The sequence below is a fragment of the Rhinoderma darwinii genome, chromosome 1 (assembly GCF_050947455.1).
Source record: "Rhinoderma darwinii isolate aRhiDar2 chromosome 1, aRhiDar2.hap1, whole genome shotgun sequence".
Lineage (NCBI taxonomy): Eukaryota > Metazoa > Chordata > Amphibia > Anura > Rhinodermatidae > Rhinoderma > Rhinoderma darwinii.
Genome location: NC_134687.1, coordinates 589108302 through 589180390, shown reverse-complemented (window position 1 = coordinate 589180390; position 72089 = coordinate 589108302). Strand labels below are relative to the sequence as shown.

General features: G+C 43.2%; 1 protein-coding gene and 1 non-coding gene across 2 annotated transcripts; one reads left to right on the top strand and one right to left on the bottom strand.

Annotated features, from left to right (window-relative positions):
• Positions 1-19870: 19870 nt before the first annotated feature.
• Positions 19871-27179, top strand: LOC142746648 (C-C motif chemokine 5-like). Its single transcript, XM_075854930.1, has 4 exons — positions 19871-20007; positions 23554-23680; positions 25189-25288; positions 26719-27179. Exons 1-4 carry the CDS (start codon positions 19947-19949, stop codon positions 26734-26736), a joined length of 306 nt encoding a protein of 101 aa, XP_075711045.1. The 5' UTR covers positions 19871-19946; the 3' UTR covers positions 26737-27179.
• Positions 27180-70507: 43328 nt separating this feature from the next.
• LOC142722300 (U1 spliceosomal RNA) lies at positions 70508-70670 on the bottom strand. Its single transcript, XR_012874619.1, has one exon. It is a non-coding gene; the product is annotated as a U1 spliceosomal RNA (small nuclear RNA).
• Positions 70671-72089: the final 1419 nt, after the last annotated feature.

Here is a 72089-nt window from a genome sequence, read left to right as displayed (position 1 = left end):
AGAAATAATGTTAGGGCATATAAGACAAGGGGTGTTGCTAGGGTCTTAAAAGATCAGGGGCACAAGCCCCCGAGGTATATATTTACCCCCCCCCCCCCGAGAAATAAATACATTTTTACATATATATCGGAGATAGCATATCTATAAGGGGGGATTCACACGAACGTGTATTCGGTCCGTGCGGGCCGCGTGGTTTTCACGCGCCACACACAGACCAATACAAGTCTATGGGGCAGTACAGACAGTCCGTGCTTTTTGCGCAGCGTTTGTCAGCTGCGCAAAAAGCGCGACATGTTCAATATCTCCGCGTATTTCGCGCATCACGCACCCATTGAAGTCAATGGGTGCGTGAAAACCACGCAGGTCGCACGGAAGCACTTCCGTGCGAACCGACTGAAACAGCGCACCAGCTGTCAAAAGGATGAATGTAACCAGAAAAGCACCACGTGCTTTTCTGTTTCCAAACATCCAAATGGGGTGTCTTTGAGATGAGCGAACCCGGACAATCGAACCGAACTTCACCGGGTTCGGCCGAACTCGTTTTGGCCGAACCCGGCAAAAAAATTTCCGGTACGCGACGTCAGGAGATAGTCACTGTCCAGGGTGCTGAAAGAGTTAAACTGTTTCAGCACCATGGACAGTGACTACCGATCCCAATAAACATGAACCTTTAAAAAAAAACGAAGTTCTGACTTACCGATAACTCCCGGCTTCTTCCTCCAGTCTGACCTTCCGGGATGACAATTCAGTCCAAGTGACAGCTCCAGCCAATCACAGGCCAAGCACAGGCTGCAGCGGTCACATGGACTGCCGCGTCATCCAGGGAGGTGGGGCCCGATGTCAAGAGAGGCGCGTCACCAAGGACACGTCACCAAGGCAACGGCCGGGAAGTTCTCGGTAAGTACGAACTTTTTCTTTTTTTTTAACAGGTTTCTCGATATTGTGTTCGGCATTCACTGTCGAGGGTGCTGAAAGAGTTACTGCCGATCAGTTAGCTCTTTCAGCACCTTGGACAGTGATGGGCGTCGACTAGCCTCATCTCTATGATGGCGGCTGCGCGAAAATCACGCAGCCGCGCATCATACACGGATGACACACGCAGCTGTCAAATGTTTTTTGCGCGCGCAAAACGCTGCGTTGTTTGCGCGCGCAAAAACGCAACGTTCGTCTGAATCTGCCCTAAGACTAAAGCTCCTATAGCTACACCGCTGGATAGAATTGGATGGATTATCTCGGCAGACAGCATCATACATGATAGGCTTAGATACATGGCCCCAGCAGACAGTATCACACATGATAGGCTTAGGGTATGTGCACACGCTAGCTTCCTTTTACGTCTGAAAAGACAGACTGTTTTCAGGAGAAAACAGTTGCGTCGTTTCAGACGTAAAAGCTCCTCGTATTATGCGAGACTTCAATGAAAAACGGCTCAAATTACGTTTCAAAGAAGTGCCAGCTGTCAAACGACGGCGTGTAAATACCTGGTCGTCGGCACAGTACGTCGGCAAACCCATTCAAATGAATGGGCAGATGTTTGCCGACGTATTATAGCCGTATTTTCAGGCGTAAATCGAGGCATAATATGCCTAGTTTACGCCTGAAAATAGGTCGTGTGAACCCAGCCTTAGATACAAGGCCCCAGCAGACAGTATCACACATGATAGGCTTAGATATGTGGCCCCAGCAGACAGTGTCACACATGATAGGCTTAGATTCGTGGCCCCAGCAGGCAGTATCACACATGATCGACTTAGGGCTCATTCAAACGAGCGTGAATCTTGTCCGTGTGCTGTGCATGGAAAGAATGCACAGCAAACGGACACATTGATTTCAATGCGGCTATTCACAAATGCGTGAGTTTTCACACAGCGACTGTCCATTGCGTGGGACTGTCTGCATATATAACCACCTAACCAAGTGTAAAGTAGAAGTACAAATAATATTACCGACACCAAATTTCTTTAGAACGAGGGGTTGACCCGGGCGTCGGCCACAGCTTTATTTTGAAAATAATTGGATTCATTTTAATATAAAATGACTTTATCAATAAATAACATTATCCAAAATCTCAATGACCTAAACCATAGGTCAACAAAACCTGAATGCCAGCCTATCCCTAAGGGCATGTAGGTAATAAACTAAAACCCCTGCCAGCTGTGACATAAACAAAACATGACAAATCAAGCATTGAACATGGAACAAAACCAAAATGGAAAATAAAAGCAGTATTTACATATCGTTGTTTTTTTTTATAATGCGCTTATGATTTTTTAGTTGTTATGCCGTAACTTATGTATTTATTATGTGTTTTTTTTTCCATTTTTTTTAATAATGCACTTATTATTTTTTAGGTGTTATGTCTTTATTCATTTATTGTCATAAAATAAGAGACACAAAATGTAACAATCGCCAAAGTGTAAAAGAAAAAACACCAAAACACACCACCGCCATCAACCACAGTAAACCTGGGAGGGATGATTGGAAATTTTCACAGCCAAAGAGGAAGTGCAGGGAGAGTAATGGGCTTATAAGCTCCCCCCTATTAGCACAACCACCCTCCCCTTCCCACTCATAGGCTTACACTCAAGCCCGGAACCGAGAGAGAAAGGAGGGGTAAGAGGGGGATCAGCCCTGCTCTTCTCCTTCCTACAGAAACTAAGTTAACCCCTACCTGGCAACAGTCCCAGGCTCAGTGGCTAAATCGCATGTGAGCCTATGAAACTCACTGCATGTCCTATATTAGTGCGTTTTCACGCACCTAGTCGCCCATTGAAGTCAATGGGTTAGTGAAAACCACAAACAGCACACAGATGCACATCCGTGTGCTGTCTGTGTTTCACGCATAAATTATGCTGAAAAAAAAGTGTTTGCGAGTGCGTGAAAAACACATTCCAACCGCAAAGCGCACTGATGCCAAACGCAATGCATGCGACCAGATTTACGCAGGTTTTTTTCGGACATAAAACTGATACGCTCGTGTGAATATAGCCTTAGATACAGGGCCCCAGCGATAAGTATCCTTGTACTAACCCTCAGGGGCAAATTTGGCATTTTTGGGGCCCCAATCAAAGTTATATCTCGGGGCTGTAATCAAAGACACCTGTAGAGAGTTCCCCACACAATGCTCCCTGTATGGTTCCACACACAGTCCCCCTGCCATACACCCCCTTGTAGACAGTGCCATGGAGTACCCTGTAGATAGTCCCACATACCCACCTTGTCTCAGCAGACAGTATCATAAATGATAGGCTTAGATACAGGGCCCCAGCAGCAAGTATCCTTGTACTAACATATGTTAACCCCCCCCAAAAAATGTGTGTGCGTATATGCATATATGTGTGTATGTATGTATATATATATATATATATATATATATATATATATGAGACAGTGTATCTATAATGTTATGACCCCATAGCTATAGATAGGATTACATAAACAACACAAAAGTTTGAGCAGCACATTCCAACAAAATGATATAAAATGTTTGTGCAGATGCAAGAACATCTGTGACTGCAATACAGCAGACAAAGAATGGCGACAGCACACTGCGAACACCAATGCAACCTAAACCACTAAATATAAATAAATATGCATTACTGCTAAATCTACTTATAATAGGGAGGTTCTTAGTGCACATTTTGATCAAAAAGTGTTTGCCCACCTGCCACGACAAGGCGACCTTTGGATAGATAGGATTAGATACTGTGGCTCAGCAGACAGTATCACACATTATAGGATTAGATATAGGGCCCAGCTCGATGAAATTGTGGCTCCAGCGCTGGACCCAGGAAAGGTAAGATAAGAATTGCTTTGCTTTTTTAAGTGCTACTAATATTTTATGATGTGTTTATGTTTTTTTACAGTTTCGGATGTTGGACTACTTCAGATTCGAGGACTACTTCGATTATGGCTTTTTTATTTTCAATAAAATCGTTAATGAGGATTGTGTGGGTTTTTTATTTAAATAAAATATTTTTTCTATATCCTTGTAGTTTTTCAAACTTTATTACCACCACCTTAGTAATGGCTGATTGACAGCATCCATTACTAAGGCGGGGCTTAATGTTAGCCGGTGAAAAGGCTAACACTAACCCCCATTATTACGCCTCTAACCACCAGGGGTACTGGGAAGAGCTGAGTACATTCCAGCTTTTGGGAAAAGCCAAAAACAGTGACCCTTCCCACCCTGGGAATGCTAGCCGGCTGCTATGTTGCATGTGGCTGGTTATGAAAAATTTGGGGGCGGGGGGGCGCATGTTTTTTCCATTTAAAAAAAATATATGACGTGGGGTCCTCCCCGATCTTGATAAACAGCCAGATACAACGTAGCAGCCGCAGCCTAGCATTACTAGGTTGGAAGGGCCACTGTTTTTGGGCTTTCCCAGCCTGATAATACCAGCCTGCGGCCGCCCCAGTGGCAGGCCATCACTACAGATGGTCGGGTTTTTGATCGTTCCTGGCACCCGCGGTGGTTACCGAGGTAATATTGGGGGGTTAATGTTAGCCTCTGCACCGGCTAACACTAAGCCCCACCTTAGTAATGGACGTTGTCAATCAGCCAGTGGCCTTTACTAAGGTGGTAGTAATGAAGTTTAAAAGAAAATACACCAACATAGAAGTAATATTTTATTGAAATAAAAAAAAACACACAGCCCTCGTTAACCATTTTATTAAAAATGAAAAAGCCATCATCTAAGTAGTCCTCGAATCTGATGTAGTCCAAAAATTGAACCTGTAAAAAAAACACAAACACCCAAAAAAAACATTAGTGGTGGTAGGCTTAGATACATGGCCCATGTGTAATACTGTCTGTTAGACGATGTATCTTGTGGTAGACAAGGCAGGCTAAGATACAGAACCCCAGCAGACAGTAACCTTATACTGTATAAGATTACCTTTTGCTGGGGCCCTGTATCTAACCCTACTATGTGGTAGGGTTAGATACAGGGCCCATCAGACAGGATTACACATGGGTCATGTATCTATTTCTACCATGTGGTAGGCTTAGATACAGGTCCCAGCAGACAGGATCACACCATGTGTGATCCTGTCATATGGGCCCTGTATCTAAGTCTGCCACATGTTATGCTTAGATACAGGGCCCCAGCAGACAGTAATCTCATACAGTATAAGATTACTGTCTGCTGTGGCCCTGTATCTAAGTCTACAATGTGGTAGGCTTATATACAGGTCCCATCAGACAGTATCACACATGGTCTTGTGTCTAAGCCCACCATGTGGTAGGCTTAGATACAGGGTCCATGTGTGATACTGTCTGTTAAACTCTGTATCTAAGCCTACCACAAGGCAGGCTTAGATACAGGACCCCAGCAGGCAGTACTTTTACACTTATCCTCCTCTTCGGCTTCAGATGCAGTGGATGTCCCGACACCATCCAGCGTCGTGACGTCATGACGCGAGAGGACGTCAGGACTGCTGCTGCGCTCGGGAAGTAGGGTAAGTATATTGTTCTTACTATAGTAATAGGGGCCTGTGTATTTTATGATATAGGCCCCAGTTACTATAGTAAATATTTATGGACGCGGTGCAATTGCGACCCCTGTAGCAGCAGTCGCCGGGGATCTGGAGGCCCGGTGCTAGCGACGCCCCTGGGTCAGACATAAGTGCTGGAGTCCGAAGTTTAGTAGATGAAAATAGTAAGTGGCTGGAGAAGAGGAGAAGGAAGGGGAGGAAGATGAAGAGGAAGGTTGATGGTAACATCATTACTAAGAACAGGTTTGAGGTGTTGGATAGATGGAATAGTCTCTCAGACTCTTAGCATAGTCTCAGTCACTTGGGATAACAGTACCTACTCCATTGATGCTGGCGACTAGAGATGAGCGAACTTATGAAAAGTTCGGTTCGGCTGGTTCGCCGAATTTCATGAAAAAGTTTGGTTCTGACCGAACCTGTAATACAAGAAAGCCCCTAAAAATCGTGTATAACACTGTTTAAAAGCCCTAGAAGCCCTGTATAACACTCTTAGGTCACCCATGAGTGTATCCAAGTACTTTTGAGCTGTCTTTAAGGCAAAGTTAGTGTCAAAGTTACGCCAACATGTATGGCTATAGGAAAACGGATGGGACACGGTGATAACTAACAGAAACCACTGCACTTGTGCATGTTGTATGCTTAATGCATTGTTAAAAAAGGTACAAAAATTAACCATTTTTGGCGGCAGATGCCTGCCAGGGTTCATACATATAAGGTGGTAAAAGAAGAAGCAATGGCTTTTGACAAGCCCTCAAAAAATGTACGCTTTATGGTGGCAGATGCCTGCCGGGGTTCATCCATACATGGATGTAAAAGCAACAAGCAATGGCTTTTGAGTGCAAGCCCTCCAAAAATTTACCCTTTTTATTGGCAGATGCCTGCCGGGGTTCATCCAGACATGGATGTAAAAGCAACAAGCAATGGCTTTTCACAAGCCCTCCAAAAATGTCCCTTTTTATTGGCAGATGCCTGCCAGGGTTCATCCATACATGGATGTAAAAGCAACAAGCAATGGCTTTTCACAAGCCCTCCAGGCCTGCTTGTAGCAGACGGCAGTGGAGGTGTATTGGTGGTAGTAGAGGTAGCCAACGGACAGCAAGGGTGGTGGTAGTAGTAGTAATAGTAGCAGCACATAAAAAGAGACTGGACAGTCACAGGACAAAGCCCTGTGGTGGGGCAGGCCTCAGGCCGGCTTGTAGCAGACGGCAGTGAAGGTGTATTTGTGGTAGTAGATGTAGCCAATGGACAGCAAGGGTGGTGGTAGTAGTAGTAGTAGCAGCACATTAAAAGAGACTGGACAGTCACAGGACAAAGCCCTGTGGTGGGGCAGGCCTCAGGCCTGCTTGTAGCAGACAGCAGTGGAGGTGTATTGGTGGTAGTAGAGGTAGCCAATGGACAGCAAGGGTGATGGTAGTAGTAGTAGTAGTAGTAGTAGTAGTAGTAGCAGCAGCACATTAAAAGAGACTGGACAGTCACAGGACAAAGCCCTGTGGTGGGGCAGGCCTGCTTGTAGCAGACGGCACTGGGGGTGGATTGGTGGTAGAAGTAGTAGCAGCACCAACAGCGGCACATTAAAAAAAGAGTGGACAGGACAGAATGCCATAGTAGCAGGCGGCAGCGGCAGCAGCAATGTCAGATCTAATCAGTGGCATCAGGCACAGGGGTTTTAAAATCCTCACCGATCCACGCTTGATTCATTTTCAGAAACGTGAGATTTTCCAAGCTTTTGGCGGACAATCTTGTTCGCTTAGGGGTGACGAAGCCCCCTGCCGCGCTGAATACCCTCTCTGACACTACACCCATGGCAAACTAGGCCAGTTCTTGCCAATGATCCAATCTGCTGACCCAGAAGTCCATGGGGTCTGGGATCAGGATTTCTGATGGAGAAAGGGCACAGTCCAGGTACGAGTGAACCTGGTTGTTTAGGTGCTGGACCTGGTGATGGTGAACATCCCTTTGGTGACTACGATGTGTGTCAGGTCGGGGTATTGGATGTAAAAATGTTGTCATCATATTTTCCAGACTGAATTGGCTGCGGCTGCTGCCGCCTATTGCAGAGGTAGTTCTGCCAGAGGCGGTGGAACGATGAGACAGTGGGGAGCGGAAAATGGCCCCCCCGGTCAGACATGCTTGCAGCAGGTGTTTGCCGTTTGAAAGCCGTGACAAGCTGGTTGCATAGCTTCTCTCGATAATAAGCCAATTTTGCCTCCCTCTCGGAAGGCGCAAAAAACTCCCCCATTCTGGCTTTATACCGAGGGTCTAAAAGTGTGGCTATCCAGTACTCATCTCTTTGCTTCATGCTAACAATACGACAGTCAGCGCGCAAGTAACGAAGCATACAGCTCGCCATCCTGGCCAGCGTTTCAGAGGGCCAGGTTGGTTCCATCTCCGCCCCATACTGCCATACTGCCATGGTTGTCCATCATCAAGGTCATCGTCAGACTCGTCATCACCATCACTGTCATGTTGTGCGGCTGCCTCGTCCCCTATCCCTTCCTGTGATTCCATCTCCAAATCCAGCTCCTCTTCAGGTCCTGTTTCCTCATCCTCATCCTCCTCCTCCTCCTCCTCCTCCTCAACATCCATAGCCAGATGTGATCCTTCCTCCATCCTTTGCTGAATCATCGCTGTGAGCGTTTGCTCCATAATGAATATCAGCGGCATAACATCGTTCATTCCGCTAGCGTCACGGCTCACAAATCGTGTGGCCTCTTCAAAGGGCTTCAAAACGCGACATGCGTCTCTAACCAGCTGCCAGTGCCTGAGCTCGAAATTACACTGGCTCCAAACGCTGCCCGTCTGCTGCATCAGGAAATCATTCACGGCTTTCCGCTGTTCGTACAGACGGTCCAACATGTGCAGGGTGGAATTCCAGCGTGTTGGAACGTCGCAAATCAGGCTGTGTTCTGGGAGATTGTTTTGACACTGCAAGTCCAGGAGGGCGTGCTTAAATGCATACGAACGTCTAAAGCGAACGCAAACCCTCCTGGACATGGCCAGCACACCCTTCAAACCAACATATGACTTTAAGAAGCGTGTTATGACCAGATTGATCACATGTGCCATGCAAGGAGCGTGTGTCAGGTGACCTAGACGCAGTGCAGCCACAAGTAATTTCGGCTAGGTATTTGCCACCTAGGCTGAGCAAACGCCATCAATTGCTTGAAGCCGGCGGAGTCGACCAGGTGGTACGGCAGCGACTGCACCACCAACAACTTAGCCAGGTGTGAATTAAGCCGCACGACAAGTGGATGACTGGGTATATATTGTTGCTTATTGGACAACGATTCCGTAATGGATAACTGACGGGACGTAGGAGGAGCACTAGATGACAGTGATGATGATGATGACAACGACATGGTGGATAAGGCCTGGCTACTACTTAGATGACAGGGACTCGGAGCAGCAGCAGCAGCGGCAGAGGGGTCTTCATTAGATGTACATGATGGTGGGGCATGTCGATTGTCCAACATGGCCTTTTGATGCCGCTCCATGTGTTTACGTAGAGCGGTAGTTCCTACATTGCTGCCCTGCCCACGCCTTACTTTCTGCTTGCAGATACGGCACTGTGCCATGTTTTCGTCCTCCGGGAAGGTACAGAAAAATTGCCACACGGCAGAGTACCGTAAAGAGGTAGTACCACGTCCACCACCACCACCCGAGCTTGCCCCTTGTCTGGCAGGCTTTTTTCGGGAGCCTACACCAGTAGCATCAGGGTCGCCGTCACCGGCTCCTGAGCTGACCCTACCGCTGCAACGTTTTGCAGATTGACTTCTGCCCCTACCTCGGCTTGGCTGTTTATCACTGCCAGTGCCGCCACTACTACCCTCCTCCTCTGATGCCATCATCACCTCGTCACCTGGTTCCCACGTCCTGTCTAAAACAACATCATCATAGCCCTCCTCATCATCCCCGCCACTTCTGTCACTGTGTTGTGAATGTGATGTGACATCATGGCGGGCTCCATGCCCCCCCTCATTACTGCGTCTGCCACCACGGCTACCACCAACACCCCCACTACAACAGCTATGCGTCTCGGACACCGCTTCCACCACCGCCACAACACACTCCGTTGGCTGACTCGCGGAAAACAAATCATCATCACTATGTTGTTAAGTATCTTCCTTCGCACCCGAGGAGATGTCTCTTAGGACTCTCAGGAAAGATGGATTCCCGCTAGGAAGGGGGAGTGAAGACATAGATGATGGAATGGAAACGCTAGAAATACCCATATTACTACTGTCACTGTGCCAAGGAACTGTAGAGGATCTGGAATCCAACGAAACCTGGCTTGAAGCCAGATCGTCAGAGTCTTCCTGCTGAGATGACCGCAAGCCAGCCAGCCAGTCCACAATGGCCATATTGTCCAAAGTAACCCGCCCACTGGAGGCGATGGACAAGTCTGGCTTGCTGATACTGCTACTACTACCAGCAGGCACATGGCTGCTGCTACTAGTGGAACTGGGCACATGTCTTGTGCCACAAATGCTGGTACTGGGTCTGGCACCAACAGATCCAACATTTGGACAGGAAGAGGACACGGCATGGGTGTTTTTTCCTCTACCCCGTCCTTTCACAACCTGTTTTTTACCAGACATTTCACTGCTGGAGTGCAGCAAGTTGAATCAAAACCCCTTCTAAAAGCTTATTCACACACTGGCTTGGCAAATGGCAATGAATGAGAATTTCTATCAGCCACTGTGCACTGACTCAGGGAATGCTGGCCCTGGGCGTTGTAGTACTACAAAGGATGCCTCAGCTGCCTGTATTGCAAGTTGGATGCAACGGCCCGGGATGAGCCCCTTCTAAAAGTGTATTCACACACTGGCTTGGCAAATGGCAATGAATGAGAATTTCTATCAGCCACGCCGCGGTGCACTCAGGGAATGCTGGGCATTGTAGTACTACAAAGGCTGCCTGTATTGCAAGTTGAATTGTTATGTTAACGGGGATGAGCCCCTTCTAAAAGCGTATTCACACACTGGCTTGGCAAATGGCAATGAATGAGAATCTCTATCAGCCACGCCGCGGTGCACTCAGGGAATGCTGGGCGTTGTAGTACTACAAAGGCTGCCTGTATTGCAAGTTGGATTGTTATGTTTATGTTAACGAGGATGAGCCCCTTCTAAAAGCTTATTCACACACTGGCTTGGCAAATGGCAATGAATGAGAATTTCTATCAGCCACTGTGCACTGACTCAGGGAATGCTGGCCCTGGGCGTTGTAGTACTACAAAGGCTGCCTCAGCTGCCTGTATTGCAAGTTGGATGCAACGGGGATGAGCCCCTTCTAAAAGCGTATTCACACACTGGCTTGGCAAATGGCAATGAATGAGAATTTCTATCAGCCATGCCGCGGTGCACTCAGGGAATGCTGGGCGTTGTAGTACTACAAAGGCTGCCTGTATTGCAAGTTGGATTGTTATGTTAACGGGGATGAGCCCCTTCTAAAAGCGTATTCACACACTGGCTTGGCAAATGGCAATGAATGAGAATTTCTATCAGCCACGCCGCGGTGCACTCAGGGAATGCTGGGTGTTATAGTACTACAAAGGATGCCTGTATTGCAAGTTGGATTGTTATGTTAACGGCCGGGGATGAGCCCCTTCTAAAAGCTTATTCACACACTGGCTTGGCAAATGGCAATGAATGAGAATTTATATCAGCCGCTGTGCACTCAGGGAATGCTGGGCGTTGTAGTACTACAAAAGCTGCCTGTATTGCAAGTTGGATTGTTAGGTTAACCCATGCAACGGGGATGAGCCCCTTCTAAAAGCTTATTCACACGCTAGCTTGGCAAATGGAAAATTTGTATTGCAATTTGGATGTTGAGAGTAGACTCCCGCTGTAGTGGATGAGCCCCTTCGATTGCTGGATTCCTGGCTTTTAGATTCCTAAAGCTTTCCCTAACTGCACAGAGATGCTATCCCTACAGCTCCTGTCTGTAAAATGGCTGCTGAGCTCCATGCATAGACTTTTATTGCAGGCTTGAGCCCGGCCCTATGCTGCCTCCCGATTGGCTGGGAGAGCCGTTTGCAAGGCATTATGGGTTAGCCTGATGTCAGGTGATATTGTGAAATCCTCCATTTTACATCTAACATGTGGCAGGTGCCAAAATGTAGCCAGGTTCGGTCAAAACGGGTTCGGCCGAACCCGGTGAAGTTCGGATTCGCTGCGAACCGAACTTTTCCGGATGTTCGGACCGAAACCGGGTTCGGTTGTCCCGGTTCACTCATCTCTACTGGCGACCATTAATGTTGGCAGAATTATATTGCATAGAACTCTTTATATCTTATTAACGGTCTTTGATTTTTTTTTACAGCCGTGTTAAAGCCAATATTTTCTTTTTGGAAGAGTTCCTGCTGTCAACCTTGGTGGCCATGCACAAAGTCCTTCTTGTCTCTTGCAGAAGAGTCATATAGCGGAGTGACAGCCATTTTTAAAACAGTGCAGGTGACTTGCTGACGAGTTATTGAGGTAGAAATGGGGAGGTGTCTGGTCTTAGATGTCATTGTGAAGGGGCAGGACCTTGAGCTTATTAACATCTATGGACTATAGGGTGGAATAGGAAATGCCTCAGTGATATATGAAATACGGCTTTATAAAGATTAAGCCGTATCTTTTTATCACCCTGAAATGTAAAGCAAGGGATGCACGTCTGGTGGATGTTCACTTAAGTCAGAGGTAGATAAAGGTCTAGAATAGATGGGTTTGCCTTGGTAGCTTTTAAGCTGCAGGAGGTGGAGTTTTTTGACCGCTGCTTCTTGTCTTTTGAATGTTGTAGATACCCCCAGAAAGGTAGAAGACTTTACCTGGCTGCTTAATTTGGAACTCCTGATTGAGGATGAGGTTTCACAATCCTTCAAGGATTTATTTCAGGCTCAGGTTACTTTGTTGGATCTGCATAACAGTAAGCTGGATGGTCAGAAATGGTGAAGGACAAAACTGCAAGATTCTTCTGCCAGTTCTCAAACCACAGACAACTCGACAGATACCAACCGTACCAGTGTCTGAGGAAGAAACTCGACCATTTGGTTTTGGATGGAGGTAGTAGAGAAGAGGTCTCTAGAGTGAAGTCCTTGTTAAGGGGATGCCAGTATATATCTCTCACTCGAAAATGTTGGAAAATAGAAAATAAACATTACTCACCTGTTAAGACCTCTGTAGCTCCAGTGCCAATACTCAAGTGGTCCCCGACAGTCTGTTTTCTTTTCTGGAGCAATGACATTCTGTACATTCTTGTGACCTGTGCAGCCAATCACTGGCCTTAGCGGGCATGATCCTCGCATGTTAGCATCACCGCAGAGGCCAGTGTATGGCTGCAGCTGACACGTGGATGGACGGCATGTCATCGCTCCAGTAAAATAAACAAAGACCAGTGTGGACACCGGCAGGGGATTTTACAGGTGAGTAATGTTAGTTTTTTTAATTATTTTATAACATTTCCGGTGGCTACTTTCATTTCTTCAACTCTCAAACAACCTTTAATCTCGGAATGCATATATGGCTTTCGGGAATGTATAAATCTAGCAATAAATAAAACTTGTCATGTTTTGCCTCTAGATGAACACGTTGAAGAAGTTGCTAGACCTACCCTACCTTTCCTATGGGTTGTGTGAACCTGCGCATTGATTCTCCAATTCACAATCACAGCAACATTATCCAGATATAGGGTGAAAAACAGGCAGAGCAGAAGCATACCTTAAAGCTTCTGGGACCCAGAGCAAAATCTGTAACAGAGCTCCCCAATCATCGTATGTCATTTGTGGTATTGGTCTCCTCATATGGGACAGAGGGACCTATTGTACCCTCTTAGGCTCCAGGGCCAACGTGCAACTTCAACCTCTGCACCCCTAAAGCTATGCCTCTGAGAAAGAGGGTAATATCACCCTTCACGCCTACAAGGGATGGAGGGGAGTGGAGTGGAGAGGGCAATAAGCATACTTGACAAATCTCCCAGGATGTTAGTGATACTTTCGGAAAAATGGGGGATCGCCCAGACTCCCAGAAGAGCTTAGCAAATGTTCCTGGTTCCCAGCCTACACACTTCTCCCCATTTCTGCACTTCCCACCTCTCACAGACCATGTCCTGATGCTGAGGGGTGTCAGTAGGTCCAATGTATGATACATGTATCCCCCAGGTTTGGGGTAGAACCCTGCTGCTCTTAGCTCTTCATGCATGCCTACTCCTTACGGCACTGGATTTTTTGGGGGGGGATGAAGCGACTTTGCCAATTGCCCCCTCTAAATCCGCCCCTGCTAGGAAATGTAAGGAAGGGAGGTGCAGAAGTCAGGGAAGCAACATTGGGGGGATCCTTTTCTTTTTATGGAAATCTCCCTCTATAATGTATACCACTAGTGTCCTGTGACGACATCATTAATTATAATAGTAGTAATAAATATGATGATGTTAATGATAATAATAATAATAGTAAAATAATAAGAAAATGATATATAATTGTTCATGTTATTATTTTTATTATATTTTGTCTTTTTTTTTCCCCCTCTCTAATCCTAGAAAATGTATATTCTTTTATAATAACCTAAATACTGTAAACTAAACATTCTAGTTTTTTTTCGCACTACATCTCTAGATGTATTTATAAGTGATAATTTTACTTTGCTCAGAATTCTGTATAGTTCAAATTCATCCTTATCACGGAAAATCCCTGTCTCCGATAATGTTCCCTGCAGACAAAGCAACTTCCTATTATACGGAAGCATCAATGTTGATTATCACCCTTCCCCCTCCACCAGCTGTTGAGTAAAACCATACAAAATGTAAAAGAAATGAAACTTAATTGACTGTTTCTTGCTAAGAATTATCAACCTAAAGTAAAAACATAGAACTATAAAGCTGAAAAGTAGTGGAGTAATATATGTCAAGAAGCTGAAGCTGCGCAAAGACACTAGCGTGCCGAGGACGCCTCACATTGACCTCCAGCTGATAAGGTCACAAGTGCTCGTTGATGCTCCTGTGGAGAAATAGGTTAGCCCTTCTGGTTCTATCCCACAGAAAAATGACTGTAGCACAAATTGCTGGAAAAGTTTCTGCTAGATATGATAGAAAGGTGTCAAAAAAACACAGAGCATCGCAGGTTCCCGTTTAGGGATGTGCAGCCGCACACCATTCAGAGTGCCCATGCTTACCCTTGTCCACCACCGAAAGCAACTACAATGGGCACATTCAACATTATAACTGGAGCATGGAGCAAAGGAACAAGGTGACCTGGTCTGATGAATCACAATTTATTTTACATCATGTGGACGGTCAGGTTCATGTGTGTTGCTTACCTGGGGATGAGACGGCACGAGGATGCACTATGGGAAGAAGGCAAGACTGCGGATGCAATGTGATGATCTGGGCAATTTTCTGCTGTAAAACTTTAAGTCCTGGCATCCATGTGGATGTGTACCTCCTACCTAAACATAGTTGCAGACTAAGTACACCCCTTCATGACAACGGTACATTCTAATGAGAGTGGCCTCTTTCAGCTGTTCAGGAATTCTTTGAGGAAGATGACAATGAGTTGAAGGTGTTGTCTTGGCCTGTAAAGTGCCCAGATCTCAATCCAATCGAGCATCTGTGGGATGTGGGGAAAAGAAGTCCGATCCATGGAGGCCCCACTTAATATCTTACAGGACTTTTAGGATCTGCTGCTAACATTTTTATGCTAGATACCACAGGACATCTTCAGAGAAGTCATGTAAAGTCCAAGCCTCGACAGAGCAATGCAGTTTTCATTCCCTTTAGATATAATGTAAAGGCTAAATAGTTGTATTAAGCCCCGACAACTCTTCTTCACCTGGATAGCACAAGCGATTGTGAACCGCTATGGCAATCCTGGCGATAATCATGAAAACAGAAGTCACTGTGACTTTCAGAATTTGCTTTCCTCCAGTGACGTAACTATAGGGGTCCGAAGCCAGGGGGCCCGCGGCCCCCCACACCACATCAATGAAAAGCTACTATAGTAACGGGGGCCTATGTAATAAACTACACGGGCCCCAGTTACTATAGTAACTGACAGTACTTACCCCCCTCTTTCCATAGCGCAAGGGACGTTCTGACTTCACAGCGCTGTGCACAGTGCATGACGTCACAACGCTATGCGCTGCGCACAACATGCCGACAACATGGATGGAGTCAGGAACTCCGCTGCGGCCGAAGAGTAGGGTAAGATTAATATTACTGCTGAAGCTGATAGGTCGGAGTTTGACTCCCGGGACCCCCGCCAATCAGCTGTTTTGAAGGGGGTGCAGCGTTCGTACGAGCGCTACTTCCCCTTCATTTCGGTCACTTTGTCACACTGTGAATCACCAACATGGACGTGTCAGCGATTCACAGTGTGAGCAAGTAAGGGAAATGAAGGGGAAGCAGTGCTCGTACGAGCGCTGCACCCCTTTCAAAGCAGCTGATTGGCGGGGGTCCCGGGAGTCAAAACCCAACCCATCAGCTATTTATGGCCTATCCTGAGGATAGGCCATCAATGTTTGGGACTGGACAACCCCTTAGATACAGGGCCCCAGCTTATACTGCATAAGATTATTGTCTGCTGGACGCTGTATCTAAGCCTACGTTAGGCTTAGATACAGGGTCCAACAAACTGTATCACACATGTATATGGCCCATATCACCGCTGCCCTTCTGTCAGAGGTTTCCGTCGGGTTAACCCCTCCATGGAAAGGCAAACGGAAACCTTACCTTCCGTTTGCATCACCATTGATCTCAATGGTGACGGAAACTTTGCTAATGGTTTCCGTTTGTCACTGTTGTGAACGAATTCCGTTGTTTTGGCGGAATCAATAGCGCGTCGACAACGGAATCCTGCCACAACGGTGACAAACGGAAACCTTTAGCAACGTTTCCGTCACCATTGAGATCGATGGTGAGGGAAACGGAAGCTGAGGTTTTAGTTTGCCTTTCTGTTGAGGGGTTACCCGACGGAAACCTCAGACAGAACCCCTCAATGGAAGGGCTGCGGTGATGTGAACAGGCCTTTACTAATTTTTTCTTTTTTGTGTTTGTGTTTTTTTACAGGTTCGGTCGTTGGACTACGTCAGATTCGAGGACTATTCGATGACGGCTTTTTTTTATTCTCAATAAAATGGTTAACAAGGGTTGTGTGTGTTTTTTTTTATTTCAATAAACCTATTTTTTCTATGTCTTTGTATTTTTTTTAAAACTTTATCGCTACCGCCTTAGTAATAGCCGCTGACTGATTGACAGCGTCCATTACTAAGGTGGCACTGAGTGTTAGCCGGTGAAAAGGCTAACACTAACCCCCATTATTACCCCAGTACCCACCGCCACAAGGGGTGCCGGGAAGAGCGGGGTACGATCCAGTACCCGACCATCTGTAGTGACAGTCGAGCACTGGGGCGGCCGCGGTCTGGTATCATTCAGCTGGGAAAGGCCAAAAACAGTGGCCCTTCCCACCCTGGTAATGCTAGGCTGCTGCTGCTGTGTTGTATCTGGCTGGTTATGAAAAATGAGGGGACCCCACGTCATTTAAAAAAAAAAAAATATTGGAAAGAACTATGTGGCGTTCCCCCATTTTTATAACCAGCCGGATACAACACAGAAGCAGCAGCCTAGCATTACCAGGGTGGGAAAGGCCACTGTTTTTGTGCTTTCCCTGCCTGATAATAACAGCCTATGGCCGCACCAGTGCCCCCGTCACTACAGATGGTCGGGTACTAGATCGTAACTAATGGGGGTTAGTGTTAGTGTTAGCCTCTTCACGTCTAACACTAAGCCCACATTAGTAATGGACGTTGTCAATCAGTCAGCAGCTCTTAATAAGGTGGTAGTAATAAAACTTAAAAAAATACAAAGAAAAAATATTTTATTGAAATAAAAATCCCACTCACAACCCTCTTTATCCATTTTATTGGGACTTTAAAAAAACGCTGTTATCGAAGTAGTCCTCAAATCCGATGTAGTCCAACAACCGAACTTGTAAAAATCACAAATACACACAAACCTAATTAGTAACACATAAAAAAGCAAAACAATTCTTATACTTATCTTTCCAGGGTCCAGCACTGGAGCCGCAATGTCAGCGAGCTGGGCCCTATATCTAAATCTATCATGTGTGATACTTACTGCTGAGCCTCTGTATCTAATCCTATCCATAGCGTCGTAGTGCTATAGATATGCTGTCACATATATATACACACATATATATACACACATATACATACACACACGTATATACATACACGCACACATTGTTTTTGGGGGGAACACATGTATTGGGGCTATTCCCCCTGATATTTTAAGTCCTTAGTGACGCCCCTCGCTGCTAGTGCTGCATTGTTGGGTCACTTAGGAGACCCAGCAATGCAGCTGAAAGCTGCGGGCCATTGGCCATGAGAAGATTGGGGGGGCCCAAGAAGAAGAACCTTTGCATTACGGGCCCATGAGCCTTTAGCTAGGCCCCTGCTTCCCTCCAATAGCAATGGGGAAACAATTATCTGAGACTGTACAGAAGCTGGAATAGATATCAGCACAGTCTAAGTGAATGGGGTGGCCGGGCCCTTCTGCTACCGTTTTGTGTATGCAGCTTCTATGTAGAATTATACATCTCCATGCGTTGTCTAATCCTGCAGAAAATAATAAACAATTTTAAACCAGCCACTGGACACTCAATGGGCAAGTCTGTCTTCAACATCGCCATTAAATGTTTTCCTTCGTCACTGACTGTCAGCTGTGGCTTTAAAATTGTCAAAAGCACAAAGGAAAGAAACATAAGAACAAAAACACAAAAATCCAAACCAGCTGGCAAACAACGCACAGACAATACCATCTGACAAAAGGGGGTAAGTGGAACGGCGTAGGCTCAGTCCCCACCATTACTTGAAACTCTTGAAGCAGCGTTGTTTCCTGCAGTAAGGGACACGATAGGGTGCAGGGTCCATCAGATCCTGCCGTAATGTGTTACTCTTTCTGAATCCTCTCTTACTATCTGTTATCAAGAAGAAGGGGCAGTTACAGTAGGCGAGAGTAACAAATGATGGTAGGATCTGACTGCAACAGGGAAGGTTTATAGTATGTGACCACAAAGACACATAAGTCTGTGTTTGAGCTGCATTGACAAAATGCTAAAGGATTTTGAATTAAGAACGTTTGCAAAGCTTCTTCACTTTTTGATATTAGGCCCCCTTCACAACTCAATATTGCACTAGGTTTGACGTATATGCCAGGAAAAGCTTCAGATGTATACGTTAAACGTAGGCTGTGACAGATTCCCAAAAGTGGCATCCATCACCATAGACTATAAGGGTATCTGATAAAAGGATATGTCATGAACTGGGGTCATAAGATTTATCTTAAACTGATACCATTATAGTCTACGGGTGATGGATGCCACTGTTGGATACATTAAACTAATGCCTAAAAGAGGCATACGTCACCCATAGTCTATAGTGGTATTCGTTTTAACATATACGTCATGAAAAGCTATTAAAAACACATGACATATACGTTAAACGTATGCCTGTGATCTATGCCATACAGTGGCATAAATCACCCATGTGAAAAAAAATGTATACCACACAGTATACATTTTTGCATGCTCACACAGGATGGCATAACATAGTCTACTATGCTATTCCATACCTAAAAAAAAAAAGTACACAGTAGTATACCAGCTCAACGGAGGCTGAAATTATTCTTTGTTTGGTTTCCGTTAGGCTAATGGAGCCCATGTACAAGTTTAGTGTGTATGCCGGAAGCTATCCTTAAGTACACACTGAACGTAGGGAAAGAACGTGATTTAAAGAGGACCTTAGACTGTGACACTTTTCAGCTTCTCCGTTTCTTCACGTGTAGTAGCCCAATTCCATAAATATCCTCAGTCCTTATGGAGTTTAAAATGTATGTAAAATGGGGCTTATATGTGGAGGATGGGCACAGTGTCCCCGTCCCCCCAATCTGACACTACATGCTGCTGACAGGATTCTTACCGTTTCTCAGCAGCTCCCTTTAGGTAATTATCTTTCCTTAAAGAGACATATGTCTTTTTTTTTTTTTTTATTAAGAACATATGACAGTGAGCTTCTAATATTCCTGCAGTTTGCAAATTAACTTTTAAAGACTGATAATAAGCTGGATATAAATAATTACACAAGGGGCAGAGATGAACAATAAGAAATGACTGCAAATGAGTGAAAAGCTCCAAATGTCAAGGGGAAATACAATAAAAAAGGGGAATTTTAGAGTTTACACTTTCCTCCAAGAATAAGAGGAGGTGGATACCAGGAATCCAGCCCTTTGCACTACCTCTCTGTATATTGGGGGCTGGTCCATAATATGCAGTAATGAAAGTTAGAGTGAAGCTCCAGGATAAATACAAGGTCCTGGTCAGCAGAGATCAGAGCAGAACCTGACGGCCTCAGAGTGGATATATCCTTATCACAGCTGTGATCGTCTGTCCTACTCCAGAGATGGCACCAACCACCCTCATCATATTCCTCATGGTCGCTTCCATGTGCGCAATTTGCCAAGGTAAAAACTCGATCTCTAGATGATGATGATTATGAAAATTCTGATATTTTCTGTCCTTGTGTTTTACTGTTAGCAGATGCTTTTATTTATTACTTTGCAGTGTTACAGTTTGTCATTTTTGTATGTTTATTATTTCCTCATTGTAAAGTGGTGCAGATAAGTAGTGCTGCTGTATATATATATATATATAAAGATAACAAAATAACAATTCCTCAGGGTAACATTATTATTAGAATCTTTCTAGTCAGTTGTTGGAATGGACTGATAATAACATGCAGGGCTGAGGAGGGCAATGCTGGAGATTTCTCTAAGAAAAATGCGTCTGAATTCTGGAACACATTGCACCAAAAAAGTAGTACATGCTGTGCAGCAAATTTATTATGTGCTTAAGACATTTTTTGCACCTTCCTAGACAGTTTTGAAAGTGTCTACAAATATCACCTATATATATGGAGTCTGTGTCCCAAAATCGGTCCTTATCGGGAGGGGGTCCTGGAGATTACCATAAAAGTCTGCCAACAACCCATAGTCCACCACCTCAACTAACCTCCCTAACCAGCTCCCACCTAAACACGTGGATTCCACATAGTTCACCTCTTTCTTTATACGACAACACGGTGGCTCAGTGGTTAGCACTGTTATCCTGCAGCACTGGGGTCAAATCTAACCAAGAACAACATCTGCATGGGGTTTGTAAGTTCTCCTCATGTTTGTGTGGGTTTCCTCCGGGTAGTCCTAGCTACATAAAGTTGCAGACATTTCAAGGCTAGAAGAACCTTCACAATTTGAAAGTTCTGTCTTACGTGGCAACACTTCCCGCAAACAGCAAATTTGTGATAAACTGATGATTCTTTGGATAATGTGACACCCTCTTAAAAAGTGTCCAACGCGTCTAGTGAGATTTGCCAAATTTATCATGCAGCCTGTACCATGGTGATAAATTTGGTGTAGTTTCTGCCTCTCTAGTATTATACTGTCCAGTATAATCAAATCTCCCCCAATGTCTATTGTCTATGGCAAAACTGTGCCTCTCTAGTTGTTGAAAACGACAACTCCTAGCATGCTCTGTTTGAAGTTGTAGTTATGCACCAGCTAAAGAGTGACCGATTGGAGATTACTGCCCCAATGCTTCTCTCGCTATTCATCATTAGACCGAAGGCTGTGATCTGGAGCTCGTAGATAGACTGGTCATACATTACCCCTTTCTTTAGGAAATTGTTGACAGGGTTATAAGAACTGAGAATGCCTGTGTCAAATGAATTCCTGAACTCTGATCTTAGGAACCAGCCAGTTTTGTTTGCATGAATCCCCAACGGGACTGATGTATCAGGTTGCTCTGTATGGACAGGACAGGTACAAACATGAGCAATCGATCCTGCTGGAAGAACATGTTAGCAAGAAATGACTGCTGCAGCTATGTTCCCTAAAATAAGCATATTGCACTGAATTCTACCTTAGTGTCCTCTTAGTGTACAGTGGTTTGGTGTCTCCAAATTTCCTATGTCTATTGGTTTATTTGGCAAAATATTTAATTGTTTAGCGTCTTGAGATATTGGTAGAGATTGGTTCGGAATGCACTAGATCAGGGTAGGTGCACGAATAGGGTCCCAACCCAATCGTATAGTGAAAAAGTATTCGGCACACTGAGACGTAAGTATCAATTTCTTGAAATTTTATTATGATTGATGCCAAGGGTTTGGTGCAACGTTTCGGTCAAAGGACCTTCGTCGGGCACTATAGGTATACAGAATATTCATATTATACATTGGTATTTTAGCATCATATCCATATATGGACCAAAAAAGATATTAAAGTAGAATGTAATGAAAAACAAGATATAAATAAGGATAAATTAAATCTTACAAAAATCAAAATAGAATTGTGGTATAAAGAACCACAAAAATAATAATCATCAACCAAGAACAGTGAGTGGACGACATTCTCATCCCAGGTACAATGGTGTAGTCAGGTATGCAATCATTTAATAGGTTCCTCATACTAACAGGTTGATTGGTTCCCATGCTAAGCTCAAATGGACATCCGTCATTAAGGAGAAAAGACCAAGCTGACCAGACCACATTTCATCTCACTTATTAGATATAATCATTTGTTTACAAAAACCAAATCAACAGTATCAAAATACAGCTCAAATATTCAAAAATATCAACTGACTAAAACCCACACTGTGAGATGACAGTTCAGTGCTGATTGGCATATTATCAAAGTGTAGTCCTAGTGTAGTGCAGGCATATTGGTGAACGTACCTTGTTACCCTGGGTACTGGAGTGTCCAGATGAATGGCGGATTTCTGCTCCTTTTGGCGCTAAATTCCAGGAGATATACTCCTGGTTTAAATATCCCTGCTTTGGGGCGGGCTCTGGGCGTGTGCTGCACGCGTCAGACAGTGTTGTCATGCTCTGGGCGTGGTTCGCGTCCATGTCTACCACTGCCCTGTGTAGGGGCGGGCAGGGGGCGTGGTCAGCTCTTGAGATATTGTTTAGAAACACATCACAGGAATAAATAGTTAACTTTTACCGCAACAAAGAAACAAGAAGCTGTGGTGTCAATAACGGTTACATGATTAGGCCAAATGATGTTTCAGCATGAGCCCAATTTCAACGCAGTGTCACAAACACACAGTGATAACTCTAAGTACAAATAATGTACTAGATGTTAGGCTATGTACACATCTGCGTCAGGGCTCCGTTCTGACGTTCCATCTGAGCTTTCCATCGGAACGGAGCCCTGACTGAAACAAACTGAAACCAAACGTTTCCGTTTCCATCACCATTGATTTCAATGGTGACAGATCCGGTGCCATTGGTTTCTGTTTGTCTCAGTTGTGCAAGGGTTCCGTCGTTTTGGCGGAATCAATAACGTAGTCGACTACGGTATTCATCCTGTCAAAACGACAGAACCCTTGCACAACGGAGACAAACTGAAACCATTGGCACCGGATCCATCACCATTGAAATCAAATGTGATGGAAACGGAAACCTTTGGTTTCAGTCTGTGTCAGTCAGGGCTCCGTTACAACGGAAAGCTCAGACGCAGATGTCAACGAGGCCTTAACTGGTGTACTATTTAACACTACAGATAACACACAGTGATAACCCTAAGTACAAATAATGTAGTAGATGTTACCTGCAGTCCTATGTAAGACCACAGATAACACAGTGATCACTCTAGAGTACAGATAATGTAGTGGATGTTACCTGCAGTCCTATGTAACACCACAGATAACACACAGTGATAACTCTCTGAGTACAGATAACGAAGTAGATGTTACCTGCAGTACTAAGTAAAACCACAGGTAGCACACAGTGATAATTTTTTTTACAATATGACCTTTATTGTAATTAAATATAATTAGAAAAGTTTTCTCTGCAGATGGCTGTGGATGTAACATAACAATGCAAAGGGTCAACAGGCCAAAAATGATAATTTTAGCAACTACTCTAAATGTTAAAGAATATTGTACAATTCCTCCAGCTGTAGAAAGTAATATCTATCTATACATTGCCTTAAACATCCTCCTTTTTACAGTGTCTTCCGCTAATCTGGTGACTTCTGACTGCTGCCTGAAGACCAAAAACAAGGAGCTTCCCTATAACAATATGAAGTGCTACTACCGGCAGAATACAGCGAAGGGCTGCAATATTGATGCGGTTGTGTAAGTGTCCATCTCCAGCCAGTTGCCACTAGATACTTATTTTTGTGCATCCTGTGCCTGTAAAGTAAAATATTAATCTTATATTGTAACAGCGTTCTTCTATTCCCGCCTCCCTCCTGTCACTTTTAACTTGTTTTTTTTAGAATAAAATAATCCAACTATTGCCAGTCATCTTGATTGTAGAAATCACTGCCTGCAGACAGTAGCTCTAATATCTACACATTGCAAGTTGCCTTGTCTAGGAGGTGTATACAGATCACATCAATGAGTAGCTATAGAGATAATTTCAAGTTGTAAACAAAATGCTTGGGAGCCACCAATGCAGGTCCAGGAAATGGCACAAGAGAGGATGCAGGCTGTGCCCTGTGCAGCAGCATTCTTGTCACAGGCAGTTTGCAAACTCCAGGCCACTGCATGCAGATGATTCGGTGGAAATAGCTTTACATCATCTAGAGGAACCAGAAAGCCACTTGGATGTGAATCTAAAAAGATTTGTCATTGTCACCCAGAGCATTCCAAGATTGTCTTTATACAATAGCCCAGGTACATTCTGACGGATATTATATTGCTGAGCATCCTACGCGAGACAGCAATAACATCAGAAATTATCATTACTGGTAAGAGTTTTTATTGGGGAAAATATGTATCTGCAATGAAGCCTGGTCGGCATAGATGGCTGCCATTTACATGCTGCCAGAATCAAACGGTACTCAAGAGAGTGGTATAATCTTATAGCTTAGAGGCTATTAAAAAGGCTCCCAATAGGGGGGATATATATTAAATGTTCTACGCCAAATTTCCTGTGTTGAAAAGTCGCAAATGTGGCAAGTCGCAATTTGTGCAAAAATTTTTACTTTTGCTGCTTACGCCACTTTACCTAAGCGAGGATGAGTGAGGCCTGACAAATTTGCTATAATTTATGCCAGAAATTGGCATAAATGATAGCGCAAATCTACCCCAACTCGTAGCTGGCATAGATTTAATGTTCTATTGCACGGATGGCCAGGGATGCACCTAATTTATTAAGAGGCATCCAAAATGCCAGTCTTAATAAATTCGCCCCCAATGAGTTTAGCATCTTATGCCAATTTAAATGAATACTCCAGGCAAAATTAATACAATTCAAGCGACTTCAACAAAGAAAATGCAAACCAGGAAAACATCAAGTAAGAACTGTGATTGTTGTTTTTACCTGTTTTCCTGCATGAGCTTTTCTGCAGAAGTCGTTCTAGGTAAAGGTCTTATAACTACTTCCTTGGAGCAAAACTGAGAAAAATGTATATAAAAAACACACAATCTATCGTTGTGGCTTGCCATCTAGTAGTATATACGTAGCCTTAGCGCTATGTCTGTGTGTCAGTCTTCATCGTAGTTCTGGTATTTTGTTCAAAATAACCACAGTTATAGGTCTCTGCCAGATAGGAGAGTGCTGCAGTGCAAGGAATTCTGGGAAACCACAACAATGAGGATTGTGTAACGAAATTAAATAATGTTCTCTTCCTACATAGATTCATCACCCGTAGGAACAAATACCTATGTGCTCCACCCAGCTCCCCATGGGTGAAAACTTTAATGGAGAAACTAGACAAGAACAAGCCACAATTCAAGGTAGATTATTATAATATTATTGTGTATTTACCGAATCATTCCCTGTCTGTAACCTTAGCGAAGATAAATTCCTTCTCTGAATAGCTTCCAATCTGTTGCAGTACTTAAAAATTATCAATGAAAAAAATTAGGCTGGAGTTACAAATGCTATTTTTTTAGACAAAGCCATGAGTAGATCCAAAACGAACTTGCAAAAACACATATTCTTGCTGCAGAAACAACCCCGTTCAGATGAATTTAACTATTTTTCAGTCGTAGAAAATAACCGCAACAAAATCTAATGTGTGTAACTCCACACTTAGTCCTCGTTCACACAGAATTTGGATGGTTGAAATGCAATTAAGAACTGTTTTCTATTGCTCAAAAATAAGTAATACAAATACAAAGTCTAAGGGTATGTGCACACGGTGAGAGGCTTTTACGGCTGAAATGACAGACTGTTTTCAGGAGAAAACAGCTGCCTCGTTTCAGCCGTAAAAGCTCCTCCTCGTATTATGCGAGGCGTCTGAGACGCTTGTAAATCTTGAGCTGCTCTTCATTGAGTTCAGTGAAGAACGGCTCAAATTACGTTGCAAAGAAGTGCCCTGCACTTCTTTGCCGAGGCAGTCAATTTACGCGTCATCGTTTGACAGCTGTCAAACGACGACGCGTAAATTACAGGTCGTCGGCACAGTACGTCGGCAAACCCATTCAAATGAATGGGCAGATGTTTGCCGACGTATTGTAGCCCTATTTTCAGGCGTGAAACGAGGCATAATACGCCTCGTTTACGCCTGAAAATAGGTCGTGTGAACCCAGCCTAACAAGCACTGCTGCTACTGTAATACGCTGCGTATTTTCCGCCATGATTCTGTTGCGTAAAATCTGCAGTGTTTACGCTGTGACTATTCATACCCTTATCCTCAGTATAGCACTGCCCTCCCGCAACCAAATGCAACTTATCGTCATGTAACATGGGGTTAAGAAGCGTCTCTCTGCTGGGTCCTCATAGTCTAGATCTGCTTTAGCTGCTTCTGACATGGTGTCAACCGCCATCCTGGCGTATGTTTGCCAATGCTGCATCTGGAGACATGAAAGGTGGTGCTCTATGTACATAAGTCTTTTTTTCTTACCCAAAATTAATGAGATTTTTTAAATTCCATATTTATTTTAAATATAGACGAACAATGTGAATGCAGTCAGAGGGGCTTTTCATGGGCCATTAGAGCCAATAATACCACTTAGAAAGGGCTGACATCTTGATCAAACATTAGCACAAAGATAAAAGTCATTGGTCTGAGGTATATTTTGGGGTTTTCCCCTGTTTTTTTACACACCTGGTGGAGTTGCACTTTAAGAAGTCTCTGAATAGTCTGATATGTGAGATAAATTTTATCATGCATAAACATAAATCTTCCTGACCCTTCCACATTGTGTTTGAATTTCCTTAGAAATATTGTGGTCGCTAAATATTACTGGAGATTGGCTGTTGGAGGTGGCAGAGGACGGTGAGGAAGATGGCATGAGAGGTGAAATCTGACCATGGCATTCTGTGTCCACTTCCTGAAATGATGTAAATCTGCTGTAATTCCCTCCTTTACTTCCTGTAGTAAACAGTGCATTATATTCGGTCAACCTTTAAATTATTCTTAACGTACCTGGGGTACTGAAAACAAAATGAGAACTTTAATATAAGCTTATATATTATGTCATTCAATAAACTAGCCATAATTTTTTTTTTAAATCTTATATAATACTACATAGCAATTCCAAATTACTGTAACGTGTTTCATTTACGTGTGGAGTTGCAATAATTCCATGAAATCTGTAAAACCAACTTCTTGCTCATTCTTGCTGTAGCTTCGAAGTACTAGGGTTGAACCACTTTTTTTTAGGATTTACAAGGGCTCACTTTCACAGGGTTGTAATGTGCAAAAAAATTACATTATTCAATGTTTCCTTTACCTTTGCTAGACATGGTGTATTCCAATAGAGAGGATTCCACATTCAAGCTCTATTCTAAGAGACATCACTGAGAATGTTGCCTATCCATTCACTTGAGACCAGCATTGATATCACTGAGAATGAAGCCTATAGATGTAGCCATCTTCATCTTCACTCTTAAAGGGGTTGTCCACTACCGGACAACTGATGACTATCCACCGGATAGCTCATCAATATATGATTGGTGGGGGTCCGACACCTGGACGCTGCAACAATCAGCTTCTCTGGCTACCTCTGGGCACCAGACGTCCATGCCGGAAGCAAATTGTTTTGGCCACAGAATAGCGGCCGAGCTGCAGCACTGCGCCAATTCTAGTGAATAGGAGAAGAGCTGCAGCATGGCCACTATGCAATGTACGGAGCCAACTGCTTCCGACTCTATACATTGCATACTGAGCAATGACATCTGGTGCCGGCAGGCAGCCAAAACAGCTGATCGGTACGGGGTCCAGGTGTTGGACGCGCACCGATGATATACTGATGACCAATCCGGTAGATAGGTCATCAGTTGTCCAGTGGGGGACAACCCCTTTAACGCATTAAATACACAGCGGCAAGAAATTTTAACTTGACTTTTCCAATGGCTTTTGTTGTGTGATATCACGCTGCTTCAATGTATCAGAGTTTAGATGAACTTGGCTACATCTATATATCTACAGGCTATATGGTATATTCCCTAGAGATTGATGATGTCATTGCAGTCTCAAAGGCCTAGTGAGTAGATAGGCTTCACTTTCTTATGTGTTTGAGGTGGATAAGTTAAATCCTATCCATTAACTTCAATGAAATCATCACCTAAATTGGGCCTTTTTTAAATACTGAGTCACTTTAATTTTGTAAGAAATAAAATAAACAAATGTGAATATTTTATCGTATGTGAAAGATATGAGTCTCTGCATAGTGACAATCATTGACTGTCAACAGTGAAGATCATCCAGTTTAATGATTGTAGCTCATTGTAAATGTATATTTTTATTGTTTATTAATATATTTTTTTTATATAGGATCTATTATATTTTATTCAGATAAATGTTTCATTGTCATCTGGATTACTTGGTAGCTTTGGTTTACAGAAGTGGTTTGGAATGTAATCTCTGAGGTCTTGCTATTCAGTCCAGAGGAGACAAAGCAAAGCTCTCCGGGCTTTATCATGAGAATTTTGCCAGACCCCACAAGGCCAGTCGGATAAATACCCTGTACCATACAGTCTTCATATTTTTTACATTTAACCAGTAGTCATAAGTGTCTTGTCTGTTTTTACTATTACTGATTTGCTAATAATGTTAGTACTCTGTAGCATTCCGCTGTAACTGTAAAGAACCCTAAACTACATTGGTGATTAAGTACAGCTTTCCTCTGCACATTAAAAGTGCTCTCTTGTTTTCTTAAAAAGATAGTTTTTAGTTATTTTTCTTCCCAAGACAAGAGTCCAAAACAGTAGAAATGTAAAGCTCCGTGAATTGATATAATCACTCCTTCGGGTATACATAACATGGTACTGGCTTAGTTCCACTCACTCATAGTTTGTCACTAACTACCACTCATAAATACATTCCTTCTTTCTTGTATACCAAAGTCAATTTAACTCTTGTTAGATGAGATGCAGAGACAATAAATGGTGCAAATTGGGGATAAATTATTATTTGGTGCCATCCAGTCACTTCTGACTTTGTGTGACCTTATTAGTTAGTTTTGCTCAAGAATGTCCTGACTTCTTTTTAGGTCTTCAAGTTTTCATAGTTACATAGTTGAAAAAATAGGTCCATCAAGTCCAACCTATAAAATTATAGTGTTAATCCAGAGAAAAGCATAAACTCCTATGAGGCAGTGACCTGATGTCATGATTTTGTTTCAAGGTCTCCATCTTGTTGGTGGTTGTCCTTCCCATTAGTAACAAAGCTAATAAGGGGCATGGAGAATCTAAGTTATGAGGAAAGATTAATAGAATTAAACCTTTAGCCTAGAAAAAAGACGACTAAGGGGGGACATGATTAATTTATATAAATATATTAATGGCACATACAAAAAATATGGTGAAATCCTGTTCCATGTAAAACCCCCTAAAAAACAAGGGGGGCACTCCCTCCGTCTGGAAAAAAAAGGTTCAACCTGCAGAGGCGACAAGCCTTCTTTACTGTGAGAACTGTGAATCTATGGAATAGCCTACCGCAGGAGCTGGTCACAGCAGGGACAGTAGATGGCTTTAAAAAAGGCAAAGATAATTTCCTAGAACAAAAAAATATAAGCTCCTACGTGTAGAAATTTTTCCCTTCCCTTTTCCCGTCCCTTGGTTGAACTTGATGGACATGTGTCTTTTTTCAGCCGTACTAACTATGTAACCTTTCCAAACACTGTCTTTTCCAACAAGCTAGGTCTTCCCAATTATTATCAACAACTTAACATTGAGTTTTCCTACTGACTGTTTGTCTAACACACACATATACAGTATATATCCTCTTGGAAGGATTGATCAACCATAGGAAGAATGTTCTTTCAACTATTATAACTTTAAATCTGTACTTGAGTTTGATATAATAAAGTTACATAAAATTCTGGCATGATTTTTTTCACGCAAATTTTCACCAAATTATCCTCAAATTGCTCATAGTCAACTCTGTTCTTGAGTACTGGCACCAACCTGACAGCACTGATTGTTGGTTCATTGCAAACTCAGACATCACACTTACCAGTAACTGCCCAAAGCGTCCAATCACAACTTGGCTACCATTATTTTTTATTATTATTCAGAACTAAAAGCTACTATAGATTTTGATTGCATGGACCAGGCATCCTTTTTCTGTACAATGGTGCACACAAGGCAGGAATGCATTTGAACCTTACAAGCTTAAGGCAGCTAATCCAAGTGTATCCAGATAATTATATATCTATATAAATATATAGATATATATATATATATAGTGTATTTTATCCCTGTTCATCTCGCATTTATGCTCTTCGCCGAGCGGATATGGTTAAATGTCTGAAAAAGATATTCAAAGGTTTTCCTATGACTTTTTCATTACTCCATTTGAGACATATGCTTTTTAAGGAGGATAGAATAGTGCAGTCTATCACACTATTCTGTCCTCCAAAGAAAAAGTATACTTAACGTAGACATACTGCTTTACTTTTGCATACTTTGAGCATATACATTTTTTAACTCCCTTTTGATAAAAAAAACAAAGATGGTATATGTAAAACAAATTAAAACAAAAGCATTAGAATGGCATACTTTTGTGTAAATTTATAGCATATGTTTTAAACATATACACTAAAGGTGGATTTAAAACTTGATGTGAACAGGGCCTTACATTGATGTCTAATGGTTTTTGTTTTTTTTTTAATATATATATTAAATGTGATTTTAATGAAATAAAATAATAAAAATTTACATCTTGATTGTTTTCGATCTTGATCTTTTTGATGCCCGGAAAAAAAATGGATTTTTGTTTCAATTATTTAAATTGTATTAGGTTATTAGTCTCTGCAAGGCAACCCCTTATCTATAAACAGCTGCCCTTATGATCTGCTGGGGCTGTGAGAAGTTTAGTCTAGCAATCGCTCCAACTCCTGTAGAGGAAATATGACCGAAAAACACAGCATGGATCTAAAGTGGTTCAAAGCAAAGTAAAGATGCGGCTGTCAGCAAGCATATATTCAAATATGAACCAGATCCGGGGGTGTATACCCCTAAGGCATCCAAAGCACAATATATGACCGAAAAGAGAAGAAATGCCAACAACAAGAACATATAGAAAAATAGAAAAAATCCTTTAATGAAAATGACACATGAATACATGATAATAAAAAGAATCCATAAACCAACAGGTTAAAAAGACTAACACGCCATGCAATATACAAGGGAGGTAACGTCTAAGGTAGACGAGCAATGGTGACAACCAAATGGTATAATCTAATGATCAGGGTACGTAAATACATAGAATAAGTAAATGTAACTGACTACAAATGTGTGTCAGATGAGGTAATTAGAGAGAAAGTATATACTCTAAGGTACAAAAGATAGTACCATGAACTAATGGTATTCATTGTGTTGGATTGTCAATGCAAACCTCTTCTCCCACTCTTCACACACTGATAGCAATACCGCAGAAGAAATGCCTCCCGATCTGACCCTCTTAGACTTTTATCTTTGGGGTCATCTGAAGGCAATTGTCTATGCTGTGAACATACGAGATACTGGAAGCCTGTGCTAGCATTTCTTCTGCGGTGTTGCTATCAGTGTGTGAAGAGTGGGAGAAGAGGTTTGCATTGACAATCCAACACAATGGGCAGCACTTTGAACAGATTTTATAAGTGGTCAGAAACTTGTAAATAACTCATGAAAGAATAAAGTAACGTTAAAACCAAGCACATCATTGTTTTTCTTGTGAAATTCTCGATACGTTTGATGTGTCACATGACCCTCTTCCCATTGAAAAAACTAAAGTTGGATACAAAATGGCCGACTTCAAAATGGCCACCATGGTCAACACCCAGCTTGAAAAGGTTCCCCCCTCCCATATACTAATGTGCCACAAACAGGAAGTTAATATCACCAACCATTCCCATTTTATTTAGGTGTATCCATAGAAATGGCCCACCCTGTATGTATATATATATATATATATATATATATATAGTGCCACACAACCCCCCCCCCCCATTGTATATAGTGCGACACAGCAATCCCCCAGTATATTGCTACACAGCCCCCCTCCCTTGTATATATTGCACACAGAACCACCCTTGTATATTGTGCTACATAGCCCCCCTCCCTTGTATATAGTGCCACACAGAACCCCCCCTTTATATAGTGCAACACAGCCCCCTCCCTTGTATATAGTGCCACAAAGCCCCCCTTCCTTGTATATAGTGCTACAAGGCCCCACTCACTTGTATATAGTGCCACACAGATCCCACCTTGCATATAGTGCTACACAGCCCCCTCCCTTGTATATAGTGCTACACAGCCCCCCTCCCTTGTACATAGTGCTACACAGCAACCCCCCACTCTATTTTGGCCCCCTCCATTGTGTATAGGGCCACATAGCGATCCTCTCCCCTTTGTATATATTGTCACAGAGTGCTCCTCCCCCTTCTATAGTGTCACACAGCGCTCCCCCTTGTATACAGTGTCACACAGTGCCTCCCCTTGTATTTAGTGTCACACAGAACCCCCCTTGTATATAGTGCGACACAGCGCTCCTCCCCATTGTATATGGGGGTCACACAGCTCTGCTCCCCCCTTGTATATAGTGTCACAAAGCGCACTTCCCCCCTTGTATATAGTGCCACACAGCCCTCCTCCCCTTGTATATAGTGCCACACAGCGCTCCTCCCCCTTGTATATAGTGTCACACAGCACTCCTCCCACTTGTATATAGTGCGACACAGCAATCCTCCCCCTTGTATGTAGTGCCACACAGCGCTCCTTCCCCCTTGTATATAGTGTCACATAGAGCTCCTCCTTCCCCTTGTATATAGTATCACACAGCGCTCCCCCTTGTATATAGTGTCACACAGTGCTCCCCCCTTGTATATAGTGCCACATAGCGCTCTTCCCCCTTGTATATAGTGCCACACAGAGCTCCCCCCCTTGTATAGTGTCACACAGAGCGTTCCGCCCCCTTGTATATAGTGTCACACAGCGCTCCTTCCCCCCTGGTATATAGTGCCAGACAGCGTTCCCATTGTATGTAGAGCCCCACAGCGCTCCCCCCTTGTATATAGTGTCACAGAGTCCTCCTCCCCCTCCCTTGTATATAGTGTCACACAGCACTCCTCCCCCCACCCTTGTATATAGTGCCACTCATCCCCCCCCCCAAAAAATTGTACTTACCTTGCCCTGCTTCCCCGACGGACGGATCGATGCAAAACCTTCTGGTGGGATGCATGCGAAGACCGGCGTGATGCAGTGACGTCATCACGCTGGCCTGTGCAGGGATTCTTCCCAGTGCCTTATAGTCTGCAGGCCTAACATTACCTGCAGCCTATAATATTCAATTGTCCCTGCGTCCTGAGTACACACGTACAAGTGAATGTGGCTTTCGCTAGCACCAGGGCCCTCCCCGGTGCTAGTGACGTCACCGGGCATGAGGCTGCCGTGCTGCCCGGCCCATAAATGTTATGGGCCGGGCGGCACGAGCCCCGAAGCAGCCAAGGGCAGGAGGCCCTAAGAGGATGGGGCCCTGGGTACGAGGGGAGTGGAACTTTTCATATTACCGCTCATACTAAAAATATAGAGTTATCCTGATATGTTTTGACTGTGTATCAAAATATTTTTTTTAAGCTCTGTTGACCTCGGCATCATGGCTTCTGTTTATGACGCGTCCGTATCAGTGGCACCCGACGGACCCTATCGACTTATAATGGGGTTTATCGGATTCCGCCGAGGTGTCCGTAATTTTGATGGGAAAAATGCATATTTTGATGGGAAAAATGCATATTTTGATGGGAAAAATGCATATTTTTCTTGTTCAAATTTGGCAAAATCTGCTATGGAGGCCCTGACGCAGATGTGTACTTAGCCTTTTAAGCCAGCAGACACATGCACAATATTTGAGGTAAGTCTCTACCAAAGATCTGTACCGTGATAATATGACTTTTCTCTTCCTACTAGAATTCTTTACCTATAGACAGGGCCGGCGTCAGCACCTGGCAAGGTCGGCATTGTTCTCGGGCCCACTGAAGGAGGGAAAGCCAACTGCTACTCTCTGGTCTGCATTACATCCTCTTTTGTCTGCATTACATATATGGACAGTGAAGTCATGGACTTCTTCTGGAGCGGAATACCAGACGACACTGTCCATATATGGACAGTGAAGTCAGGGACTACTCCTGGAGTGGAATTCCGGGCACAGCGTCGGGAATTCCGCTGCTCCGGGAGAAGTCCATGAAGTCACTGTCCATATTTTTGGACAGTGTAGTCAGTGACTTCTCCTGGAGCGGAATCCCTGGCCACAGCCTCGGACGAAGTAGTGACCAGGGATTAGGGATTCTATGGGAGCGGTGTGGCTGGGAGGATGGCCGAAAAGCACCCCGTAGATGGCACCACCCCCCCTTTCAGTAGATATCTCCACTGTGGGGGCCTGCTCCAGGAGGTCTCTGACTTCACTGTCCATATATGCATCCATATATGGACAGTGAAGTCAGGGACTTCTCCCGGAGCAGTCTCCCACAGTGGATATATCTACAGAAAGGGGGGGAGGGTGCCATCTACGGGGTGCTATGTACATGGGAGCTGCGGGGTACTACCTACAGGGGGCTGGATGGCACTACCAACAGAGGGCAGTGTGTGGCATTTGCAACAGAGGGCAGTGTGTGGCCTTTGCAACAGAGGGTAGTGTGTGGCATTTGCTACAGGGAGCAGTTTGTGGCATTATCTACAGAGGAAAGTGTCTGGCAAAAAATTGACAAATGAAAATCATCCGTTTTTAAAACGGACAGGGAAAAAAACGGATGCAAAACAGGTCAAAATCGGCTATTAAAAATGGAAAAACAGCCCAGAACGGATGCAAAACGACCGAGAAAAACTGACCAAAACGGACGTCTTTATCGGCCGACACTCGGACCCTGTGAATAGAGCCTTAAATATAACAAAGTAATTGCTGTTATGACTATGACTATGAATCTAAAGCCAGTTCACAGAGTTTTTTTACATGTTTTTTGACGTGGAAACCGCGTCGGAAAACGCTCCAAAAAACGTCCGAAAATGCCTCCCATTGATTGAATGGTAAAAAACGCTTGTGGGAAAAAGAAGCGACATGCCCTATCTTCGGCCGTTTATGCCTCTGACCTCACATTGACATCAATGGGAGGCAGGGAAAGCATATTTTGCGGCGTTATTCCCCATGGCGCTCAATGGGCGCAAGCGAAAAATGCCGCAAAAATCGTGGCAAACGGCGGGCAGGCTGATCAAAATCGGCCTCAAAATTCCAAACAGAATGTTGAGGCAGAATTTTCTGCCTACAAAAAACTCTGTGTGAACTCAGAAACAAATAAAACAAACCTTCTGAGATCTTAACAAGTAAAATACCCTCCATTTCTCAACACTACAAAGCTTAAATTCCAATTTTTTTTGTCATACAGCTGCTCACATGTTCACATGTGTCATTTTTTTTTTTGCTTGTTTTTGCATTTTTTGGTAAAAGTGACAGGAAAATATATTTCTGTCATGTTTACCAAAAAAAAAACAACTAATGACGACATTATTGGTGTATAATATAGTTGGTATATGAAAGAATTTTAGTAATAATGTGGCCCACTGTGATTCTATCGTCCAAGGGACCGTGTAGACCTGGAGATAGCCCTGCCTATACAGCGATGAGACTCACGCGATGACGCTGGCCTAGAAATGTCTGAAAAACAGCCTCACGCTGATAGGTCAGCATCAGAGGCTGTCTACTAGCTCCGCCCATTGAGAATCGCTGATGGCTAAACCCACTTGGCTAGCCAGCGGTTTATTTACATATTGATTAATAAAAAAAGAGGGGGCAATATCTCATCAACGGGGGGACACAGAAGTAAGCAACGACCACCGCTGGACTCACAGACACAGCGGCAATCACGTGAGTCTAATAACTCACTTTACAGGATCTAGTGACAGGTCCTCTTTAAATCAGATATATTAGTAATGAGAGACATGAATGGGGCAATCGGGTGGGCGAATGCTATATTTCTCAAGTTCATATATTAGCATAGCTAATTCAATATTTCCATCCATTTCAGTAGACCTGTGCTCTTAAAGCGACCCTCCGGTTTTAGGTAAAAATTGAAAGTTTGCTGGGGAACGCAGAGTTTACTTACCTGGTGCTCTCCGTTTAGCTGCAGGTGCCGCTGATCGACCGATTCCTGGGCCCACCTATGATGTCATCCAAGACGGCCAGCGATTCTCAGACTACCCGATGCACACTGTGCTTTGGTAGTCCGGGACACATCTCACTTAGAAGTAGTAGAATTCTATTAATGAATTAAAGAGAACCTTTCACCTCCCCAAACATGTTGTCACAGGGCGGGGTGTGGACCCAATGGGCCGTTCCGCAAAGCGGGATGGCAGCTGGCCAAACAGGTATGGTACAGAGTCTTATAGTCCAGAAAGTGTACCTGAGGCAGTGTAGACAGTAGCAAGGCAGGCTCGGCTGGGACCAGGCAGCAGGTAGACGTCAGGCGTGGAGTAGTATAACAGGCGTGGAGATGCAGCACAACACGACAACAGCTCAGCACGAAAGTAGACCAGGATGGTACAGATAGCACGGGAAACATGATACAGGTTACAGGAACGGAAAACACTGGGAAGATGGAAGACACTTAGGAGTCCATTTGCAAGACAGACTAAGTGAAACAACAACAATGCTCAGGCAGGGATAAGACGGGCGGTGACCCTCTTATAGTCCAGGAGTTCATGAGTTGTTGTTGATGATTTTCAGGTGCGCGCGTTGGCCCTTTAAGATCAGGCACGATCGCACCCTCCAGGAGACAGGCTCGATACCCGGGAGTGAGTGCCGGCGCCTCACAGGGGGACGACGCAGCACAGCAGCAGGACGTCCATGGCCGCGGTCATCAAGGGGTAAGTTAGAACGACAGACGTTACAGTATCCCCCCTCTTATGCCCCCTCTTCTTGGGACCAGAACGGGAGAGAAACTTCCTTATGAGAACAGGGGCATCGATGTTCTCCTCTGGCTCCCAAGACCTCTCTTCTGGGCCGAATCCCCTCAAATCCACCAAATAAAACTTCCTTTCTCCCACCTTCTTGGTGGCTAGAATCTCCTTTACCTCGAAAGTCCCTGACGAACCGCCAGGAGCCACTGCGGAATTAGGAGTCCTAGAGTAGCTGTTCAGGACCACGGGCTTCAGCAAGGAGACATGGAAGGAATTAGGGATCTTGAGTGTAGGAGGCAGCCGCAGCTTGTACGACACTGGGTTAATTTGTAGCAGGATCTCGAAGGGTCCGAGGAACCTGGGAGCAAATTTGCAGGACGGCACCCTCAGCCGAATATTCTTTGAGGACAACCAGACTCTCGTACCTGGAAGAAACTGAGGAGGATCCCGTCTTCTAGTATCTGCTTTTCCTTCATGCGATCCACCGCCAGCAGAATAGAAGATCGAGTCTGTTGCCATATTTGCAGAAAGTCCCTGAAGGTCGAGTCAGCTGCAGGCACCTGGGACATAGTAGAGACAGGAAGAGGTATTTGAGGATGTTGGCCGTAGACTATGAAGAACGGGCTGGAGGTGGTGGACTCACTAGTATGGTTATTATAGGAGAATTCTGCCCATGGGAGCAGCTGCATCCAGTCATCATGTCGTCTGGAAACAAAGTGCCGCAGATAGTTCTCCATGATTTGGTTAATCCTCTCGACTTGCCCATTGGACTGGGGATGATAGGCTGAAGAGAAGTCCAAATTTACACCAAGGAGACCGCAGAGTGCTCTCCAAAACTTCGAAGTGAACTGGACCCCTCGATCCGAAACAATATGCAGGGACAAGCCGTGCAGACGGAAGATGTGTTGTATGAAGCGGTCAGCTAGTCAAACAGCAGAAGGCAGGCCAGTCAGGGGAACAAAATGAGCCATTTTAGAGAATCGATCCACCACCACCCAGATCACACTGCAACCCGCAGAGAGCGGTAGATCCGTTACAAAGTCCATTGCAACATGCTGCCAGGGGGCATCGGGCACAGGCAGTGGTTGGAGAAGGCCAGCTGGTCTGGAGTCTGCAACTTTATTAGCTGCGCATACCGTGCATTAGCCTAAGTATTTTTTTAGAGAAACATACAAATGGACACAAAATAAAGTAGATTCATTAGACTTTTCTTTATACCTTTCCCACATTTTGGATCCACTTCTGGCCTTGGCTCAAAACACTCTGCCAAAAACTGCCACAAAAACTGCATCAAAGGTGTGTGTGTGTGCGTGTGCGCATGTGTGATTCTGGTCTAAATATCTTGTGAAAGAAACATCTTTTAACGAGTGTAAATACAAATCAGGTTTAAAATTGGGTGCTTCATTAAAAACAAAAAATAAATCAACATATTGTTCATGGGATAACCCTCTTAGGATTTGTTCACATCTGCGTCTGGACTCCGTTCATGGGTTCCATCGGAGCTTTCCGTCAGGGGAACCCATGAACGGAATCCAAACTGAAACAAACAGAAACCATAGGTTTCCATTTGCATCCCCATTGATTTCAATGATGACGGATCCAGTGCAAATGGTTTCTGTTTGTCACCGTTGTTTAAGGGTTCCGTCATTTTGACAAAATGAATAGTACAGTCTACTATGGTTTCTGTTTGTTCCAGTTTGGATTCCATTCATGGGTTCCCCTGACTGAAAGCTCAGACGGATCCCATGAACGAAGCCTTAATGACCACCTAGACGACCAGCATATCTCTGAGGCAGTACAGCACACACAAAACAGGACATGCATCTCATGCCCTATTGCGGCATATGAATGTCATATGCCCCCTCCTCTATGAGCCAGAACGGAGAGCCACTGTGTAAGAGCAGCCCCATCTCTGGTGGACCCAACATCTATGCATTCCATGGTTGGCCAATCACTTGTAATACATCATTTAATTACATTTTGCTGCTGGAAAATGTATGTACTCACATGGCTCCCCTTGGAGATAACCTCTGGCTTCTATTTAAAAAGGGATTGTTTTCACGAGACATCCTCTATAGTTTACTCAGCAGTCTCATTTCAGGAGTTGCGCTGCCTTGTAGTTTATTGGGACCACTGATATTGATAGTATGGACTATGTTTGTGCTTTGCTTTTTTTTTTTTTTTTATTATAGCTTGTATCCTTTTCTTTATTTACTTATGGTTGGGTCTGTCTGTATTTTTATATACAGTTTTATTAGGCTTGGTAACAGATGCCACATCCTAATAAAAATGTCTGACTTCTCCTTTCTTTTACAAATTTATCTAGCACAGAGCTCTGCGGTTGGTAGTAGTTTGTGTAGTTAAAATTTTCATTAGACCTAATTCAGACAAGCGTGTTAGTTTTGCGTCCGCAAAAAACTGACCATATTTAACGCATTTCAGTTCCGCGTTCCACTGTTTGTACCGTGTGGCATATGTTTTTAATGTCAGTATTGGTATACATTTTTTTATTTATTTATTTTCTCAATATTTCTTTAGCAACTGGTGCGTGAAACATTAACAGTACACAGATGACGTCCATGTGCTGTCCTTGGTTTTCACATACCCATAGACTTCAATGTTTGCGTGATCCGCAAAAACGGACCAGAATAGGAGTTTCATGCAACGGAAACATGCTGTGTGAAATATCACGGATGTCTGAATAGCCCCATTGAATTGCATAGGTCTGTATGCTGTCCGTCTTTTTAACGGACAGCACACAGACGTATACAACGCTCGTCTGAGTAAGGGTATGTTCACACGACAGCGTCAAAAACGTCCGTAAATTACGGAGCGTAATTGACAGAATCCGCCTTGGAATTTCAGTCGTCTTAGAGGCGTAATTCCGGGCTACTGACATCAAATTTAAGGAGACACATACTGACAGATCAGGTAACTCTACCTCCTCCCCAACCTCTTCCTGGTACCACGCACCCAGTCCCCTTCGTTCTGGTATCGGACGACGCTTTTCCACTGATGCAGAACCTGCTGCGCCCATACCCACGGAGGAGACTAGATGCCCGGAAGAGAGTCTTCAATGAGAGGCTGAGCCGGGCACGACGCTTCGTGGAGTGCACCTTTGGGATCATGGTTAGTAAGTGGAGGGTCTTTAACTGTGCACTTCAGTTGGATGCGTCCACAGTTGATGGTGTCATTAAAGCTGCCTGTGTTCTTCACAACTATGTTCGGGATCAGGAGCGTGGTGACGTGGAGGTGGAGACACAGACAGCTTTCCGTGACCCCACATCCACTGGAATTTAGGCAGACCATCCAACCGTGGAGTACAGGTGAGAGATGCCTTCACTGACTACTTCATGAGTCCCGAAGGTGCAGTGTCCTGTCAGGATTCCAGCCGCAGTGAGCAGCAGCCCATCCAGGAGTAGTCGAAAGACCATGTTTCGGATTTGGCGAAGAAAATTGTGGATACGGATCAGACATCCACCCCCCTTATGAGACACTATGTGTTGGAGCAATGTGGAATGGGGGAAGGCACGTTCAAACGGCTGGAACCTGCCAACTGTTGGTAGTGACAATCTGCAGTAATGGTGGTAATATCCGAGCACCTACAAATATGTGTGTTGTCAACTCTGAAGATAATGTTAGTTGTCTTGCTTTGTCCATGTGTCCGTTTGTGTTTATACCAATGTTGTGGGTTGTGATCTTAAAAAGTTCCAGCCAATAAAACTACTGAAATCTTTTACTTTCCGGCTAGGTTACATATTGAGCAATTACATCATTGCCTGAAATGCTCCATCAATCATCCCCCAAAAAATTTTGTACATTACAAACCTTCAAACCATGAACACATAACATGAGTGGTAAACAACAGAAGGGAAGGGGCTACATTTGGGTGAAACGGGGAGGAGAGTCATAATTTGAAGGGGCAGGATAATGGGGTGGGAAATGTTGGGTATAAATCTGGCTAAAGCCACTGGTGGCGTATTGGGAGGGTGGGTAAGGGAACCTAGGTTCCATGACCTGGGATGCAGCAGAGGGAATGGCTGAGGAGGGTGGGGGCTGTGGTGTCTCCGTCTGGGTGGAGACACTGACGGGTCGTGGGCTCAGGGGCATTGTGGACGATGGCTCCCTCACGCCAGTGGCCCTATGGAGGTTGAAGACAAGCTCCTCCAGGGGTGGGAGTGGGGTTGCGATCTCAAAGGCTGCTCCCGCGGCTAGAGTGTAAGCCATGTAAGAGTGGCAAACATGGCGTTGCAACTGGCGGCAGCGAGATGCAATGGCGTAGCCAAAGAAATCGTACTCGTCATCGCCGTCGACCCTCCGGATAAAGAACATGGCGTTCGACTCAACTTCCAGTTGCCGTTCCATTGTCCGGAGGGTCCTCCGAGATCAGTGTCGTGTGGGAGGAGAGTGGGTGGGGGGTGGCAACTGGCATCTGGGTGGCAGCAGGTGGGGCAGTATTTTGATCGCCCACTTCGGAGGACGGAGAGAAGGCACAAGGTTCCGCCTCTGATGCCGATTCCTGCTCCGCTTCCGCAGGTGCCTGCCGAGAAGTGGAAGGAGTTGGTTCCCTGTCCCTCAGCTGCTGTTCCTGTACTGCAGGGGTATCCTCCTCCATCAGGGGCCGAACATTGCCCGAGGATCTGAGAATGTTAAAGGAGAATATGATGTATTTGGCCAGCACACATGTCTCTCATCCTTTCTTGAAAAATTGCTGATCAATACCTAGCCCTCAACCCCTATGCATACAAATGAGCTGCAATACACCATTAAACAACACGTAGTGCTTTACAAATGGATGGAAAAACACTTACTGGTGGAGTGCCCTGTTGGGCAGGAGGAACAGCAGCTGCTCGTGGTACGGGCATTGTGACCCATGTGCCGGAGATAAGCCACTCCTCTCAGCCTTCTTCATGTCCCGCATGAACCTGTCACAGACACTTTTCCAGCGGGTCTGGAGGTCTTTCTCTGCAACAAATAGGCAACATGAACTCTGGACCCTAAGATCACACTATTCCTTTCAAGTCAATGTACCCTTGGTCTGTAGTTTATAAATAAAGTTAAGTGTGGGTTCAAACCAACACAGCTAAGATGTGTGTATTTTAGATGCGAAAATGTACTTGCTCTTGTGAGTCAGTTACGCCTGTCATCAGAAAAACATTGCTGGGCCGAGACACACATTTCCCTGTATAAACACAAAACATCATGATTCTATTGACCTACATGGACACATGACAAACACTCACCAATTTCGCCCTGCTCCTTATTGGGCCGCCTCACCCAGTCGGGGTACAGCGCCACGCATATCTCCTCCCAGGAGTCCTGTCTCAGGGCCCGATTGGAATACCCTGGCACCTGCTTATTCCATAGATTGGTGCGAGACTCCACCTTTACAACATACCAAGGCAAATTAAAACCAAACATAAATGACAAATCAAAGTGTAAGGATTAACTTTGCCAGATGGCTTAGTTTATGCAGTGCCACAAAATAACAACACACACTTGGTAATCTTTTTGTTGAATCCCAAATTCACATTACAAATTTAACTGCTAATCTAAGTACGGTGGTTTCTACATCAAGTAAAGTGCGTAATGCTACCCGCGGGGGTTGTACATGCAAGGAAATGCAAGCCAGGAGGGATTGTGTGGTGGGGACCCATTGCTGTGCTCCAAACACACAGCAACCATCCGCAAGTGAAATTCACACATAAAGAGCACATGTGCGGCAGACCTTCAACACACCATAAATGACATACAAATATGCCGCGCACATTGCGGAAAAAATGTGCCTACACAGAGCAAACGACAAGAAAGCAATGTGGCCAGCTTTAACATTGAGGAGTTTCAAACAGAGAGAGTGGACAGTTTGTTAGTTAAAAACAGCTACACATGCGCTGTGAGGTCTGTGCGCAATTGCATGTGCAGTTGTTGCTACCCAAATGGCATGTTCCAGAAGACAAGTTCAACAGTACATACATTGCATTGGGTATGGGTAGATTGTGGCCATGTATGTAAAGATACACAGATTCACAAAACACATGACAGAAAATGAGAAAACAGGGCCTAGACACATGGTTACACCTGCATAGTGTCTTCAGTGTACAAGCAAATTCCCCCCCCCCCCCTCTTAAACCCAATCCAAGCAACATTATGCCTATCATTTGGTACTTACTTCTGAGATGAGGGCATCCACGTCTATGTGCATTCTCCTGTACGTTGGGGGTGCCATGCTGAAGAAGTCAAATCTTGGATTTTTATTAACTAGCTTCAAAATGCCTAAAATGGCCTTTGAAAATGGCTGCATTGGCAACACCCCTTGGGGGAGGGCTTTTGAAGTTTGGCGCGTATTTCGAAGCGTAACTTCGCGCGTATTTTCATCCATAACGCCACAAAATACGCGCACAATGGGCGTCCAAACGGCTGAAACACTTTTCAGCAGAATAACATTGGCTTCAATGGGAATACGGCGCGTCGAATACGCCCCAAGAAGTGAAAGGTCACTTCTTTGACGCGGGCGTCTATTTACGCGCCGTCTTTTGACAGTGACGCGTAAATTTACGCCTCGTGTGAACAGACAAACGTCAGCCCATTGCTTTCAATGGGCAGATGTTTGTCAACGCATTCAAGACGTAATTTCGGGCGTAATTCAACGCGTAAAACGCCTGAATTACGTCCGTAATTAGTGTGTGTGAACATACCCTAAGGCCTTTGCTTGATACTTGCTTGACTCCATGAACTAATCCTTTTAGGGCTATAGACATAACAATTATCATTACATTTTAACATAATTTTACAATTTAAATATAGAAGTCATCTAAATAAATATTTAATATGCCTTGTATATACATTATATTTCATTTTTTGAACTGATCCTGAGTTACATTCTGCTATCACCATTGCAAGTTGTTATTGGAAACAGTCAGCAAACTTATGTACGGACCCTTCCCTAATACTTTACCTGAGATTTTATAATGTAGGACAGTTCGTTTTCCCTGCATCAGATGACTTTACCATGCCTGCTATAAATATGACACTTCTCACACTTCCAAGCTCTGTACTGTACATTGATTAAGCAGGGAATGCTGGGAGATTTCAGCTCTTGAAGGGCTTTTCAGCCACACAAAATTAAATTCCAATTGACAGTAAATAAAAAATATAGACTTTTATATTTTACCTCTATTACAAATTTCCCCCGCTTCTGAGATTTATATTCCCAGTGCCAAAAGTTTTGTAGCTTCTTTATATCGAGACAGGCTCCAGAAAGGAGCAAACTGCTTCCCCTCCCTTCGCACTGAATGGTAGAACAATTAATTGCATTTTTACTTGCGTTTTTTTATTACATATTGATCTATGCAGTATATATATTTCTGTTATTTTCTATTATATCTGATATCCCTTATACCATCAAATTAATGTGTGCTATGGGTTTCTTTCCATAAACTTGTATAGTACTGTATATATTTTTAACTAGACTATTATTTACTAGCTTCTATGAATAGGTGTGGCTGCTGCAAACCTGCAGATTAATTAACTTTTTTTTCAAATAGGTGGTAGTTCCCTTCTGACCTGAAATGTTACAGGATTGGTCGATGTTGATTTTAAAGCACATGCCCTAAGTGTGTTACGTTATGCTATGAGTAAGAACACTCTGTTCGAAACGCGTTAGCGGTAACACGTCCCACCTGTGTCTAATGGACTTTTACATTATGTCGAAATAAAGCTCTTTTTATATTTTTCTAAATGTGGATGTGCTGTGGATTTTATCTACAATTCTTCATTTCATTGGATCCTTGCCTGCCTGCAAGCCCCTTCTTCCGACTGCACTCCAACTGAGGAACTACAGATCCCAGGACAATATATTGGGGGAGCTTACCTGCGGCTTCCTTTGCTGCTATTTCGTTTTTGTTCGCATTGACCTTGGCTAGTGGTGCTCCCTGTCCATGAGATTGAGATAAATGTAAATTTATATATATTTTTTCCTCTGCATACTTATTATGTCACAACCCTTATGTGAGCTTGTTTCAAATCAAGATTTGGTCTCTGCTATCACCAAAGAAACACCTACTTCTTTAACTCATGATATTACTGCTAATATGGTTTTCAAAACTTGCACATGTCTTTGGCCAATAAGCCCCACATGATACCAGCACTATGGAATGCAAGGAGCTCTTTCTTACTATGGAGAATCTATATAGCTCAGAACAACGTACTTGGTGGGATCACAATACCTTGAAAATGTATATAGAACGCAACATGATTCCAAGAGGTCTAAGAATTAAAAAAATCCTACTACTACATATTCATCACAATTTATAACTGAATGGAATGACATTTTGTCGGACTGTTCCATTGAACATATCAAGTTAATTGTTAAATATGAAGAAGAAAGACTCATTGAGAGCAAAACAGAAATCAAACATACAGAATTGTCTCTTGAATAATAATAATAATAATAATCTTTATTTATATAGCGCCAACATATTACGCAGCACTTTACAATTTAGAGGGAACATGAAACAAACAATATCAGACATTACATAGTGACAAAGTTCATTTACAGTTCAAACATGGAGAGTGAGGACCCTGCTCACAAGAGCTTACAATCTATGAGGACATAAGGGAGACACAAAGTGTAATAGTGTTTGTTCTGTACAATGGTCCGGCCATTTTTATACACATGCGGTGGTAACATAAAGCTGCATGAGCCGGTCACCAGCCAGTATCCGTGTATGACGGACATGAAGAGAAGGAGTGTGAGGGAATCTTATTCTGATGACTAATCTAAATGGAGGGCCATGGAAAGGAGTCAGATTAGGGAATGTTATAGGCCTGTCTAAATAGATGTGTTTTCAGGGCACGTTTAAAACTGTGGATATTGGGAATTAATCGGATTGTCTGGGGTAGCACATTCCAGAGGACGGGTGCAGCACGAGAGAAATCCTGGAGACGGTAGTGGGAGGTTCGGATTATGGAGGATTTTAATCCCTCGGATTTCAAAATATTGCAAACTAAAGTACAAGCCAACATCTCAAAAGTGGAAACTGTCATTATGGATATATAAAAAAGGAAATACCAATGCGATGTTGATGATTACACAAATGATCAAGTTTATGACTGGAATCGAGTCAAATTAAATATTCCTAGATCAATCCTAAATAGGAAAAGATCTAATAAATGAAATAAAACAACATGCGTTCGCAAGATCTTCATGTGAGCTTTTCTTCTACTGAGGCTGATACCTCTGACTCAAATACAGATTTTACTGAATCAGAAAAAGGGTCTAGTACTCTGAGAAAATATATACCTCAGAAAAATAATGAATCTGCTACACGTTCAAAAAACGGATACGAAGGGGTGGCCGGAGGCAGAGGAACAAAAACATACCAAACGAGGACAAGACCAACTTGGATGAACATTTCTATAATAAAAGTGTCATCATCTTATCTCCAACAATTCTCAGTAAAAATGAAATCAGTGTTTTGTCAAAAGAACAAAATGTCGTACCTACAGCCAAGTTCAATCTCTTCCAAACAATCCTTGATGTCAACAAATTTGCCAGTCTCCTAACAATAAAGAGACATTTTTTTTCAAAGTGATCACTCTCAAGATCCTCAGGGAAAGATTTCCCATGACACCCATGATGATCCTGTTATCACTTCTCCTATGTCTAATATTGTGGACGTCCATGGTTATACTTCAGATGAATGTGTTATGTCTCAAAATGAATTTACCAATCTCAATTTTTTGGTATAAAAATCATTATTACATTTAATGGATTTATACAAAGAAAGTAATGATCTTACTTACCAATATACTCAAATATCAGAATATAAGATATTTAATCCTAGGTTTTATCCTACTCAATCAAGGGCTAATATTCTAGATGACTTCCAGTTCTGTATAGAAAGAGACCTCAAATCTCTACATGATAAAATTTTGGCCCCTCCTCTATCCAATATGAATACAGATCTAATGTACCAAGCAAACAATCTTACAAATTACGAAATTTTTTGCTATTGACAAATTAAATAAAAATATTGTCATTCGCCAAGCTGATAAGGGAGGTGCAGTGGTGATTTTAGATTCTTCTTTGTACAAAACACAAGTTAATGATCTATTATCCTTTACATATCGCAAATTATTGTCTGATCCAACCACAGCATACACATTGTCTTTGAATAAATTACTTGAAGCGGGTTTGGGCTTGGGAGTTCCATATGAATACCTGTTGAGTCACAATTTTTTCAGCTTTGACAATGAGTTTTTCATTCAAATTGAAGGTGCCCCCATGGGCTCCAGCCAATCTCTATATGTCCTGGTGGGAAGAAAAATAAATTTTCTCTGAAATTAACCCATATAGCAATACAATCATGTGGTATGGGCGCTATATTGACGACCTGCTTCTGGTCTGGGCTGGAGATATAACTTTAATACCACATTTCATACATTTCATCAATGACAAAAATTTGAAATTAAAATTACATAATTGTATTTGTTTAATTTTGCTATACTGTATAGATAAGTGTATCATACACAAAAGAAAAGACCAGAGCTTTTTAGCCAAAAAAAAATTAAAAAGGAAAATATTTATTTATTAAACACATATAACAGACAATATATTAGAAGTATACATAAGGACAAGACAAGACTCCAGTAAGATAAACGGAGCAAAAAATATATATGAGTTGCTGATTTGTATACATGAGTACTGTAGGCTAGAGTAAGTGATTAAATAGGTATATATTTTTTAACCCAAAAGTGGGTTCCCTGTTCCTAGTTATTAAACCCCATAGACATCTAGATTTCTATAGTAAAGAGAGGGGGGGAGGAATAGGGATAAAGCGTCAGTGCATTAATGTATATTAGGTAGCCCTATCCTTACCCATAACAGCAGCAAAAAGGTGACTCAATATTTGCTCCTCCACATAGACCCCAACGCGCGTTTCGCTTCTGGTGGTTCCTCAGGGGGTATGTGTATGTAGCGTTCCTGTACGCACAATGCGCTGTCCAAAATTTCAGCCAATTCCTAGGTTGTTTAAATCTTTTTTTCTACTAATAATCAATTCTACTACAGTTACAAACTTCCTCTTTTTCGTTTAATACTATTTTTTGTAAGCGAAAAATAAGTTGGAAGGAGCAAATATAACGCACTGAATGGTAGAACAATTGCATTTTTACTTGCATTTTTTCATTACTTATTGATCTATGCAATATATATATATTTCTGTTATTTTCTATTATATCTGATATCCCTTATACCATCAAATTAATGTGTGCTATGGGTTTCTTTCCATAAACTTGTATAACACCGTATATATTTTTACCTAGACTATTGTTTACTAGCTTCTATGTATAGGTGTGGCTGCTGCAAACCTGCAGATTAATTAACTTGTTTTTCAAATAGGTGGTAGATCCTTTCTGACCAGAAATTTTACAGGATTGGTCGATGTTGATTTTAAAACACATGTCCTAAGTGTGTTACGTTATGCTATGAGTAAGAACACTGTTCGAAACGCGTCCCACCTGTGTCTTATGGACTTTTACATTATGTCGAAATAAAGCTCTTTTTATATTTTTCTAAATGTGGATGTGCTGTGGATTTGTTTCTACAATTCTTCATTTCATTGGATCCTTGCCAACTGAGGAACTACAGATCCCAGGACAATCTATTGGGTGAGCACACCTGCGGCTTCCTTTGCTGCTATTTCGTTTTTCTTTACTGGGCATGTTCGGCCACAGCTCAATTTATTTTCTATCGGGCTGCAAGAGATAGTGCTTGACAATATCCGGCAGCGTGTTCCAAGGGGGATATAACTTTTACATTTATGTCAACAATCATTAGTTCTTGGAAGTCAAAAGATAAAGTAAAAAATTTCATACCTTATAGATGAAGAAATACAGTTACACTTCAAGACACGGTTAAAGGTTTATCCCAAGATCGACATTTATCATCTATTCACATGGTAGGTGGTAAATGTCTGATCGCTGGGGGCCCCTACCCACATTTTAGTGATTGGTGGAGGTCCCAGCAGTGAGGCCCGGCAGCTATCAGACATTTATCACCTTTCCTGTGCATAAGTGATAAATGTCGAACTTGGGACAACCTCTTTAATTCCACAAAAAGATACAAATTTGCAATTAAGCAAAATGAGAGAAAGGTGCCTTTATTTCCAGTCAAGCTATAGTAATATGTAATGTGTATGTAAATAAAATATAACTTTTAATGGTTAGGATTAAATACAGTTGGGACAAAGACAAAAAATCTAAAATTTAGCCAGAGTTCACTGATAGGTAGATTTTGTATCGATCAGATACAGTCAGTATGTGGTGTAAACTGTCTGCCTTTGTGTCTCCTACGGCGTCTGCAGAGCACCGAGCGACACAATCGAGTGACGTCTATGTCTCAGTCAGTGAAGACTCTGAGATTAAAAGTAGTGTGGAAGCCCCCCCCCCCCCCGACATGTTTCGCTGCATACGCAGCGTCTTCAGGAGTTCAAATGGGGCATCTAACGGCGTGTGGAGCGTCCGTCCCTCTTAAGCCCTCGGGCCGCCATAACAGTGGGCGTGGCCAATAAGGGACCAATTAGAGAGGTCAACACAGTCTGACCGTGATATGTATGACTGACATCCAGGTCAGCCATACAAGAGTTAGAAAATAATGCACCAATCACGCAGGGGCAGGCGCGCCTGCGTGGTTTGTGTTAGGATGCGATGAGAAATTTAGACTAAGTGTAGGGAAACACGACTGCGCATGTCACCACACTTAGAGAATCGGAAGGTAAATACTGATTGTCAGCAGAACATTTAGGAAGAAATGTACAGAAAGGCACATTACCTATGTGTCTAAGGGATATATAGGAAGGACCATACAATAGATGGGGATAATGCTGGGTATAAATGTAAAGAATGTGAGTATTATAACAGTGAGCGCTAAAAAGATATTAAAGGACGTTAAGAGTGTGAGTGAGGAATTGCTTATAATATATATATAAATAAATATAACAGAAATTAAGTGGCTGAGGTGAAAAAAAGGGGGGGGGCAAGGGGGGGGGGAAATACCATAATATATGGTATATGCTAAGAAAAATACTGTGCAGTGCTGGGGAATGAAGGGATAGATTGGCTAATGTGAGGACATGAAATAAAATATATAAAGGAGAAATGCAGGAGATAAGTGTCCTGTATTGAAAATATATGGTCCTCAAGAGAGCCCAAGGAATTTATTGCTGGCATGAACAAAAGTACATTTGAGTATATATAAAAAAAAATGATAAATTATAATAAAAGTAAAATTAAATAATAATGAAAATAAAAATAAATATGAAATGATGAAAATGACTGAGGTTGAGAGGCGGGACGTTGTAAGTAATATATAAGGCTAAGTAGCATATAGAATACGCCGTGTAAATAAATAAAGAAATTTATTTAAGAAAAATGTCCAAGTTGTCTGAGTATTAATTCATAAGTGTCAGTATTTCTTAGCTATAAAGTCACGGATATATGAAAATGTATATAAATGGCGATCTGAAGGGAATTTTTTCCAAAATGAAGTAAGTATTAAATTGAAGGTATAGTACCTATCAGAGAAAAGCTGTGTAGTTGAAGCCTTCATTAAGACCAAGGGGGCTCAGTGAGCTCAGCCTATGGATCCAACGGGCTTCTTCTTGAAGTAATTTCCTATCAAGATTACCAGCTCTGGGTCCCAATTGTAATTGGGTAATTCCCCAAATTTGGAGATTCTTGGTATTTCCATTATGTATGGATCTGATGTGTCTGGCGAGTGGGGTGTCCTCATCATTGACAACTGTACTTAAATGTTTTGAAATACGTCTTCGTAGTTGCTGTATGGTTTTACCTATATACAATTTCGGACAGGGGCATTGTATAGCATAAACAACTCCACTGCTTTGGCAGTTGATAAAATGTCTAATGGTATAGGTTTTACCATCAACGGGATTGATAAAGGACTTGGTGGTTGGCATCAGAGGGCAAAACGAACATCTGCCACATGGATGAGAGCCTTTGGTGGGGGGAGGGAGCCAAGTGCTTTTTGCAATGGATGGTTTGGAAAAATGACTATGCACAAGGTAATCTCTTAGATTTTTCCCTCTACGATAGGTTATGTTAGGTGTATTCGAAATAACATTGGCAAGATCAGGATCAGCCTGAAGGATAGGCCAATGCTTTTGGAGTATCCTGTGGACCTGTGGGGAACACACGTCAAAATTCCCTATACATCTAATGGTGGATGTAGAGATGTCTTTAACTTTCCTCCTTCTATGAAGTAGCTCTTCTCTAGTGGTCGCTCGGGCCCTCGCATAAGCCCTGTGTAGGAATTTCTTGGGATACCCCCTTGCGCGAAATTTATGATAAAGCTTATCACATTCTAATTGAAACGATACCTCTTCAGAGCAATTGCGCTTAGCTCTGAGGTACTGTCCTATCGGTATGCCCCTTTTCAGAGCTGGAGGATGGTAGCTTTCCCAATGAAGGAAGTTATTAGTAGCGGTGGTCTTACGGTAGATGTCGGTATGGACACTGCCACCAAGATCCAGGGAAATCCTAAGGTCAAGAAAATTAATTTCCTGTTCATGTATTTCAGATGTAAATTTCATGCCTATGTCATTAACATTGAGAATCTCCATGAATTCATGAAAAAGTGCTTTGTCCCCATCCCAAATTATGAGAATGTCATCAATGTACCTGCCCCAAAAGGTAATGTGGCAGGTAAAATGAGACAAATTATCAATGAAGACACAAGTATCTTCCCACCAACATAGGAAAAGGTTGGCATATGTGGGTGCACATACTGTGCCCATGGCCGTGCCTTTAATTTGCTGATAAAATTTACCATCAAAAATGAAATAATTATGAGATAGAAGGAATTGTAGTAAAGAAATAATAAGTGCATTATGTGCTTTAAACTGAATACCCTTAGTGCTCAAAAAATGTTGGACCGCAATTAAACCCAGATCATGTCTAATGTTTGTATATAGAGACTCAACGTCAATGCTGGCTATTAGGGTGGAAGGTGTTACTGAAATTCCCTGGATCCTAGTGACAGCGTCCTTAGTGTCTCTAAGATATGAAGGTAAGGTAGAGACAAAGGGTGCAAGCATCTCATCAACATATGAGCTGATCCCCTGTGTAAGATTATCGTTGCCTGAAACGATAGGCCTACCTGGTATCGGACGAGTCGTTTTATGGACCTTGGGTAGGGCATAAAAGGTGGACAAAGTGGGGTTGGCATCATACATCCTTTTGAACTCATCCGTGGAGATTAGATCCTGGGACTTCACTTGAGTTAAGAGAGAATGTAACTCTCTAAGAAAAACTTCAGTAGGGTTCTTTTTGAGAATGATATAAGTAGATCCATCGTCCAGGAGTCTATGGACCATATTGATATAGTCCGCCCTATCTAGGATGACAATGTTACCCCCTTTGTCCGATGGCTTTATGACAATGGATTCATTCTTATTGAGTTGAGCCAGAGGAGCCTGCTCCATCTTATTAAGGTTACCTAGAACTTTAGATTTATTAGATTTTAATTTATGTAAGTCGGCACTAACCATTTTGACAAAAATGTCTATATGACCATACTGGGAGAAGGATGGTGTCATGCGTGACTTCGGTCGCAAGGATGAAAAGGGGCCAGTGGCTGCAATGGCTCCGAATTCATTCTCATCAAGAAGTGCCTCTAGATCAGTCAAAGTTCTCAGCTCATTATAGGTAGATGAGGAAATAGGAGTGGAATTGGTCCAAAACAATTTATGCAAGGCTAATTTTCGCGCAAATAGATTCACATCTTTAGTCCAGTTGAATTCATTAAATCCGGGCGTAGGGGTATATGACAGACCCTTCTGTAAGAGTGTCATTTGATAAGGATTTAATCTATAAGATGAAAGATTATAAATTTGCATACCACCTTCATATGTGGTTGAAGTAATGGAGTCAGGGTAATTTAATTCGTCTGGCTCCAGTTCATGTTGGGTGGTCCTAAAAAAGGAGAAGGGGTATGTAAGGCAGCTGATGTCCTCCCAATCCCGCTTGATGTAGACGTGTTTATCCCCAATATACCCATGTTCTTTCCCGCTGTTAGGGGTGCAGCAAGAGCACTGGTAGTGAACATGGTGGGTAAAGCAAAGGAGGAAGTAGAGGAGGGCGCCATGACAGGTGCTCTGGATATACTCTCTTGTCCTGTTGGACCAGGACATGTTTGTCTATTTCCCTTTGGTGGCAGAAAAGTTCTTTTAGGGGGATTAAATCTCTTATTATTGGTTTTGCGCTTGGTCCCTAGTCTTTTATCATCAAAAGAAGGTCTAGAGTCGGCAGTACCGGAGACGTCAGACTCAGAATAGTCTGTAGATCTAGCCTCTCTATAGGTACCAGTAGGGATATGTCTGCGAAACTTATATGCTTGTCCTGTTTCGAAATCTTTACGATCACGTATATATTTGCGATGTTTTCGCTCTTTTATGTCCCTTTGCAAATTTTCAATATTCCTCTGTAATTTGATTTCACAATCATTAAACTCAGGTGTTGTACCGAAAATTTTTATATCCTCAATCTCTTTGGAGAGCTGCAGTTTGATGGTTTCAAACGCACGTTTTTCAAAGTCAAGAAGGTATTGTAACATACGCAAGGAATTATCCGTCAATAGGTCTTCCCAACCTTTAAGAAAAATGCCATCATTGCGAAGTGCATTAGGTATGATGTTAATGCGTAGACCTCTGTAAATGATTTTTTGTTGGACATATGTATCTAGGCTAGCAATCTCCCAATAAGATCTTACATATTGTTTATATGTTTTCTGAAGGTCCTTGAAAGCAGTATTTACATCAAGGTGGTGAAAAGGTAAGTTGTCAATGGAAAAGACACTGGCCACTTCGGCAGAAAAGTCACCAGAGTGTAATTTTTGAGATAGGAAACTCGCCATCCCAGATTCAATTAATTAAATTGGGGAAACAAAGGATATGACTAAATCCTCAGTGAGGAGTGGGTCAGGAAAGGGTGATTAACCCAAAATGATCTAGCAGGTATAAATGAGAGGAGACACAGCAGGCTGGCAGGCATTGAAATGTCACAAAAAGATACAAATTTGCAATTAAGCAAAATGAGAGAAAGGTGCCTTTATTTCCAGTCAAGCTATAGTAATATGTAATGTGTATGTAAATAAAATATAACTTTTAATGGTTAGGATTAAATACAGTTGGGACAAAGACAAAAAATCTAAAATTTAGCCAGAGTTCACTGACAGGTAGATTTTGTATCGATCAGATACAGTCAGTATGTGGTGTAAACTGTCTGCCTTTGTGTCTCCTACGGCGTCTGCAGAGCACCGAGCGACACAATCGAGTGGCGTCTATGTCTCAGTCAGTGAAGACTCTGAGATTAAAAGTAGTGTGGAAGCCCCCCCGACATGTTTCGCTGCATACGCAGCGTCTTCAGGGGTTCAAACGGGGCATCTAACGCCGCGTGGAGCGTCCGTCCCTCTTAAGCCCTCGGGCCGCCATAACAGTGGGCGTGGCCAATAAGGGACCAATTAGAGAGGTCAACACAGTCTGACCGTGATATGTATGACTGACATCCAGGTCAGCCATACAAGAGTTAGAAAAGAATGCACCAATCACGCAGGGGCAGGCGCGCCTGCGTGGTTTGTGTTAGGATGCGATGAGAAATTTAGACTAAGTGTAAGGAAACGCGACTGCGCATGTCACCACACTTAGAGAATCGGAAGGTAAATACTGATTGCCAGCAGAACATTTAGGAAGAAATGTACAGAAAGGCACATTACCTATGTGTCTAAGGGATATATAGGAAGGACCATACAATAGATGGGGATAATGCTGGGTATAAATGTAAAGAATGTGAGTATTATAACAGTGAGCGCTAAAAAGATATTAAAGGACGTTAAGAGTGTGAGTGAGGTATTGCTTATAATATATATATAAATAAATATGACAGAAATTAAGTGGCTGAGGTGAAAAAAAGGGGGGGGGGAAAGGGGGGGGAATACCATAATATATGGTATATGCTAAGAAAAATACTGTGCAGTGCTGGGGAATTAAGGGATAGATTGGCTAATGTGAGGACATGAAATAAAATATATAAAGGAGAAATGCAGGAGATAAGTATCCTGTATTGAAAATATATGGTCCTCAAGAGATCCCAAGGAATTTATTGCTGGCATAAACAAAAGTACATTTGAGTATATATAAAAAAAATGATAAATTATAATAAAAGTAAAATTGAATAATAATAAAAATAAATATGAAATGATGAAAATGACTGAGGTTGAGAGGCGGGACGTTGTAAGTAATATATAAGGCTAAGTAGCATATAGAATACGCCGTGTAAATAAATAAAGAAATTTATTTAAGAAAAATGTCCAAGTTGTCTGAGTATTAATTCATAAGTGTCAGTATTTCTTAGCTATAAAGTCACTACTTTTAATCTCAGAGTCTTCACTGACTGAGACATAGACGCCACTCGATTGTGTCGCTCGGTGCTCTGCAGACGCCGTAGGAGACACAAAGGCAGACAGTTTACACCACATACTGACTGTATCTGGCTAAATTTTAGATTTTTTGTCTTTGTCCCAACTGTATTTAATCCTAACCATTAAAAGTTATATTTTATTTACATACACATTACATATTATAGCTTGACTGGAAATAAAGGCACCTTTCTCTCATTTTGCTTAATTGCAAATTTGTATCTTTTTGTGACATTTCAATGCCTGCCAGCCTGCTGGGTCTCCTCTCATTTATACCAACCTCTTTAAAGGCATGGTGTTGCCCGAAAAACATGTTTTTTTTTTAAAAATTAAACATTTAGTGTGTGGGTGATTAAACATTGTTCAAATTTTTTTTATTTTTTTCGCGAGTCAGGAAATATTATACATTTTTTCTAATTTATAATACTACCCATTTTTGGTCACTAGATGGAGCTAGTTCCCAAAATTGCAGCATTGCAACATTGGGTTAAAAGCCCTCGCTCTAGTGAGCTCTCAGCATCCCCCCCTCCTTTATCCTGGCTAGTGCCGGGATAAACGAGGGGTTTGAAAGGTTTAACCTCCTACACTGTGTGTCGCCATTTTTTGAGGTAACCCACAGTGTAGTAGGTTTACATACAGTAGTAAACACACACAAACACTAACATACATTGAAATCTCTTACCTGCTCCTGCCGCCGCGGCTCCCTCCGGCCCGTCCGCTCCGTTTGCTGCCGCTGTTCCATGTGCACAAGTCCGGAAGCCGCGACCGGAAGTAGTAATATTACTGTCCGGCCGCGACTTCCGGTCCACAGGAAAATGGCGCCGGACGGCGCCAATTTCGAATAGGACTGTGTGGGAGCGGTGCATGCGCAGTTCCCACACAGACGCCGTACACGGCAGTCAATGGGACGGGAGCCGTTCACAGTCCCTATGGGACTGTGGCTGCCGTATTCCATGTCTGTGTGTGTCGTTAATCGACACACACAGAAATGGAACAAAAAATGGCAGCCCCCATAGGGGAGAAAAAGTGTAAAAATAAGAAACAGTAAAACACAAACACACAAATGAATATAAACGTCTTTATTAAAGCACTAACATCTTTAACATATAAAAAAATTATTTGTGATGACACTATTCCTTTAATTCAACACCCAGTGACTGAGAAATTCTGCTATTTATCTGACATGTAGCAAAAAAAATAGTCACAAACTGGAATTTAGCTGACAGTATGGTGCTGGTTGTCATGACTTCAAGGGCAGTGGAGACTCCTCAGTAGAGAACCTACAATAGTTCTGAATTTCCAATAATCTGTCATCTTAGTTTTTGGGAAAATGCAAGTTAATTGAAATTTTACTGTACTTGCTAGGTTCAAGTTTATCAATATATTTTGCACCTGTACAATCACCCCTATACAACATTTTCGCTTGTCTGCATCCTACTGGGAACTGGTGTTTAACTTGCCCTTGTATTGGTAAGTATGACCATTTTCCCATTTCAGTGATTTGTATTAAAATGAGATTATATGAAACAGAACCTGCTATTACAAATTGTTCTCTAAGAAACGAGGAGCATAAATGATTTGGGGCATTTTCCTGATAAACTTGAAAAGGCTGTGTTACTCAATTGCTTAAAGGTCCTCTTACACAGCCCGTCCTGGGCCGTGTAAACGAGAGCCGATCAACGAGACCGCTCATTGATCTGCACTCGTTTGCTCCCTTCACAAGGAGCTAACATGGGGACGATCGCTCGTCCCCATACATTATTATCATGTCAGCAGCATGTCTCCCTGTTTACACAGGGAGATGTGCTGCCGACAACGATGATATTTAACTTTTTTAAAACAATATGGTCATCAGATGAACGAGCTCGTTCATCTGCTGATCGCTACCCTGTTTATACAGGGCAATTATCGTCAACGAGCGTTCTATAAATGCTTGCCTGCCTGATAATTGGCCCATGTAAAAGGGGCTTTTAGTGTAGAACTCTGCTCCTTTTATCTCCGCACACATATTTTTTTTAAAACCTTAGCTATCCGTTGCTGCCACTAGGGGATAATCTCTATATAGCAATCTATGCTTCATATTCAATCCCGTACTACCTGCAACTGACATCTGAGACCACGACAGAATTAATCAGCTAATATTTTAGGTAACAGTCCATGAACATGCCTTAGAAAGATATTTGTGAAAAAGTTTATACACACTATTAAGTTTTTTTTAACTGTTACATAGAACATAATTTATATGCAGAAGCTGCATGCTAATATTAACACCAGTATATTATGTTTTTATTAAAGGGTTTTCCCAGATATGTAAATAAACCTAAATGGGCACTGTCGCTTCAACAAACTTTGCATAAATGAATAGTACAGGCGATTATAAGAAACTTTGTAATATTTTATCAGAGTAACAAGCCTTTTCCTGCTCCCCCTCCCTCTGTTAAACTGACTTTCACTCTGAAAATTCAGCTATATCCGTCCTGAGTCGGACTGCAGCTCACATGTATCAGATTACACATTTCTATGGAAGCCTATGGAGAGGGGAGAGTGAGCAGGATGTGGAGATACAAGTAGAATGATAGGCATAGGAACTGCCTATCACAGCCAAAGCGCTTTCTTCCCATCTGTACAAGTTAGTACTTCTCTATAAATGTCCTGCATGATCCTGGGGCTGTTTCTGAGTGAGAGAGAAGGTTATGGAGCAGATTCTCCTCTTCTTACTGTTTGTATTGTATACAGATATAGCATGCAAAAGGAGAAAACTGCTAAAAATTGTGAAATCAAAGTCATGTAATGGCCCGAAAAAGTGCTGCTTCACATCTATACACACGCATACACACGCATACACACGCATACACACGCTCACACACGCTCACACACGCTCACACACGCTCACACACGCTCACACACACATCCTGAAAAATCAAATGAAATGACAGGTACCCTAAATCATCATTATAAACTAAAGTGTAATATAATGACATAATCCTGCACTGTTTCCAAGCCTCTAAACTCCACCTGTTCCAAGGCCTTGATGTTTTTGGCTGGACCCGAAAATGTGACGTGCATGTTATCTGATTAAAGAGGCCAGTTAAGGTTCGGCACTGTGATGTTTTGTCAATGTTGAGGTCACATCTTATTTTTATTTTTTCTGGACAAGGTAACAAAAAAATCACTGACAAGCCTTTTTTTTTTTACGGACAAATTGATATTAATAAAAAGCAAATCCTGTAAATTCCACATTCACTGCTTTGTGGGGTTAGGGTAGTGAAAACTCCCCTATGGTATACAGAAAATAATGCATGACCCAAGCTCTGGTTAGGAAACTCAATTGCATATGTAGGTTTATTTCTCACTGCTAAGTACCAGATAATATAATTCTTCCTTATGAAGAAGTGTGCCGTGAGAGACTTCCTTCCTGACTTTCCCTCCAGTCTCTTCATAATAACTAGGGAAGCTGGCTCATGTCCAGAAGGTACATTTCACAGTCCTCTAACCACATCCTGCTTGCACAATGCTCTGAGTTCTGATTATTGAGCAGTTTTGCATTCTCTAATGTCAAGGATTATGAATGTAAACTGAGACAATGACATATACTCAAATTAGGATTATATGAGTGATAGTGGTTGAGAATGGCTGGACCAGTTGAGCAGATGTCAGTGAATACATTATGCACCATCTTGATGGAATCTTCACATCCTTGCGTGTCAGAATTCCCCATCCTACTGCTGCAATTCCCTCTATTTCAACCATAAAGGGTTAATCCCACAAATAATATTATGTTTAGGTGCTTTATTTGACTAAATATGTGAACATATTATATTAAAAAAAAGTACTACATATAGCGCCACCTAGTGTTTCAGCATTTTATTCAGTCTACCTTACTAAGGCCTTTATTCAGATGAGCGTGCCCGTTTTGCGCGCACGTCACAAACGCAGCGTTTTTCTTGTGTTGCAGTCCTGTGTGCCATCCATGTGTGTTCTGTGTGGCATCAGTTGTTGATGTCTTTATGTGCAAATTTTTTTTTTTTTTATATCTTTCTTCATTTCTTATGAGTGTGAATCATGGACCACACACGGATGTGCGTCCGTGTGCTGTCCATGATTTTCACGCACCCATTTACTTCAATGGGTGCATGATGCGCTAAAAACTTACAAGAATAGAACATGCAGTGAGTTTCACGCAACAGAAACACACTGCGTGAAAAACACTGCATGTCTGAATGGCCCCATTGAATTGCATAGGTCTGTCTGACGGACGTATTACACGTTCATGTGAATAAGGCCTAAGGTTACATTCACACGACAGCGGGGAAAAAAACCAGTCAGTTTTTCATGGCCATTTTTCATCAGTAAGTTTCCACATTTATCCATTTCACATTCTCTTTTTAACGGTTGTTTGTCATCCGTTTTTCATGGCTTTTAAAGAAAAAACTCATGAATTTCATTCATCATGGGTTTTTTTTGTCCCAACCCTCTAAAAACACCACAGTGCCCACTGTTGAAAGTGTCTACATAGTGCCAGTTCCCACATAGATAGTGCCACAATGCTCACTGTAGATAGTGCAACAGTGCTCACATAGCCCCACAGTGCCTTCTGTAGATAGTGCCCAAATATAAGTGCCACTGCCTACTTAGATAGTGCTACAGTGCCTATGTAGATGGTGCCCATTTAGTGTCACAGATCCCATGTGGATAATGTTACACCCCCACCCTGTAGATAGCACCTTGGGGCTCCCTCTACAAGCAGAATCTCCGGCCAGATGCCGCTCCTGGAGGAGCCCCTGACGCCACTGTCCATATATGTGTTGGCTTTCCCAAGACAGGAGTCGAGGCCGGGGACTTCATAGTTCAAAGCCCTGACATAACTTTCCATAAATAGAAAGTGACATTAGGGGGTTACCCGGGCTCAGTGCCTAAAATAGCGCTATGTCGGGGAGTCACATTGTGAAGGCCAGGATCTAGTTCTAATAGCAGTCACAAGGATTGATTTCTGATAAATGGCCATTAAAAACTGATCCATTGACTTCTATAGGGCCGTCGGGCTGTGAAAACTCACCACTTGATGAATGAATGTAACAGTACAACGTCAATTATGAATATGAATAAAAGAAAGTCAATTGACAATATTTTTCTCGAAGCTCATATGAACTGCATAAAAAGCATTACTCCTGATTCGCCAACCCTTCCCTACCAGGACGGAATGGCGAACAGGACCCGACACTACTTTTAGCCCCTGCTGTATATAACTTATTGCCACTGCCACAAATAGGATTAAAAAAATGCAAGTAACATAAGGCAAACAAGGGGGGGGGGTACATAATGGGACATACAAGGGAGTGACATCAAATTTCCTAGATAGATATTGTCATCAAACTCAAACACTTAGGTTATGTGCACACACGAAATTAAAAATGTCTGAAAATACGGAGCTGTTTTCAAGGGAACACAGCTCCTGATTTTCAGCCGTTTTTTTAGCAACTTGCGTTTTTCGCGCTCTTTTTTAAGGCCATTTTTGGAGCTGTTTTTCTATAGAGTCTGTGAAAAACGGCTCCAAAAACGGCTGAAGAAGTAATATGCACTTCTTTTTCGCTGGCGGTTTTTTTACGCGCCCCTTTTGAAAAACGGCCACGTAAAAAACGGCCGGTCAGAACAGAACGCCGTATTTCCCATTGAAATCAATGGGCGGATGTTTGTAGGCGTTCTGCTTCCGATTTTTCAGCCGTTTTTCGGGATGTTTATTTCCCAAAAAACTTCTGAAAACACTACGTGTCCACATACCCTTAGGAAGTAGAGCTTCATAGCATATTCACTCTGTCATTCCTTCCTGATACAGTCTCTTGATAGACCACTAGAGAAAAAGCACTATGCAGACCAAAGTAGAAATTATTTTCCAGATAAATAATTTATTATATTTATAGCCAATGACAGTGTGACGTTTCGGTCAATACCATGACCTTCCTCAGGCACTATAGAATTTACAAACATATATTATATAAGTTTAGATTCCGTAATAAGTGGTACAGAATGTCATCAGTAACATAGAGAAAGCAAAGGGTTGTACAGATCACAAATGCATATAGATCTTCCTAGGAAGCAATATTGAGTAAGTTAGTACAATAGGTTCTATGTGTCATAGGTTACTAATAGTCAAAAAAAGAAAATAATTTCATCACGTGAAATACACATTACAGATATTAATATATGCATGTAACAACGCGTTTTTTACAGGAAAAAAAGCGTAAATAGCAGAGAGAGGTTGCGGATTATCAGACAGGGAATATATGTTTATATCCAACTACTGGTAGTAAATGTGAAGTATTTGCAATATCTAGTCATCATCTGTAGAGGTAGTTAAAGGGAATGTGTTGCCAGCAAAACATGTTTTTTTTTTTTTAGTTAAACAATTAGTGTGTGGGTGATTAAACATTGTTCTAATTTTTTTTATTTTTTTCACTTGTCAGGAAATATTATAAATTGGATTCAATTTATAATATTTCCCAGCACTGGTCACTAGATGGAGCAATTCCCAAAATTGCAGCATTGCATGTGGTAAAGCAACCACATTGCTTTATGCTGCAAAATTGGGAAAAAATCCCTCGCTCTAGTGAGCTCTCAGAATCCCCTCCTCCTTTATCCTGGCTAGTGCCGGGAGAAACGAGGGGTTTGAACGGTCTAACCTCCTACACTGTGTGTCGCCATTTTTTGGGCTAACATACAGTGTAGAAGGTTTACATACACTAGTAAACACACAGTATAACACTTACATACACAGAAATCACTTACCTGCTCCAGTCGCCGCCGATCCCTCCGGTCCGTCCGGTCCGTCTGCTGCCGCTGCTCCATGTGCACAAGTCCGGAAGCCGCGGCCGGAAGTAGTAATCTTACTGTCCGGCCGCGACTTCCGGTCCACAGGAAAATGGCGCCGGACGGCGCGCATTTCAAATTGGACTGTGTGGGAGCGGCGCATTCGCCGTTCCCACACACACAGCGTACACCATAGTGGATGGAACGGGCCCCTTTCGCATTCCCTATGGGACTGGAGCTGCCGTATTCCATGTCTGTATGTGTCGTTAATCGACACACACAGAAATGGAAAAAAAATGGCAGCCCCCATAGGGAAGAAAAAGTGTAAAAATAGAAAAAAGTAACACACAAACACACAAATAAATATAAACGTTTTTAATAAAACCCTAACATAAAACTGATATAAAAAAAAAAAAATTTGGTGACACTGTTCCTTTAAGGAGGCATACCTGGAGACATTTAGGGCATGACCACACGTGGCGGATTTCCTCCGCAACTGTCCGCATCAATGCCGCACAGAATCTGCGTTGCAGATTCTGCTGCGGATCTGCACAAAATGTGCAGTAAATTGATGCGGACTAGCTGCTGCGGACTGCGGTAAAAGTACTTCCCTTCTCCCTATTCAGTGCAGGATAGAGAGAAGGGACAGCACTTTCCCTTGTGAAAGTCAAAGAAATTCATACTTACCGGCCGTTGTCTTGGTGACGCGTCCCTCCTTCGGCATCCAGCCCGATCTCCCTGGATGACGCGGCAGTCCATGTGACCGCTGCAGCCTGTTATTAGCCTGTGATTGGCTGTAGCCGTCACTTAGACTGAAACGTCATCCTGGGAGGCCGGACTGGAGACAGAAGCAGGGAGTTCTCGGTAAGTATGAACCTCATTTTTTTTTACAGATACATGTATATTGGGATCGGTAGTCACTGTCCCGAGTGCAGAAACAGTTACTGCCGATCGCTTAACTCTTTCAGCACCCTGGACAGTGACTATTTACTGACGTCTCCTAGCAACGCTCCCGTCATTACGGGAGCCCCATTGACTTCCTCAGTCTGGCTGTAGACCTAGAAATACATAGGTCCAGCCAGAATGAAGAAATGTCAAGTTAAAAAAGCAAGACGGATCCGCAGCACACATAACATGTGCATGACAGCTGCGGACTTCATTGCGGAAATTAGAATCTCCATTGAAGTCAATGGAGAAATTCCGCCATGAGTCCGCCACTGCTCCGCAACAGACAGAGCATGCTGCGGACACCAAATTCCGCTCTGCAGCGGAATTTTACGCCTCGTCTAAACGAACACTGCTAAATTAAAGTGTAAGTCAATGGACAAACGGCTCCGCTGCGGAGTGTCCGCAGCGGAATTTAAGTGAAATTCCGCCACGTGTGAACCCAGCCTTACACAAATATTAATAGCTGATGGGTAGCAACAGATGGATCTTAGTATAGATAATCTATTTAGGTAGTCTAGAGAAGTGCTTCTGAATGTAGATGTGTATAGTTTGTTGTGGAAAAATAAATAATAAGTAAAGTAGAAGTCCGATGTGATGTGAAGTGTGCAGGGATTTACCTTAGTCAATGTTGGATCCTGTGTGGATGGCGCATTCGTTTGGCGCTGACCGCTGTTATGTGGCGCTACAGGAGGATCGGGAGTCTCCTCTATTTATGTGACCGGATGTAGTTATTTGGACCGGAAGTGGTCATCAGGCTGTGCAGAGAACTGATAACACATGGCTAATTAGAATATCGCCGATGATTGGATAATCGCAGCACTGGGGATACATGTTGCTATTAAGGTAAGGTGATGTGTGTGCACTACGGGATATATTGGCGATTTCTAAGTGTCAGAAAATACATAATATGTATAAATGTAAGTTAGGTAGTAAAAGGACAGTAATGAAGGAATAGGTGTATAGAGATAGTAGTGAAAATAGATTGTGTAAGGAAGAATGAAGGCTAATAAACGGGCTAATTTAAAAGAGATGAAAATCATGTCAAGTTGAAAGGATACATAGTGATGAAGTATATCCTGCATGGATCCAGAGACCTTGGATGGTGATATTAAGTCTGCAATAAAATGGTAGTAAATAGTATCAATTACATAACTATGGTCTCATTGATAAGAGATGCTAAGGTTAAATGTGTAAAGGTCGAGGCATGAGAATAGATCAAATCATTGATTTATATCTGGCGGCGAATGTTTAAATATATTACAGGAAGCTGCTGATTTTATATTCTCTAGTCCCTTGGGGTGCAGAGTCTGTAGCGTGTGGCTCCAGTATGCCTCTCTCCGTTTCAGTGTAAGTATTCTATTTCCACCTCTCCTGGGTTATGAGTATGTATTCCAGTACCTGAAAATGTAATTGAGATATATTGAGTTTTTGTTCAATGAAGTGGGCTGGAATGGGAAGGAGTGTATTGCCACATCATATGGTGGATTTGTGTTGTTTAATGTGGTCACGTATTCGTTGTGTGGTTTCTACCAAATAGGCTAGGCCACAAGGACATCTAATGAAGTATACCACATAATTGCTGTTGCATGTAAAGTAGTCGTTAATTTGAATACCGCGTCCGGTGTGTGGGTGGTGGATATTTTCTCCTTTAATAACATTAGAGCATTGCATGCATGACAGGCATGGGAAAGTTCCCTCTTTAGGGGTTCTAAGAAATTGTTGTCTTGAGACCATTTTGCTGGAGCCTATGTCTGCCCTTACCAATTTTTCCCTTAAGTTTTGGGGTTTCTTGACACATGGTAAAAAAGGGGATTTGAATTAATCAATGGAGGGATAAGCTTCTTGGAGGAGACCAGTGCTTTCGAATAATGTGATGTATTTTGTATGAGCAGGGGTGGTTTGTGTGGACAAATGGGATACGTTTGGTGTTGCTGTTAGGTATTCTGCGTCTATTTGAGATTTCGACCTATTGTATTACTCTTTCTGGATAGCCCCTCTTTCTGAATTTATCAGCCATCTCCTCTTTTCTTGTTTGTCTGTTGTCAATGTTATCCACTATTCTAGTGACCTTATCCAATTGTGATTTCGGAAGGGCGGTTTTTGTGGTTTGTGGATGGCAGCTTGAGAAATGTAATAAGCTATTTCTGTCTGTCTCTTTTATGAAGAGATCCGTACTCAAGGTGCCTTCCTCGTTTTGTATGACTCTGGTATCAAGGAAGTTAATCGATGTCTGTTTGTAGTTCAGAGTGAATTCAGACCATACCGAGTTGATGTAGAGAGAAAATTCCAGCAGGGTCTCTAGCGTCGTACATAACTATGATGCTAGGAGCCCGGCTCCCTGTAGTGTGTTTGGTCCGGGACTTGCGACCGAAATACATTCCGTCCTTTACTGATCAAACATGCTCGTGTGAATCCAGCCTAACATGCCTCAAACAGGACACTATTTTTTATTGAAAAAGCTTTATTGACAATCAATCGTCATCATACAAACATTACTGCGACGCAGTGCAAGCCATGAAACAGTAAATAATAAATAATAACAGTCGCCACACATAACATGACCGTATAATACACAGTACAGGCTAGCCTATACTATACATCACACCACATGCTACACTAACATTCTTGCATTCACTAAAGCCGAACAACAATGCATTACAGACAATTGATGGGGTGGGGGGGGGAATCACAGGCCCGATGCTTTATTGAAAGACCACACACAAGAAGGGAGCAAGGGGGGAAGGGGAGTATCAGTTCTCTTCCTCATCGACGTCCGGGCTGTCCCAGGTGGAATAGTCTCTGAGCAGGCTGTGGATCAGCTTGCGGCAGTCCTGGACGGACACACTCTCTCTCCGCAAAATAAGACGATTCCTGGCAAACCATATAGCAACCTTAAAACAGCTTATAAGGCGCCAGGCCTCCTGGATTGCTCTATCAGTGTTAGGGTATGTGCACACACACTAATTACGTCCGTAATTGACAGACGTATTTCGGCCGCAAGTCCCGGACCAAACACAGTGCAGGGAGCCGGGCTCCTAGCATCATACTTATGTACGATGCTAGGAGTCCCTGCCTCTCCGTGGAACTACTGTCCCGTACTGAAAACATGATTACAGTACGTGACAGTTGTCCTGCAGCGAGGAAGGGACTCCTAGCATCGTACATAAGTATGATGCTAGGAGCCCGGCTCCCTGCACTGTGTTCGGTCCACTACTTGCGGCCGAAATACGTCCGTCAATTACGGACGTAATTAGTGTGTGTGCACATACCCTTACTCCCAGGAAATAGTCAAAAAAGTACCAATCGGTATGACACTCTGTTCCTGGGAACTGAGTCCTTGAGTTCGTGTTCCAAGGCTTTCAACAGACCCTGTGCAAAGGAGCACTGCCAGAAAGTGTGCAAAGATGTTTCCTCCGTGAAGGGGCACCTGGGGCAGTACCGGGTCTTGCACAGGTTGCGGGCATGCATGAATGACCTAAGAGGCAGTCCTCCCTGGATGGCCATTCATGAAATGTCCTTGTGCCCGTTGGTCAAACTGCCAGATGACACATTAGTCCAAACAGTCTCCAACGTGTCGGCATGAAGCCTTGGAACAGACTCCGGCAAGTCCTTTGCTCTGATGTGGAAATCTAAGACGATCCACAAGCACAAGTCGGGCTTAAGACCCTCCAGTTGATGCTCCCTCACAAACCGGACAACATCTCCATAGAACCAGGGAGCGTGCCAGTTGTAAGGGAAGAAGCTGTCCCACTTGTCCCAGCCAAAACCTCGCCAGAGGGGAAGGAGGAAGTAGCGGGATATGGCCTTGCCCGCAGAGCTGTTGGCTGTCCTTAGAGTCCTACGAACACAGTCACATACAAAAGCGATCCGCAGCAGAGTGGGGATGTCGGGTATACCCTTGCCACCCATGCGGGGCTCGTTGTACATAACAGTCCACTTTACGCTGTCCATTTTCGAGCCCCAGATGAAGAGAAACACAGTCCTGGTAATTGCCCTCGAGACAGTGGCAAGAGGGGGCCATGCCTGTGCAGTGTATTGTAGCACAAGCAAGACTTCATTACGTAGGAACATTGCTTTGCCCTCAATAGTGAGTTGTCTGAGGCTCTACAGTCTGATTCTTTGATTGACTTTGGCGAAGCGTTCTTCCCATGACTTTAGGGCTGCACCTTCCTTCCCGAACCAGACTCCCAGTATTTTGATGAAGTCTGGCTTGATGGTAAATGGGAAGGAGGCATGAGAAGGCAGGTACCATTTTCCGAAGAGCATAGCTTCTGATTTCCCGCAGTTGACTTTTGCCCCTGAAGCGCGTCTGAACTCCTCGCAGGTCTGGACGAGTGCAGTCACCGAACTCTGGTCAGCGCAGAAGACGGTCACATTATCCATGAACAGCGAGAATTTGACCTCGAAGTGTCCTGGACCTGGTGCAGTGATCCCTATGATCTCTCCATTTTACTGGATAGCCTCTGCGAAGAGCTCTATAACACAAACAAAAAGGAGAGGTGAAAGGGGACCACCTTGTCTAACCCCCGACAGTACAGGAAAGAGGTCAGTCTTCCAGCCGTTCACCAGCACCGTGCTGTAAATGTCCGAATACATCAGGTTAACATACAAACAGAATATCCTGCCAAGCCCCAGCCTACGCAGAGCCTTACCCATGAATGCGTGAGAGACCCGGTCAAAAGCCTTCTCCTGATCACGACTGACCAGGGCCGCATGTGTACGGCGGCTTTGCATGTAATGTGCTGTGTCTCTCACAAGGGCAAGACTGTCGGCCACCTTCCGGCCAGGAATGCTACAGGTTAGGTCCGATACGATGATCCGTCCGGTGACAACCTTCAGTCTGTTGGCTAATACTTTGGCGAGGATCTTGTAGTCCACGTTCAGGAGAGAGATGGGATGCCAGTTTTTCAGATCACATCTCTCCCCCTTCCGCTTATATAAGATCGTGATCATGCCTTCTCTCAGGGACGGCAGCATTCTGCCCTCCACCACCATCTCCTCATAGAGCTCCAGCAGGTCCGGACAGATCAGGTCCCCCAGCGCTACATAGAGCTCTGCTGGGAGACCTACACTGCCCGGGGTCCTGCCGGGTCTGAAGGATTTATCGTCAGAGAGCAGTTCCTCCACCGTCAGGGGTACATCCATAGCCTCCGTACCTGCAGGATCAAGATGATTAGTGATACCGGACAGGAATTTATCGGCGGCTTCGGGGTCAGTGATCTTTGGGGAGTAGAGGCTTCGGTAGTAGTCTGTGACGACTCCCATCACCGCCTTCTTCCCAAAATGCATGTTTCCGGTCTCATCTCGGAGTTCCTTCAGGGGCGTGTGGCTGGCATGGAGTTTCCTGAAAAAGAACGAGTTACATTTCTCACCGTTCTCCAGGTTCTCCACCTTGGAACGAAAGACAATTCGCTTGGATTCCTCCTCAAAGTGCCTTTTCAGGCCCTTTTTGGCTTCTTCCAGCTCCTTCCTGACGTCCCAGACACATTGAAGGAGGTCTTGCAGGGATCGCAGCTGACGCTGCATCTCTCTGAAGTCTCTCAAATTTTTGCCTGAAAGAAACAACGAAATTGAACTTTGACAAAACCTGTGACTGGTGGGAATATGTTAAAGAAAACTTTATCATTCCTCCAAACAATATAGGCGTCTCTAAGTTCCGCCAGTACCTCCTCTCTTTCCAGGAGGGAGCAATTCAGCTTCCAGGAGCCAGGAGGAAAACCGTGGCCGATGGCACCCTGGAAGAGAATGGCCCTGTGGTCAGAGAAGAAGCAGGGGACCATGGAGTGTCCATGCTGCTTGACTGCCCGGGAGGTGAACACAAAGTCAATCCGAGAACGAAGTGAGCCATCGGGTCGGCTCCATGAATAGTTCACAGAGCCGTTCCCCATGGAGCCCACAATGTACTGCAAGGATGCTTCGGTTACCATCTTGATAAGCAGTTTGGAACTGACATCCAGCTTGCTTGAAGTGCCGGAATTTCGTCCATCCTCTTCGATGGGGCAGTTGAAGTCCCCGGCCATCACCACTGCCCTAGTGGTGGCGAGCTGGGTCCGCAGGGTCTGGAATAGTTCCAGGCTCTCAGCCTTCATAGGGGGAGCGTACACGTTGATGAAACTAATCGGCTCTCCCGCCCAGGAACCGTCTACGACCAACAAGCGGCCGCAGACGAGTTCCTGGACAGAGTCAACAGTGAACACGCTTCCCCTAATCAGGATGGCAACCCCTGTAGACTTACAGTAGACCAGTAGGACGGGCCATGGGTCCACTGCCTGGCCAGATGGTAGTATGACCTGGAAGAGGGGAAAGTACATTCCTGCAGCATAAAAACATCACTCAACTGTCTGGAAAGTCAACACCATCTGACATCTAGTCCTATCTCTAACACTCCTCACATTGAGGCTAAATATGTTAAGTTTAGCAGCCATGAGGGAGAATAAAAAAGGTTAGTGCAAACGATACACCTTAGTTACCAATCCGGTCGGGCGGATCCTCCTCTCTGGAGCCTGGCGAGTCCGGAAGATCCAGCAGGCTCTCTGCCAAGTATTGTTCCAGGATTGAAGCCACCTGGATGTCTGTTGTGAAGTCGATGACCTCACGTTCAGACACGAGTTCCTCCACCATCTGCTCCATTTCCTCCTGCTGTGCAAGGGAATCTTCACAGATTTCCACAACTTTTCTCTTTGAGGAATCAGCAGCTGGGCTGTCGCTCACCTTTCTCTTCCTCTGGATGGCACCTGAGGAGACAAGAGGGAAAATCCTCCAAGGAAAGGACTCAGTAGCTGGAGGGGAAGATGTTAGTGCTGCTGGAGCTGGGGAGTAGGGAGGCTGGGTTGGGAGGGGGCAGGTGACAGGACCACTGAGGTGGGTGGGTAGGAGAAGGTGAGAGCCTCAGTGGGGGTGACAGGGGTTGAGGACAGGGGTTGAGGACAGGGGGTGGGGAGGGCCTGTCGTCTTCCTACCATCTTTCTTATTCCCGGTCTTCTGCACCGCTGGAGCTCTGACTGGGGCGGGGTTCCCTCTGGCCGGAGCTTTCGCCGCTGGATTGAAAACAGCTTTGTTAACAATCGGTGGTCAAATCACAAGCATACAGTATACCGTCAACCAGCCCAATCAATCAATATTGTTGTGACAGGCTCAAAGTAGCACAACATAGTACAGCAAAGGCACAGGTCCTACACTTTACGTTACACTCTGCAATAACATTCAGAAAAAGCATCACATAGGAAAGCCACAAAACCAAAGGCAGCTGATAAGGGAGAGAGGAATATCCAATCCTCTTGGCCACCCAGAGGTCAATTGATGGCTGGCTTGCTCGATCGATCGATCTAGCAAGTATCTCTGACTAGTAATAGTCAGCATTGAATTATAAGCACTGTTTTTCACAAGAGTAAATGAGGGGAAAGCGCGAACGCAGTCCCCCACTACCACAAATTATGCAGTCGAGTTTCCCGCATTTGGGGAAATCGCAGGGGTCAGCACCCCCGAAGTGCAATGGATGAGCCTCACCCTGGGAGAAACTTTTTTTTTTTTTTTTTTTATAACCTTCAGGTTTGGATTAAAAACACATTTTTTAAATCAATCCACTTACCCTCAGCAGATTTTCGATCAAATATAGTTTTATCCAACTCATCATCAGGTTTTTAATATACACAATGCATGTTAACAAACAACAAACATAACATATATTTCAAAATCTCCACCACCCTCCCTTTATACCCTCATTACATGCTTCCACTTCAAAAATGTCCATGTTCCCTCAGCATCAACTTCTCCAAACCTCTTTTGATCCCACCTATATATAGTGTACAATCTATCCAACACCATCCTCACACATCCTTCCACTGACACATCTTTTTTCTTAAAAACATACAGATTCCTCACATCCCACAACACTTCCTTAATAATAGCTAACATTATATACATAACCCTCTGATTTTTACCCCCTACCACACCCACCCCAAACATGATAACCTCAAAGGACAACCTCTTGACTCCCCCCAACTCTTTACATAATGGCCCCAACCTTTTCCAAACCCGCTGTGCTAAATCGCAATTCCAAAAAAGGTGCATAACACTCTCTCTCCCCCCACACGCCCCCCTTGGACACATTTCACTCCTCCCAATTCCACGCTTCATTTGAAATTCTCTCACCATTAACGCCCCATGCAAACTTTGCCACCCAATCTCTCTCTGTCTATTCGTTATCCCATCCGCCATCACACTCTTCCAGACTTGACTCACGTCTTGACCTCTCACCATATTAATTGGACACTGAACTTCTTTCTCGCTAATATGCTTCATCACACTTCTCTTATCCTTCAAAATATCCTTACTCCCACCCTCTAAATCAAGATCTTTTATAAACTTCTCAACAAATAAATACCACTTTGGACTAACAAAAGCACATGGCACTTTCAAATCTCTCTCCAACCACCCTAGTCTGTGCAAAACACACCCACTCAAATATCTCAACATACATGCAAATTTCTTCTCACCTCCCATCATCCTCTTTAGAGCAAAAATAATATTAACCCCTAAATACACCTCAATGTTTGGAAAATTCATACCTCCATTCCTCCAATCTTTCATCACAGTCTCTCTCCTCACTCTTTCTATTTTCGTACCCCCAAAAAAACACAAACAAAATCCTATTCAACTTCCTCAAAACCATATATCCAGGTGGAAACACGACCGCAATATACAGTAATATTGGCAAAATCACACTTCTAATCACCATCACTTTCCCAACAAAAGACAAATCTCTCAATCTCCAAAAATTTAGCCTTTTTGCCACTCTATTCCCCACATCCTCCCAACTTTCACTTCCATCCAATTCCTCATTAATTTTAACACCCAATATCCGAATCGCACCTTCTACACATTTCACACCCAAATCTTCCCTACCTTCACACCCAACACTTCCAAACCTTTTATACTCACTTTTATCCCAATTCACTCTAAAAGCGGACGCACCA

What these genes read in the sequence shown, in the direction of transcription:
- LOC142746648 (XM_075854930.1), top strand. Translation starts at nt 19,947, where the DNA reads ATGGCACCAACCACCCTCATCATATTCCTCATGGTCGCTTCCATGTGC. An exon ending in CATGTGCGCAATTTGCCAAG is followed by an intron (nt 20,008 to 23,553) that starts GTAAAAACTCGA and finishes TCCTTTTTACAG; the next exon opens with TGTCTTCCGCTAATCTGGTG. An exon ending in TGCAATATTGATGCGGTTGT is followed by an intron (nt 23,681 to 25,188) that starts GTAAGTGTCCAT and finishes CTTCCTACATAG; the next exon opens with ATTCATCACCCGTAGGAACA.